Source organism: Triticum urartu, chromosome 1A (genome assembly GCF_056163025.1).
Source record: "Triticum urartu cultivar PI428250 chromosome 1A, HENAU_Tu73, whole genome shotgun sequence".
Lineage (NCBI taxonomy): Eukaryota > Viridiplantae > Streptophyta > Magnoliopsida > Poales > Poaceae > Triticum > Triticum urartu.
In genome coordinates, this window is record NC_141873.1 from 112,817,230 (window position 1) to 112,889,013 (window position 71,784).

General features: G+C 43.7%; 4 protein-coding genes across 10 annotated transcripts; 2 read left to right on the forward strand and 2 right to left on the reverse strand.

Moving 5' to 3' along the window:
* Nucleotides 1-13,136: 13,136 nt before the first annotated feature.
* LOC147990291 (uncharacterized) lies at nt 13,137-14,869 on the forward strand. Of its 2 annotated transcripts, none has more exons than XM_087526481.1 (3): nt 13,137-13,521; nt 13,638-13,864; nt 14,018-14,869. In XM_087526481.1, exons 1-3 carry the CDS (start codon nt 13,254-13,256, stop codon nt 14,612-14,614), a joined length of 1,092 nt encoding a protein of 363 aa, XP_087382607.1. In that variant the 5' UTR covers nt 13,137-13,253; the 3' UTR covers nt 14,615-14,869. The 2 variants fall into 2 exon arrangements, with proteins under 2 accessions (XP_087382607.1, XP_087382591.1); XM_087526465.1 differs by having other exon boundaries at nt 13,138-13,548.
* Nucleotides 14,870-25,903: 11,034 nt separating this feature from the next.
* LOC125550904 (uncharacterized) lies at nt 25,904-30,358 on the reverse strand. Of its 2 annotated transcripts, XM_048714022.2 has the most exons (12): nt 30,106-30,356; nt 29,634-29,682; nt 28,730-28,882; nt 28,347-28,480; nt 28,210-28,279; nt 27,904-27,994; nt 27,748-27,817; nt 27,523-27,618; nt 27,055-27,154; nt 26,871-26,957; nt 26,599-26,675; nt 25,904-26,301 (listed from the first exon to the last, which is right to left on the reverse strand). In XM_048714022.2, exons 1-12 carry the CDS (start codon nt 30,292-30,294, stop codon nt 26,158-26,160), a joined length of 1,260 nt encoding a protein of 419 aa, XP_048569979.1. In that variant the 5' UTR covers nt 30,295-30,356; the 3' UTR covers nt 25,904-26,157. The 2 variants fall into 2 exon arrangements, with proteins under 2 accessions (XP_048569979.1, XP_048569988.1); XM_048714031.2 differs by lacking the exon at nt 27,523-27,618 and having other exon boundaries at nt 30,106-30,358.
* A 2,735-nt stretch (nt 30,359-33,093) lies between these two features.
* LOC125515833 (uncharacterized) lies at nt 33,094-33,947 on the forward strand. The gene has a single exon (XM_048681359.2). It carries the CDS (start codon nt 33,099-33,101, stop codon nt 33,633-33,635), a length of 537 nt encoding a protein of 178 aa, XP_048537316.2. The 5' UTR covers nt 33,094-33,098; the 3' UTR covers nt 33,636-33,947.
* Nucleotides 33,948-36,081: 2,134 nt separating this feature from the next.
* LOC125550918 (DNA-directed RNA polymerase IV subunit 1) lies at nt 36,082-47,899 on the reverse strand. Of its 5 annotated transcripts, none has more exons than XM_048714042.2 (19): nt 47,706-47,899; nt 46,663-46,747; nt 46,480-46,600; nt 46,276-46,400; nt 45,748-45,792; nt 45,430-45,672; nt 44,515-44,670; nt 43,965-44,102; nt 41,259-43,115; nt 40,999-41,168; nt 40,845-40,911; nt 40,639-40,751; nt 38,964-39,106; nt 38,443-38,672; nt 38,143-38,316; nt 37,918-38,055; nt 37,366-37,553; nt 37,142-37,253; nt 36,082-36,645 (listed from the first exon to the last, which is right to left on the reverse strand). In XM_048714042.2, exons 2-19 carry the CDS (start codon nt 46,744-46,746, stop codon nt 36,472-36,474), a joined length of 4,278 nt encoding a protein of 1,425 aa, XP_048569999.1. In that variant the 5' UTR covers nt 46,747; nt 47,706-47,899; the 3' UTR covers nt 36,082-36,471. The 5 variants fall into 5 exon arrangements, with proteins under 5 accessions (XP_048569999.1, XP_048570009.1, XP_087371148.1 ...); XM_048714052.2 differs by having other exon boundaries at nt 47,694-47,899; XM_087515022.1 differs by lacking the exon at nt 47,706-47,899 and adding an exon at nt 47,485-47,623.
* Between the last annotated feature and the right edge of the window lie 23,885 nt (nt 47,900-71,784).

Sequence of the window (71,784 nt, forward strand, 5' to 3'; positions counted from 1 at the left end):
TATAAGTGAAGCAAGAGAGTTTAATTCTTTCTACAAAAGATATGCCCACACTCTAACAAATATAAGTTAAGCAAAAGAGCATTCTACAAATGGCGGTTGTCTATGTAAAGAGAAACAGGCAATCCAAACTTCAAATGATATAAGTGAAGCACATGAAGCATTCTATAAAGCCACACTCAAAAGATATAAGTGAAGTGCAAAGAGCATTCTATAAATCAACCAAAGACTATCTCATACTAGCATGGTGCATAAAAGAAATATGAAAACTAAATGCAAAAGATGCTCCAAGATTGCACATATCGCATGAACGAAACAAATCCAAAAACATACCGATACTTGTTGAAGAAAGAGGGGATGCCTTCCAGGGCATCCCCAAGCTTAGACGCTTGAGTCTACTTGAATATTTACTTGGGGTGCCTCGGGAATCCCCAAACTTGAGCTCTTTCCTATCTTCCTTCTTCTCACATCGAGACCTTCTCGATCATCGAACACTTCATCCACACAAAACTTCAACAGAAAACTCGGTAAGATCCATTAGTATAATAAAGCAAATCACTACTCTAAGTACTGTTGTAAACCAATTCATATTTTGTTTTTGCATTGTGTCTACTGTAATATAGCTTTTCCATGGCTTAATCCACTAATATAAATTGATAGTTTCATCAAAACAAGGAAACTATGCATCAAAAACTGAATCTGTCTAAAACAGAACAGTCTGTAACAATCTGAACATTCACCGTACTTATGATACTTGAAAAATTCTACCAAAATTAGGAAAAATAAAAAATTTGTATAGGAAGACAGTGCAAAAAGAATCAGAACCGTTTGACATTTCAACTAAAAATGTAAAATCGCGCACTACAGATAAAGTTTCTGTCCTGCACCATACAAACCATCAAGCAAATGTAAACATCCTAAAGGCAAACCTTGACACATTATTTTTAATTTTAAACCTTATAAAAGCACACAACAGAAATAAATGACTCTCTAAAACTTTTGGGTTGTCTCCCTGGCAGCGCTTTCTTTAAAGCCATTAAGCTAGGCATATAGTGCTCAAGTAATGAATCCACCCGGATCCCAAGGTATATCAAAGCCAATTTTAATTAGCAATGATTTGTAATTTAGCAGTGAGCACAAAGTAACATATATCATGCAACAACATAGTCTAACTCTCTTCCTATGCATCGGCATGTCATAAAAGAACAATTCATGCACACAAAGTAAAGGCCAATGCATAGTATAAACAGTTTCTTGCAATTTTGTTGTATTGGAAACATAAAGAGGCGGAGATGTAGTTCCTCTCTCATAATAATTGCAAGTAGGAGCAGCAAGCACATGCATATTATATCTATCAAAATCATCATGTGTAGTAGTAAAAGACAACCCATCAATATAATCCTTAATAAGGGCAAACTTCTCCGATATAGTGTAGTCGGGAAAATTCAAAAAGATAATAGGACTATCATGTGTGGGTGCAATAGCAACAATTTCATGTTTAACATAAGGAACTATAGCAAATTCATCTCCATAAGCATAATTCATATTGGCATCTTGGCCACAAGCATAGCAAGCATCATCAAAAAGGGATATTTCAAGAGAATCAACAGGATCATCACAATCATCATAACAATCATCCTTCGGTAAGCACAAAGGGAAATTAAACAATGTATGAGTTGAATAGTTACTCTCATTAGAAGGTGGGCATGGGTAGCTAATCCGCTCTTCCTCCTTTTGTTCTTCGCTCTCCTCCTCATCTTTTTCATCCAATGAGCTCACAGTTTCATCAATTTCTTCTTCCATAGACTCCTGCAAAATATTAGTCTCTTCTTGGACAGCGGGGTAGTCCTCAATATATGGTTCAACATAGGCATTAGAAGCATAATTATCATAGCAATATTTAAGTATGTCAAAATTTTCAGATTTGTAAAGAGTAGCATCATACGTTTCAATCAAAGAAGCAATTTCATAAGCACCCTTAAAAGCAACAAATTCTTCAATTTGTTGAACATCATAATAACTATAAAGAAGGTTGGAAAAGGCGGTAGGCGTAAGCGGGGTGGTTGGCCTTTGCCTAGTGCCTAGGCGGTGCCTAAGCGCCCTAGGCGCAGCCTAGGCGGTAATATAGTTTTTACTCGAAGTGTATTTGTGACTTTTATATGGGTGTTGATACTAATTTAGGGCATATGAATAAGGTAATTACCGGCTACTCCCACTGGAATATAACCCGCTTGACATATCTGTGCAGTATGTGGCATGATTTCTTGCTTGGGTAGGCAATTCCTTGCTTTCCCTGCCTAGACCTTCATTTATGCCCTAGGCGAGGCGTTTGGCCATTGCCTAGCGCCTAGGCGTGCCTAAGCGCCTCCTAGGCACTGCCTTTTCCAACAGAGACTATAAACACCCTTAGCATATGAAGATATGATTCCATTATCACTAAACTCACATTGATAGGGAAGGTGTTTCTTAGGGTTTTCAGAACAACAAGTAATATCATATATTTCGCATAAATTCCAAGCATAGCATTGCAAACGATGAATTTGACCCAGTAAAAATTTCCCTTTTTCAGATATTCGGTGTGGCACACAACAAGCATGCTCATCTAAAGATTTTCCCTCAACTAAGCTAGTTGGGGTTTTAGCACGAGCACATAGGGATCGAAGATGATCCAAGTAATAAGCTTCAGCAGTGTGATAGATTTTGAGTGGTTCTTCAACCACTGGTTTAGTAGGTACAACTAATTTTTTTGGTATTTTGCGTTTCCTACCCATAACTAAAGATAGAAAACAACTAAGAACAGCAAATAAAAATTACTTAGTGATAAAGCAAACAAGCACACATGAGAATATTCACCCCACGCTATTGCTCCCCGGCAACGGCGCCAGAAAAAGGTCTTGATAACCCACAAGTATAGGGGATTGCAATAGTTTTCGATAAGTAAGAGTGTCGAACCCAACGAGGAGCTAAAGGTAGAACAAATATTCCCTCAAGTTCTATCGACCATCGATACAACTCTACGCATGCTTAACGTTCGCTTTACCTAGAACAAGTATGAAACTAGAAGTACTTTTGTAGGTGTTTTGGATATGTTTGCAAGATAATAAAGAGCAAGTAAATAAAAGCTAAGGGCTGTTGTAAGTAAAGAATCAATAAAGTAAATATAGCGAGTGTGGAAAAGTGGTGGTAGGAGTTGCGAAATTGTCCCTAAGCAATTGACTACTTTACTAGACCGATAGCAAGTATTATGTGGGAGAGGCCACTGCTAGCATGTCATCCCTAACTTGGAATTCTATGCACTTATGATTGGAACTATTAGCAAGCATCCGCAACTACTAACGTTCATTAAGGTAAAACCCAACCATAGCGTTAAGATATATTGGTCCCCCTTCAATCCCGTATGCATCAATTTCTATGCTAGGCTGAAGCTTCTGTCACCCTTGTCCTCCAATACATAGTCCTATCAACATACAACTAACCCTATGGTGTGATCCATGTGCGCGGTCATATGATGGGCACCAAAGGACAGCAACATAACCACAAGCAAATTAAATCAATCATAGCAATTCATCAACCACGATAGGACAACGAAAATCTACTCAGACATCATAGGATGGCAACACATCATTGGATAATAATATGAACCATAAAGCACCATGTTCAAGTAGAGGGTACAGCGGGTTGCAGGAGAGTGGACCGCTGTAGATAGAGGGGGGAAGGTGATGGAGATGTTGGTGAAGATGGCGGAGGTGTTGGTGTAGATCGCGGTGATGATGGTGATGGCCACGGCAGCGTTCCGGCGCCACCGGAAGAGAAGGGGACAGGGGCCCCCTTCGTCTTCTTCTTCCTTGACCTCCTCCCTAGATGGGAGAAGGGTTTACCCTCTGGTCCTTGGCCTCCATGGCATTGGAGGGGCGAGAGCCCCTCCGAGATTGGATCTGTCTCTCTTTCTCTCTTTGTTTCTGCGTTCTGTTCTGCTGCCTTTTCACTGTTTCGGGTATATATGGAGATCCGTAACTCCGATTGGATTGAAACCTTCGCCATGATTTTTTCTCGAAAATTAGCTTTCTTGCGGCCGAAGAAGGGCATCAACCGTCTTACGGGTGGCCCAGGAGGGTCAGGAGCACGCCCAAGGGGCAGGCGTGCCCCCCTGCCTCATGGCCACCTCAGGCACCGTCTCGCTTGGATTTTTCTTCCGGAATTTTCCAAATATTCCAAAGATAAGCTCCGTTCGTTTTTATCCTGTTTGGATTCTGTTTGATATGGATATTCTGCGAAACATAAAACATGCAACAGACAGGAACTGGCACTGGGCACTGGATCAATATGTTAGTCCCAAAAATAGTATAAAATGTTGCCAAAAGTATATGAAAGTTGTAGAATATTGGCATGGAACAATCAAAAATTATAGATACGACGGAGACGTATCAGCCGGCGCCTCACCCCCTCCGCATGGTCCCTCGCCGTCCGCGGCGCCACCGGCACTGGGATCCTCTCCGGATCCAAATGCCAGTCATGCGACAGCGTCACGTCCGGGTACGGCAGAGGCACGCGGTGGTGCCAGTGCCACTCGGCCTGGTGCAACGGCACGTTGATGCGCTGCCTCTACCGGGGAGCGCGCGCCGGCGCGGGGAGGGTGGGGAGGGAGGGGGAATGGCGGGCGGGGGCTTTGCCCTTGCGGCTGCTGCCGATGCCGGAGAAGAAACTCATGCTGGCGGTGGCTAGGGTTGTCACCGGCGTGCGGGCAGGGGTGGCCAGATGGGGATGTGGGGCGAGTGATAAGTGGATGAGGACGGCCCCGCCGCACGCCCGACTTAAAAAAGGACGACCTGCGTCGCTGACGCGTGGGCCCAAGGTGGGCGGTCATCATAAATTATGTTGACCATGGCGGTTGGGTGGCCGCCAGGTGGGGACGCGGCGGACGGCGAGGAGACGCGCGGCGCGTCTGCTTCACGTCTGCGCCGACACATTCCAGGCGCAGTTTTGCGCCGGAAATGGGTCGGCGCGGACGCCGGGCGGACATGATTTGAGTTTGGGTTGGCGCGTTGGGCCGCCACTTTTGTCCGCGCCGACCCAAACGGACGCGGGTGGACGAAATGGGTCGCCCCATTGGAGTTGCTCTAACTTTAGCACGAACACCTAAAACGAACATTGTACTCCCTCCATTCCACAATGTAATGCTTTCTCTATCCTCATGCTTCAACTTTGACCGTAAATTTAACTACCAAAACCGATTGCGGCGGAAGCAAAAGTTATATCAGTGAATTCGTATTCGAAAGAAGTTTTTAATTATGTAACCTTTTCTCCCGCCGCAGTCGGTCTTGTTCGTTAAATTTATGGTCAAACTTCGATCTTGGGAAGCGCGGGCGCACTATATTTTGGAATAGAGGGAGTATCTATCCATGGACTGATTTGGACAGGGTTCCAAACAACGATGTGGGAGGCGGTCTTTCAAATCTAGCAAAAACGTCTGATCATATTTGATGCAAATTTAAATAAACTACACAACTTTTCATTCAAATTTAGATAATTTTTACATAAAATCGGATGATTTTCTTTTAAACCGGAGCACATTCATTACATTTTGAGACAAGTCCACATTTCAACCCTCAACTAACTAACATGGTTGATTTTCACTCTGATCTTTGAAACTGATCGAGTTCAACCCTCACGTTGTCACAAAGTTCAAATAACAACCTTTGACTCAATTTTTGGCTGGTCAAGCGGTTTTGACCAGTCAAAGCTGACTAGGCAACCTAGTCGGCATGCCACACACACATCCATCCCAACCTTATGCCCCTGTCTCTGTATGTTCCATTCACACCCTCACACACTTATCCAGTCCACCCCGTCGCCTAGATCACAAGAAACGCCGCTGCTAGCGGCCACCACCTCCACCATCGACAAACGGAGACTTGCGATGCCGCCACACCGCTGACAGGTTCCTTCTCTCTTCCCCTTAAGTTGCTTTTGTTGTGAACCATAGCCCAACTGTTGTTGTTGCCACCACCGACGAGCTACTAACTTGGGCAAACTGCTGCTGCTGGTGTTATCGCTCCACCCCTCCTTCTAGTGATCCTCTCTCTCTACAGTTGAAACCCTAGTAATGATTTTTTTTCCATCTCTTGTAGATTGAATGGATCCTCTGAATTGGCCTTTTCTTCATCCACCTGACATCTCACCTCATGTATCACCTCTTCCATGTGTATCTTCTCTCTCTCCAACTGAGCAATCTCATCTTAACGTAAAGCATAATTGGGATCATCAAACTGCCTACTATCACAACGGCACAAAATAATGGCATAAGGCTGCTTGTAATGGGTAGTATCATAAGTTAGTATCATGCATATGGTACTAGTATGTGATACTACCTCCCTAATGCATAGTATCATGTACTAGTATCATAGATGACTTTATTTATTGCCATGCATGACACATAGTGGCATTGCATTTATTATGATACGGTATCATTGTATGCCCTCCTCTTCGAGCAGCCAATTGCTTATGATGCGCCAATCTCCGACGAGGTGCTTGCCAAATACGCCCTCCTCTTCGAGCAGCTACTTGCATTAGACGTGCTACAAGCTTTCGCCGACTTCTTCGGGTGGCAACTGCCCAGCTCGCTGCCCCCTCCTCCGGGGCAGCTCATTGTCGCCTAGGTGGCTGCCTCTACGCCGTCTATAACGTGCCCCCCACCTTTTCCTATGGATTGTAACCTCAAAACATTTTTTTGGAATGCCCGTGGTCTTAACTCCGGCGCTAAGCGCTCCGTTGTCCGCAGCGTGATCTCCGCTGCTGCACCTACCATAGTGTGTCTCCAAGAGACAAAGCTCGCTCACGTCTCCGACGCCATTGTCGTGGACACGCTAGGTCTGTCCTTTGAGGACTATTTCTTCCTCCCCGCGGATGGCACACGCGGTGGCATCCTCCTTGCTTGGCAACGTTCTACCATCTCCCTCTCCAACCCCCTCATCGGTGAGCATCACGTTACGGCCTTGGTCTCCTCCTTGGCCGGTGAGGGCCATTGGTGGCTCACCGGGGTGTACGGGCCTCAAGATGATGACGCCAAACTCGAGTTCCTTGCCGAGTTACATGACGTGCGCGAGTCCCGTATCGGCCCATGGCTAATTGGTGGAGATTTCAACATGATCACCTCGGCCTCGGAGAAGAACAACTCTAACATCAACCGTCGCACCATAAACAGATTTAGGCGCTTCATCGCCGACGAGGAGCTTCGTGACCTCTATATGCACGGCCGACGATATACTTGGTCCAACGAGCGCGACGCCCCCACTCTGGTTCGCAACGACCGCATTCTTTGCACCTCCAGTTGGGAGATCGCCCACCCGCACTGCCTACTCCGCTGCCTCTCCTCCGCGGCCTCCGATCACTGCCCGCTTCTTGTTGACTGCGTGGCCCGCCCTCCGGGTGCACGACATTTCCACTTTGAGAAATTTTGGCCGAGGTTAGAAGGTTTTCACCATGTGGTTGCTGAGGCTTGGGCCTCTTCGCCACCGGACGCCGATCCCTTTAGATGGATCGTGACACGTCTCAATGCAACTGCAAGGAGGCTGCAAAGCTGGAGTGCATGCACGATCGGCAATGTGTCCTTTCAGCTTATGGTGTCCCGCGAGCTCATTGCGAGATTGGACGCTGCTCAAGATCTACGTCCGTTATCCCCCCTCGAAACCTGGTTTCGTCGGAAGCTCAAGGCGTCCTACCTTGGCCTTGCTTCGCTCGAGCGATCCATCGCCAGACAACGTGTGCGTCTCTCTTGGCTCCGAAGTGACGACGTCGCGGTATCCTACCTCAAAGTGCACGCTGCCCATTGCAAGCAAAGAAATCTTATGGCAAGTTTGCGCGTCGGCACCCAAATTGTCACCGACCACGATGAGATGACCAAGGCCGCCTTTGTCCACTTCTCTAACGCCCTTGGAAGCACTTCCGATCGCGATATCACGCTCGATCTTCATGCCCTTCGGGTGCCGCAGTTTGATCTTCTTGAGCTTGACGCGCCATTCACCGAGGAGGAGATTTGGAGCACCGTCAAGAGCTTGCCGACCGGGAAGGCGCTCGGCCTCGATGGATTCACCGCCGAGTTCCTAGTCGCCTGTTGGGACACGATCAAGCCCGACTTTCTTGCGGCTTTCGACAAGCTCTACGCCATGAACTGTCGTGGGCTGCAGAAGCTCAACGAGGCACTTCTTACACTGCTTCCCAAGCGTGCAGACGCGCAATCCCTCTTTGACTATAAACCCATCAGTCTCATACACATCTTCACCAAGCTAGTCGCGAAGCTTCTCTCCCTCCGTCTCGCTCCTCGGCTAAACACCATGGTCTCCACCAACCAGAGCGCGTTTATTGCAGGACGATGCATCCACGACAACTACCTCCTCGTGCAGCAGACGGCTCGTCTCTTGCACAACCTGAAGGCGTCGCGCATGCTTCTCAAGTTGGACATTGCTCGTGCGTTCGACAGCGTCTCCTGGCCCTTCCTTCTGCAACTTCTTCAGCACCTTGGGTTTGGCCACGCTGGCGTGAATGGATTTCCATGCTTCTCTCCACGGCCTCCACGAGAGTTCTCATCAACGGCCACCCAGGGCCTCCGATCGACCACGCTCACGGCCTTCGTCAAGGCGACCCGGTCTCACCCATGCTCTTCACCTTAGTCATCGATGTGTTGAACTCCATGTTGCTACGCGCGGTTGAGCTAGGCCTCCTTCATCGCTTGACCAATCGTCACGCAGCTTCGAGCATATCCCTTTATGCCGACGACGTGGTCATCTTCTACCACCCGGACTCCCACGAACTCGCCACGGTCCGCAGGCTCCTCCACGTCTTTGGGCTCGCTTCTGGGCTTCAAACCAACCTTTACAAGTGCTCGGCCACTCCTATACAATGCACCGATGACCACATGGCCACTATAGCCGCGGAGATGCAGTGCCCCGTCACTCACCTTCCCATCACCTACCTCGGGCTGCCCCTCTCTATCCGCAAGGCCTCTTCGACGAGCTTGTAACCGATCATCGACAAGCTTGGGCGCAAGCTCTCCACATGGCGGGCATCCATGCTATCCAAGGGAGACCGTCTATCCCTTGTGCGCCACGTCCTCAGTGCCATCCCCACGCACTTCCTCATGGCCATCGCCTTCAACAGAACCGCCATCAAGAAGGTGAACCGGATCATCCGTGGATTCTTATGGGCAGGATCGGATAAGGCCAACGGTGGCCAGTGCCTCGTCAAATGGTAGCGTGTATGCCGGCCTATCTCCCTCGGTGGTCTCGGTATCCGGGACATACAGCGTACGGGCATCTCTCTCCGTGTTCGTTGGCTATGGTTGCAACGCGCCGATGCTACTCGCCCGTGGAGCCACCTTCACATCCCCCAGGACGCGGACGCGAGTGCAATTTTCAGGGCCTCCACGACCTGGCAGCTTGGAGCGGGAGACTCTTGCAGATTTTGGACCGACCACTGGATCTCTGGCAGCTCTGTGGCCGAGATTACCCCTCTCGTTCTCGCTCTCGTCTCAAGGTGCCTTCGGAAGCAACGCTGCGTGCGTGTGGGTCTACACCAGCGCTCTTGGGTACAGGATATCCGCGGTGCGCTTGGGCGGGCGGCCATGGTGCAGTACATTCAGCTTTGGCGCTTGGTGCGTCACACTACTCTCTCCAATGAGCCAGACACGCTACGCTGGCATTGGACCTCATCTGCTACATACACGGCAAGCTCTTGCTACAAGGCCCTATTCTTCGGCGCTTGTGAAGACCCTTTCTGGCGGCTCACCTGGCGACCTTGGGCCCCGCTCCGCGTCAAGTTCTTCCTTTGGCTGGCCATGCAAAACCGATGCTGGACCGCAGAGCGCCTGGCTCGCCGCGGATTGCCCCACGACGACGCTTGCGTATTGTGTGACCAGGACGAAGAGACCATGCACCACCTTCTTGCCGGTTGCTCCTTCTCTCGCCAAATTTGGCATGAGATCCTCGGCTGGGCACGTGTGCCCATCAGCCTCCCTGCCCCCGACACGCCATTCCAAGTGTGGTGGCAATCCTCCCTCGACATCGCGCCCGCCTCCATGCGCAAGGGTATATCCTCCCTCATCATCCTCACAGCTTGGTGGATTTGGAAGCAGCGTAATGCCTGCATCTTTGACGGCACGACACCATCGATCACCTTCACCTCCGACACCATCAAGGACGAGGCACGACTATGGGCCAAGGCGGGCGCCACCGAACTGCAAAACATTATCCCCGGCGCGTAGTCTCTAGTTTCTAATCGCGGGGCTGAGCATACCCCCATCTGTTGTGCTCCTTCGCTTGTACACCATGCCTACCGCGCACATGGCCTTGTTAGCGATGTAATCCCATGCTTGTACTCTTCTCCTATCAATACAAAGATACGCAGCTTGCGTATTCGCGAAAAAATCATTGTATGATACTCAACCATCTCTTTCTTCATTTAATTCTATGCCACATCATCAAAATTGCTTACTTGGCATGCATGATACTAGCTATGATACTCCCATTACGACCAGCCTAATGAGTCTAACAACTAAATCAACACAATAAATCCTCATGTGGCAAAGAACATCACACAGCATAATAAATCCCTTGCCAGCAGTTTCTCCGAGGGTAGTAATGGTGACCGTGACCAGGACACGATTTAATCGCCTCCCTTGCCGGAGTAACTGCCGCGGCCCGACATTGTCCGAACCTTGTAACTTGTATACGAATTGAGCAAATGGTGAGCTTGGTGGAGGCAGCAACTCTACTAGGCCTAGCAGCTTGCCGGCGACGACATCAACAACTCGCTGGCGGCTGCAACAGCAACATCTAGGCTAGGGCACCTATGGCGCTAGTTATAGGCTTTTCGGTAAACTGGCGTCGTGCGCTTGTATAATGGGCCAACCCATCTTAGGTCGACCAGGAACTCATCCCGGTTTTGAAAAGCTTCTGGAAGCTTCCCCGTCGGTTTTTTTTTGCTTCTGCCTTTTCTGGACATGGTCTTTGTATAGGTTTTTTGTTTTTCCTTATTTTATTTTCATTTTTTTAATATGTTATTTTTTTTCAAATTTAAAATATTTCAAATACCTGAATTTTTTAAGGAATTTTTTTCAAGTTTCCAAATTATTTCTTCAATTTTTTGTTCATGTTTTATGAAGTTGTGTCAAATTCCTGAAGTTTATTCAAACTTCATGAACTTATTTCTACTTCCATGATTTTTCTCCAATTTTATGAAGTTTTTTCAATTCACAATTTTTTTTCAGATTTGATGTAGTTTTTTTTTAAAATTTGCAACCTTTCTAAAAACTAAAAGTATTTTTTTTGAACTTTTCCCAAGTTTGGAACTTGTTTAGAAGTTTGATGTTTATTTTTATTTTTTATGGTGAACAACCAAACGGTTTTTTGAGATTTTTTTCAAGATGGTCTTGCGTTTTGAATTGAAGATCAAAAAATTGATTGTGTGAATTATTTTAATCTATATATAAGAACAATGTCCGAGTTAGTACAGTAAAAATTTACGAACTTTTTTTTAGCAAATCTGGCCACCGAGAGGGCGGAGTGAGAATTGGGCCACGGCCATGAATGAGGCTAGCGAGCGTTGTGGCCCTTCATCATTTATTGGTTTTTCCTTTTCTTTTCTATTTTATTTATTTTTGTTTGTTGTTTTTCTTAGTGTTCATTAGTTTTTTTTCGTTTTTTTTTCCTTCGTTTCCTCATGGATTTTCACGGTTTTCTTAGGGTTTTATGTTTTCCTGTTTTTTCGTTTTTTCTCATCATTTTTCGGTTTTCACCGTTTTCCTTCGGGTTTTATGTATTCCTTGGGTGCTTTTTCTTGTTCCTTATGTTTCTCCCATTTTTACTATTTTTCTTCTTCCTTCCGTTTCTTCCGTTTTGACTATTTTTCTTCATTTTCAACACATGTTCACAGTTTTCATACGCAATTATACATTATACATACACATCAGGAACAATTTTCTAATTCATGTTTGAAATTTTATGAAAATGTTTGATGATTACCTTTTTAATACATATCGTACATTTTCAGTATATATCAGGAACACTTTTTAATACATGTTTAATAAAAATACATGATTAACATGTGTTATACACGAGCAACATTTTATAAAATTTATGTTTTATGTTCAAAAGTTTAAATACACGTTCTTAGGTTTTTTATAAACGCCAGCAGCATTTTAATTTGTACATGCTTAATATTTTTTAATTATTTTTATTTGATTTTTTAACACAGTACAGATACAGACGCTCATGCATGCACACATACATTCATTCCTATGAACACACGCATGCACGCACTCATACCCTACCCTCTATGAGCACCTTCAAGAGACTGAACTAGCACATTATCCTGAGAATGATGAAGTCATCATAGACGCCTTTATAGTCGACGGGAGTGTCTCCTCCCACTGAACGCACATCACCGAAAAGTCTGAAATAAATCCAGAAAAATGCGAGCACCAAGTCTAGGGCTTGAACCCAGATGAGTCGGGGTTACCACTATCCTCTTAAGCATCCAACCACAGGTTGATTCGCTAACTATGTTTATTTTATGACTACTTTTTTTTCATACATATTGTATATTTTTGGTATCAGGAACAGTCTTATACACGGTTATCATTTTTTGAATATATGATTAACTTTTTATACACAATCAAATATTTTTTTAATTTATGTTTTTTATTATCAATGTTTAATACGCATTCGACATTTTTGGTATACACCGGGGGCATTTTTTATACACATTTAAATTTTTCTAAATAGATGATTAACATTTTTCAAATGCTTGAATAACACTTATAAATACATGGTCTACTTTTGTGAGACACACTGAATTTTTCCTATACATTCTTTATACATGAGAAGCGTTTTTTTCTATACACATTTAACGTTTTACAAATGCTAGATTAACATTGTTTAATTGTTTAATGTAGAGTGTTTTTAATATTATATTTAGAATATTTGGAAGTATAAACAAAAGTAAAACATGAAAACAAAAAAAACGTGAAAAACAGAAAAAAGAGGCTGTGGTCTCCCGCGAGATGGGCCGGGCTTTAGCGGCCTTAGCTTCTCCCTGTGTATGGGCCGGGAAGCCCAACACATCTGACCAAGTCTGTCCTCTCTCTTGTGGCTTTTTATGCTAGCCAACCGGTATCATCCGACACCAATCTCCCCTAAAAAAAATTCGACACCAATCGAGAGGAAGTTTTTCTCGCGGTAGCAGAGCGGTGAACGACGACGACGATGGAGACCCTCCCCTGTGATTTTCGGGAGGGGATGGAAACCCTACCTTGTGAGATTCGTCAGGCGATGGAGGTACTGAACAAGGATAAGGCCGACCGGATCCAGGAGATTGCGGAGAAGCAGGCGATCGAGATGATCCAATGGTACTATGATAAGCTGAAGGAGAAGGAACCGGATTCTTATGAAGACTCGTCATCGTCTGATGACGAAGACTCGTGTGAGTCTGATGAAGATAGGTGTCGTCGTGACTGGAACCGTCTATATGCCGGTATGTTCGGCTCCTTCGATGATTTCAGTAAGCCCTTCCGCCGAATTCGCTTGGCAACGACGAAAACCGCCATTGATGCACATGCTTATCAAAACCCCTCGTATTTATGCGTGCAGCTGCTATCCCAGCCATGCGTTACACGGATAAGCCCGCGCCTCCCAACTTCGCCTGGGAGGATGATACTCTTCAGATGTTTTCAATCGAAGTCATGGGAATAGAGCAGCAAAAATTAGAGTGGCCGCTAGGTGTGTTTGGTATGGTTGCCGCACGCGACTCGCTGGATCACAATCACAACATTATCTTCAGTCGTGAACGGGACAATTGTCAGACCATCAGTGAGGAGGTTTGGACTCTCACTTGGCAAATTCTAATGATTAGTTAACATAATTAGTTAACTTCTGTTTGCTATTATGTGATTTATAAGTATATAATGTGCTTGTTTTTATACCCCCATCAACTGTACATTGTTGCCCATTTACTTAATTGTTTCGTGCAGAGTCCCTATCTAGAACTCACAGGCCCTACACGTGCTGTTGTGGTGTCGGATCGTGCGGACTTTGAGGTTAAGCTGAAAGTGAAGGGCGCTAGTGAATCCGAGGATGAATATTTAAGCTGTGTATCTATTCCCTACAATTGCTATTCCAGACCCACTCGCTCACGCTTGGTTGAGAAGCTTGAGACTAGCAAGCTCACCACACTCAAGTTGACACTTGGCTTCATCATCGACTCTATGGAGGCCACGATCAGCGTGAGGGTTATCAGTGGATTATGGACAGAGAGTTCTCGAAGTTTATTTACTGCCAGTACCGCCAGGATAGATCACATGAAAGTCGCGTTGCTCGATTTCGGAGGCGACGGATTGCCTGTTGCCGCTGATGGCAAGGTTCAGCTTTCGCGCCGTGTTGCTTCTGTCGAGCTTGCTGGTGAGCTAAGAGTCTCCGCTGAGGCTCAGTGTGAAGATGAGACTTTGGCTTATGTCAAAGTTTTTACACCAAGGAAGGCCAGTAGAAGCCATGGTATCCTCAACGTTGGATCCTGTAAGATGAAAGTCACGGTTGCCTGGTCTCTTTTCGACTGCGGCCCATTTGGGTGATGCTATGCTTTTGTGAGCTATGCTGCAGTAGTGCCATGGTTGTTGCTCACTTATCCCGTTAAATATGCTTGTGGTGGTAATTTGCATGTATGAACTAATGATGATACTCGACAAAGATATTGTTTTAATTATCTCGTTGTGTAGTCCTGTTTGGTGAATCCTACCATAGTTGACTTGTGGAATGTTTTTCTGTTTGATGCTTAAGTGAACATGTTAAACACCCTGGGAGCGCACACCAGTCACAAGTCTTTATGCAGAATTGTGTCAAAATCCACTTAAAAATCAACGGCAATCAAAACTGAAGCATTCAAAGATCTTCCTAGTACTATCAATAGCATTTTACCTCCAGTGGTCACTGTCACATTTATCACACTAGTACAATTATCTTCACATGTGGGTTCGGCTCCTCTACAGTTATGTTATTACTGTACCCGTGCAGTTACTTGTACAATCTGCCCTTCATTTCAATCAAAGGGCTCTCATTTCTCCAAGTATCTCTCTGTCACAGCGTGTCTTCCACCCCATGTCTGTCACAGCGACGCCTTCCTCCTTCCGCCGCCTCCACCTCCTCAACCCGCTCACCGGCGCGCGACTGCCCTCCCGTAGGCCGTGACGCTGGCCTTCGTCCACCCCAGCCACGACGCAAATGAACACCTAACATCCAAATTACAGTGCTGCTTATGACTCCTTATAAAGACGATGGCACGGCCGTGATAATCCCGCCAGCCAGGCTCCGGCACGAGCTCCACGAGAAGGTCATACTCATGTCCGCGCCGCCGAGGCGCTGAAGAAGCAGACCATGGCATCGGAGTCAGGCCCTTAGGGCGGCTACGCTGGCATGCTCATCTGCAGCTATTGTCCCTCATCGTCATCGTCCCAAACCGCCGACACGAGGTGGACGTTGCTTCAGCCCTGCTGCTGTTTGGTCCTCTTCTATCGTGGTCGGCGCTGCTTTGGTCGCTTCACCCTGCGGTTGCGGCTCGGGGCGTGCGTGTTCCATATCGATGGCGTGCAGCAGATACCTCATTAAGCTCTCGTCGCTCGGTGCAGCGGCTAGCTGCGCAAATTATCAAATCCCGAACGGCCAAGTCCAAAGCATATACTAGCATCGTAGAGATCCGCATGCACAATTGAGGCTGAGTTCTTCGAGTTCATCAGTGTTCGGTGAACGCCGGCGGACAGCAAGAAACGCCCGCTTCCTCAGGAAGAAGACGTCGGTGTGATGAGAAGGATGTAGAGAAAGGGAAGCCCTCCGATTAGATTGAACAAGTAACTGTACGGGTGAAGTAGCAACATAACTGTAGAGGAGACGAACCCCCCTTCACATGGACTCATTATCAATCTGCGGGCACGGATACAAGAGTCGGCCTTCAACCGCATGCCCAAAACGTCCGGCCTCATCTGAATATATTTGAAGTGCAAATCCAAAATCGTCCGGATACATTCAAAGTGCAAATCGTTCCGCCTCATCCGGATATATTTGAAGTGCAAATCCAAAATCATCCGGATACATTCAAAGTGCAAATCGTCCGGATACATTTAAAGTGCAAGTCCCAAAATGTCCGGCCTCATCCGGATACATTTGAAGTGCAAATGTTGATCATAATAGCAATTTGACGAGGAAATCAAAGTGCATATGTATGCAATCTTCACAATTAATAAACAACGGATATTCCGAGACTGGTTGTCCGTGCCTCCTTCACTTTGAATTTTGCAACTCCGCTGCGCCCGCCTCTTGCATCTCTGCCGTCAAGTGCTTCAACATCCTTGCATAGAAGGCTTAGCACGATCTTCGCCGCATCATCAGGATCTAAATCGTCCATCTTCATGGTCAACATTTTGGTTTTCTTCAAAACAGTCGCAAGCTCAACCCTAAACCCTTCTCTCTTCAAGCTTGGTTTTCTTCACATCGAGCTCGGTCTTCTTCTTTTCCGAGGTTAATCTTCTTCTCTGTCGCCACCATGAAGATGTCAAACCTCTCTGCTTTCTTTTCCTCCTTGATGTCATAGTGATTGACACATGCCTCCTTCACCATGATGGCCTTGAACTTCTCTATCATCTTGGTCGCCGTCCCTTCTCACTTCTCCTTCTCATACTTTCTCCTTCGGATCCCCCTTTTGACCTTCTTGCCCGGCTCTCCTTTTGTTCGATTGGTTGGATCACCATCTTCATCTTCATTGTTGATGCCGGCAGTAGTCTTGATGGTATGGGCAATGGATAGGAATCACTTTGGTTGCCCATTCAACTTTAACCAACAATGCATGAGGATGAAGTTTCTTTCCACCTTCAAGCGCAATGTGACCGCATGGAAGGGCTGCAAAATAGGACATGGTCAACAAGTTGCATATCCGGCCAAATGACCAACACATGGAACAATTTACTTGCTCGGAAATTTGCGCACTTGTCGGTGTCAAAACCGGCAGATCTCGGGTAGGGGATCCCAAGCTATGTATCATGGACCGATGGGTAACAGGAGACAGGGGACACGATGTTTACCCAGGTTCGGGCCCTCTTGAGGGAGGTAAAACCCTACGTCATGCTCTTGTTTATATTGATGGAGTATCAAGTACAGAGTTGATCTACCTCGAGATCATATGTTGTGGTCTAAAACCTAAGGGTATGATGAATAATGTCATACTCTATCGACTTGCCTGGCCTTGGCTTATATAACATACTAGAGGCCTAGGATAACAAGAGTCCTAGTCGAATACGTCGGTGGAGAGGAGTCCTTGTCTTGATCACCAAGCCTTGTGGAATCTTCCTTATATATGTCTTCGGCTGTCCGAACTGGCCCATGAGTAACCGGCCATGGGGGTCCTCGTCCCAATCCAACTGATCGGGAGACGATGCGGTGAGTACCCCCTGGTCCAAGACACCATCAGTAGCCCCCTGAACCGGTCTTCAAGTTGGGGACGCTCCTCGGTTCTTCCGAACTATTCTTCGTCTTCGGTCGTCGGTCTTGAAAACCGGTTCAACAAATCTTCACTTCTTCTATCTTGAGGATTGCCGAGCTAAATCTGAAGATCTCACACGTCGGGTATCCGAGGAGCCCTTAAGTCTTCGGCCTTTATCAATGCCTTGTTATTTTTATGCCACACATCGGGTTTGAAGTTGTTCCCGGGCGGCAGTGTCCTCTTGCGTCCGAGCTCCAACGCCGGACTATATTCGAGGTATCTTTTGTAGACGAGCACCAACACTGGACCACTTCCGAGCTCCAACGCCGGAATGTATCCGAGCTCCAACGCCGGACTATGTCCAAGCTCCAACGTCGGACTATGTCCAAGCTCCAACGCCGGACTATATCCGAGGTGTCATAGATCACCTTGGTTCAAACAAGTTGAAAGAGTTTAGCCGAGCTTAATGCCGGAAATGCCCTCTATGGAGCCAGCCACTGGCGCCCGAGCTTCATGCCGGACTGCTTCCGAGGTGGTGCACCACCCCGACTATGGGCCGATTTTTTGTCAATATTTTTGATTGGTGCAATTTATTCTCTGCCGAGATATATAGCCAGTAGCCCTCAAGGTGTTTATCGGTCTAAAACCCGAGATGCACCTGAAGGATGACATGAGACCGCTGATCCCAGTAGCCGATGAGGCTCAGATTGATTTACAAAAATCGGTCTGAGGATCAACTCTTAGCTCGGCAGAATACTTTGGGACACAAAAAGCGGTGTGCAGAGTCCTCGAGACTCAGGTTGGGTGCGGCCGACCAACCTAAGGATCATAATCTCCTCGAAAACTATATTGCACTTAAATTTTCTGCACTGGATTGCCAATGCAGTAGCCCCCGAGACACTGGTCGGGTGGCAACACCAGATCAGGGGATCGATGTGCCCCTTTAATATTAGTAAATGATAATCCCAAAGCCCAGTAGCCCCCGAGCCTTAATGCGGGCACGGGTGGCCGAATTAAGGATCAATATCCAGAGTAAAATCACAAATTATGTGTAATGATTCTATGTATCCAAGTACTTTACATCATTAATGCTCGGATCCGCATTGTATAAAACTTTGTTGACCGACCATCGGCTTCCACCTCCTCGGCCAGTAGCCGAGGAGTGTTTGTCCTACTTTATAAAGCCTTTATGAGGGCAAAGATTTACGACAAACAAGGCAATCTGGCCAAACGGTTTTATAAACAAAGGTACGCAGAGAGATATGTTATATTACTGTTTAACATAAGAAATGTCTTCCAAAGAAAATAGTCCCGTTATCGGTTCCTTTCTTTGGGTTGTCATGCTAAGCATGATCATGAAACCTCAGCTCTAATGTAAGAGCAAAATATTGAGGATTTAGTTTGGGAGGCCAGTTACTAGCCCACGGTAGTGTTCGGCGATAGTCGAGGTCAAGCCGTAAACACTTCGGCCAATGTTATGAATGGCCCGTCATTTAACATAGTCATCGGATCGCTGACCGGTTTACGCTTATTGTGACAGTCAGTTTTCGGCTTTCTCCACTGAGGTGCTTAACCATGTGAACTGGAAGCACTCGCAGTGGTTCTCCCTTTGCACACCTAGCCGAAAGCGGAATGTAGGAGGCAAGCGCAGGAGCCGGGCAACCCAACTATTGACCGAAGACACAATTCGAAACCGATGCATATATAGCAATATTCGAGAATGTTTTTGCCGAATCTTTAAAGGTGTTCGGCGTTGCACTACGAGACTAATGCTGGAAACACACAAATAGTTTAAAAGTGCCATAGGCTTGGAAAACCAAAAAAACGTCAGTGAAAACCTGACGTCCGAACAAGATCAAGTGTTCGGTGCCAATCTAAAAATTGGACTTTAGAGAAAAAAGGTGCTTCTGTCGTACTTTAACATGGCACATCCCGAAGGCGGGTCAGCCTACGGCTTCAACCTCAAGACTTCAAGCGGGTCAGCCTACGGCTTCAACCTCATATCCCGAAGGCGGAGTACTTCTCATTAGGCCAGTTTAGCAAACTAAACTCTAGAGGCTTTGAGAGAGAAATTAGGCTCCCCGGCTAGTGACCACACACTCGTGTCGAAAAAAGGAGTGATAAATAATAATAAAAAAACTTTGCAACGACTAAGAAGAAGAACACTTATTATAAAACTGCTCATATAAATTTAAGAGCCCCCAAGTGACTTGGGCAAAAGAATTTTATGTAAAATGATTCTATGTACCGAAGTACTAATATCATATCTTTGTTCACCCGAACTTTAAACGCGTCCTAACCGGCCGTCGACTTCTCCCTCTTCGGTCAAGGACCGAAAAGTGTTATGTACTCCACCTGTCGAAAATATTGACGGTGTTTCCGATAACCAGGCAATCAGGCCATAAGGCTGTAACAGACAAAGCACGCTCAGAGAACTTATGCTATATTACTAATGAAGTGTAAGAAGCATCTTCGAAGAAAATAGTACCCTCACCGATACCTTTCTTCGGTGCTCATTGTTACTAACTTGTGCAATAGATTTTTTGTACCCATGAGTTCCGTTGTGTGCCGACCATAATTGAAAACAATAAGAGCGCTAGCTTTCAGCTTCAACCAGTCTGAGGTCCGGCTCGGATGACTCGATCGTGACAATCGCAGAGGTGCTCCCTTTACTCCCTAGCCGAACAATCAGGAACGTAGGGGTAAACACAGGAGCGAGGCAACCTAGCTTCCAAATCGCTTAAGTCAATATGGTGCATATTGTGGCATAATACACGAACAAGGAACGAAGCCGTACACGTATAATCATATGCAAGAGGAAAGGCTTCACGAAGGAAGCCCCCAAGTAAACTGGGTATTTAAATTTGTGCGTCACAGACAAAGTTTTGACAAGGAAGTATGACGCTTGGTCGAACCGGGAAAAAAATTTAAAGCCGAAAGTTTTGAGCATGAAAGCGACTTAGCTTGTTAATGTGTTCGGCATTGATGACGCGGTCCAAGCTTGATGTAGGACAAGGTTCCATCCCCCAAGCCAGTCCCAAGGTGGCGGAGCGAAGAGCTCGGCACTCCAAAGTGGTGGCATAACATGGCCAAAGCGGGCTGGTAGAGTGATGCCGAAGCCCCCGGTGCGGGTTAATGAAGTGTTGATGAAACCTCCCGTCCAGCCGAGGAGACAGCACTACCCAACTCGATTCATTTACCTGTGCACAAAAAATAGTGCAAACTAGAGATAATGGTAATAATGATGAAAAAAATTGTTGCATAATAAATAATTTATGCAAAGTTAGTAATAAAAAAAGTATGGCCTGTGCGCCGAACACTCGGTGAGGTAGACCTCTCTCGGCGATGCCGAAGTCCCGAGGCAACCGAACACGTCGGTATGGCAACACGACAAACAAGATGATCACGCAAGCCGATTCATGCCAATTTGAGACAGCAACGTTGGCTTGCCGAAGCGACCGCGTAACGCAGTCGAAGTCAATCACCTACACGCATAAAATAGTGCGGTCCAAAAAGAATAATATAAATATATATAAAATCCTTGCATAATTGCTTTTCACAAAAATAATTTATTTAAAGAGATGTGGTCTGGCACCAAAGTCAATATTGATGCAGAGCGTCGGCGTGACGCGATGAAGGCGTGGCAAAAGCCTGAATTCACATGTCGGTCCGAGTTCCGGATTCGGCGTTTGCCGGACTATATACAGAAACTGACCGTACCACCGCGTGACCGTCGATAATGCGGCCGCCATTTGACAGGGCCTGTGTAGAGATGATGGAACAAACCGGAGTAATAATTCTTTGGGGAGAATAGACCCAAACAAACAAAAATTACTGGGATAAATAGCACCTGGTTTATTTATTGTAGCAATCCGAAGAAAGATGACTCCCAACATTGGGACTCGATCCGCACACCCATTGCCTGATGGGTGTTAAAACGCCGGCATAGCGATGCTGGCAAAGGTTGGCTTGCCGAGACAAAGCCCTCGGTCCAGCTAATCGTGACGAACTTGGTCGGCTGGTGACGCCAAAGTCACCGGAGTAGGTTGACGAAGAGATGATGAAGCCCCCGGTCTAGCCGAGGTGTTGGAGCGGCTCGTCAAAAAGATGTCGGAGTCTACCTGTCAGCCGATGTGTCGAAACAGGTCGGCGTGTTTGATGATGATTTGAAGAAGAGCCAGCATGGTGACGCCGACGCAGGTCAAGACTTGTGACGCGATCGACGCTAGCTTGATGCAGCTACCGCGTGGCAATGCCGGTGTGCCCGCTCCGTGTAGTCCGTGGGGCAGCGACGTTGATGATGATTTATCCTTCGCGATGCCGAACTCTTGTTCGGCTTGCCGAGATGATGATCGAAGGAGCTAAGCTTGGCTCAATAAAACGGCGACGTGTCTAGCGCAGGTCGGCAGCCGTGGAGCAATACTGCCGGACTGGTTTGACACCAGCGTGATGGTGAAGATTACCTCGAAGGAGGCTTAAAATTTTATGGGTACGTGTTTAAAAACAACACACAATACCATAGAAGAAAAATCCTTAAAAAAGGTTGTCCAATATCACGTTCATAAAAAAACATGAATTCTGGTCGGATCCGTATTCGCGCAAAAAACAGATTCGAAAATCGTTGCGATCATCGGAGATTTCCCGGAGTTTGAACGGTCGGATCGAGCTGAAATTTTGAGGGATGCTAGACATAGGAATTCCGCAGCTGGCCAACGGTTGGATCTTCCAAAGGACGTCCGAGCTAGATGCTGGACGCCACGCTCCAAACTTGTCCAGATTCCCGTCCAGATTCGAAACGGCTTCGGTATATCATAGATTGCCAGAGATTCCTTCATCGGAACTCGATGAAATTTTGCATGATTGTTTTAGACTTAATTCAGCACAATCTTGCCGAAGCAATTGTCAAAGCGATACTCGAGGAGGCGGTGGCGGCAGATACGAGTTCGCTGTCCAGAAAAACAGCACGGTCGCTCGAGGGCAATGTTGACGTTGAGCCCCCGAGCTCCATGGATGATCCCTCCATGATCTTAATAGAGATCGGAGTTGATGTTTGATGAAGGCCCTTGTCCGAACATGGTGATCCGAACACGGGGCGTAGTTCTTGGTCGAACCAAGGTGACCAGTCAAGCTGGTGACGAAGATGCCGAAGTCGCAATTGATCTGCAGGCGAGCCATCGAACCTTTACCGATCACACAGCGGAACTCTCAATGAAAGCACCATTGTCGGTGTCAAAATCGGCAGATCTCGGGTAGGGGGTCCCAAGCTGTGTATCATGGACCGATGGGTAACAGGAGACAGGGGACACGATGTTTACCCAGGTTCGGACCCTCTTGATGGAGGTAAAACCCTACGTCCTGCTCTTGTTTATATTGTTGGAGTATCGAGTATAGAGTTGATCTACCTCGAGATCATATGTTGTGGTCTAAAACCTAAGGGTATGATGAATAATGTCATAATCTATCGACTAGCCTGGCCTCGGCTTATATAACATACCAGAGGCCTATGATAACAAGAGTCCTAGTCGAATATGTCGGTGAAGAGGAGTCCTTGTCTTGATCACCAAGTCTTCTGGAATCTTCCTCGTATATGTCTTCGGCTGTCCGAACTGGCCTATGAGTAACCGGCCATGGGGGTCCTCGACCCAATCCAACTGATCGGGAGACGATGTGGTGAGTACCCCCTAGTCCAGGACACCGTCAGCACTACTTGACCACCGGTTTATGAGTATATTGAGATGGCTGCAATACTTGCTCACAGCTCTTGGGTGGTGTACCATCGATAGGTGAGCGCTTTGGCGTACGATCTCAGATCGCTTCTGTGTGGTAGGCATCGGAGTTCTAGTGCTCATGGAACCAAGTATGAACATTGGACCAAACGGTTGGGCATCTTTGCTCCGTGCCTTGAAACGGATCAACGCCGGTGGCCAACCAAACATCACACAACAATTCGTCCTTCCTAAAATTGAAACTTTCTCCCCCACCACTTCTTCTTTGGGTCGGCACTGGCAGCCAATCGTCCGGATCAAGGCCCGATCCGACTACTGGGGATGTGTTTGGTTGCCCGCATGAGGCCCAGCCTGGCCCGGGCGGGAAGAATTTGGCCCGTTTGGTTTCCTGCATTCATTGTGCGGCCCGCATCGCACGAAGCTTAAAGCACGTCCAGGCCTGGCCCAGGGGCAACACACGAATCGGCAGTAGCTCGCGAGCCTGGCCAGGGCGAGGCAGGGGAGGGCGACGCGCTTCTTCCCTCATGCGAGCAGGGGAGATGGCGCGAGCTCGCCCGCGTCGCCGAAAAATCGGCGGGAGGATTTCAGCTCACCTCCCGCCGCTCCACCCCCTATTTAGCCCCTCCCTCACCGCCCCAACTCCCGCCACCATTCTTCCTCCGTTCGCGCTTTCCCGCTGACGTGCATCGGCACCGACGAGCAGGTAAGCGGCGCATCTTCATCGGCCGGTTGTCCACGGCGTCGGAGCTCCTTCACTGGCCGGCGTTCATCTTCCACCACCGTCCCCCTCGTCCTCAAGCTGCAGCCATGGCCTCTAGGAGTTCAATCCCCCTTTCTCTCTGTTCCTTCTAGCTAGATCTGAGCTGCAGCTAGGGTTTGATCTAGATGCATGATTGATTAGTGGTCTGATATGTGAGCTGATATGGTTGGTTGCTATGATGCGGTTACAATTTCTGGTAGGGCTAGATGTTCAAGCATGTGGTAGGCTAGATTAGTAGTAGAGTTTGAATTTGAACCTTGTGCTTGTGTTGAATCATGCTCATATCTGTGATTTGTAGCTATTGGTGGTGACGTGCTTGCTATGATAGTGATGAACCATGTACATGTATGCTTAGTGTGATAGTGATGAAACATGTGCTTGCTATGATAGTGATGAACCATGTACATGTATGCTTAGTATGATAGTGATGAAACATGTGCTTGCTATGAGAGTGATGAACCATGTACATGTATGCTCCTGCTTTCATAGATTGTCCGGTATGTTGTGTGCTATGCTCACTGTCAATGCGTGCTACGATTGTAGGACATGACCACGCAGATGCAAGATCTTAGTCAGGCCCTTGTCGTGTCCGACAGCCAGTTTGCTCCATCGTTTGTCAAGGACTCGCAGCCTATGGCCCAGATGGCACCTGATTCAGAGGTGTTCGAGTCTGATTCCCTCTATGTGCCAGTAGTGCTCGTTGAGTCAACTACTGCTGCTGCTGCTGCCGCTGCACTCAAGCTAGCAGCAGCAAAGGCAAAGAAGGATAGTAGGTCGAACAACATGAAGTGGCAGCCGTTCATGTCCACGTTCGTGCTGAACAAGATGTGTGAGCTCATCTCTAGTGGAGTTAGGACTGACAAGGGCTTCAAGGAGGTGCACTTGAACACCGTTGCGAAGCAGGTGTTCGAGTTCTGTGGGCAAGAGATGTCTGCCACCCAGGTGTACAACCACCTGAGAAAGTGGAGAAGTCGATGGATCCAAGTGTCCAAGCTGAGAGACCTTAGCGGCGCCATTGCTGTGTTGTGGCGTTGGTGTGCTAGGTGTGATCATTGTGGGTAAGCTCACCAACTAGGGTATAAAGTAAGCACAATATGTACGCCGTATGCAACCAAACGCCGTGTTCATGTGCCGGTAGGGCCAATACAACCAATCAAACAAAGTGCACTTGCGTATTACCTAATGCAGAGACTAGGGATGCAGGCAACCAATCAAGTTGCATATAGCGTATTAGGGCCTGTTTTTGCTCAACCAGATTGGATGGAGAAGTGCATGTGATGCAGGAACTGTTTACAACGGCAACCAGACACGCCCTGAGTGTACGTGCCCGGCTGCTCGGTATATAGCTCTGTTTGAGAATCATTCACTTGTTTGTCCTCGACGCCATCTCCGGCGTGGATGATGTCCAACATCTTTCCATCATCTGTCAGCGTCGCCTCCGGTCAAGGCATACCGGCGAAGAGAGAGCGGGCTCCAGTTGATCCGCGTCTGACGCACGTGACCGGAGCCGACATCCGCGACCGGACAAGCTGTGGCGATGGCGACGCAGCAAAGTGGAGGGCGCGTTCAATCGACGGTCCATGGCACGAATGTGCCGGAAGTGGCTGGGGTCTGGTGTTGATGACCAAGCTGCATGGCAGCGTAGTATATAATCCTACACAGGGCGTTGATGACCAGGTATAGAATGACCGATGTTTTTTTTTGAACTTTGGCAACCTTTACTAAACGATGAGCATATCTACAAGTTAAGGAATAAGAATCAGGAGGTTTCTCTCGCCACAAATCCGAGGATTTCCTTGTGTAATTTGCTCAAGCTAGCGCGTGCACTTGCGCCATTGCTTTCCCGGTCACAATGCTCTATGGTTGCCCTGCCGAAGAGTCATAATCTGCCGGCAGCCATCTGTCACTACAGCCCCCGAAGCACCGTAATTTGATGGATCCAGAATAGCTTGGACAATTTCTTGTGAATCATATTCTACAGACAGGGTTGAGATACCTACCTCTTCCCCAAGACACAGCCCCTCGAGAACCGCGGCTGCTTCCATAGACGCTACATCGGTGGCATACTCCTTGAAAGAACAGGATGCAGCTATGAAAGATCTATTCGAACCACGCAGCAGCACCCCTGTTGATCGGGAAAGAGCACAGCGATGACATTTTTACTCATGTTTCCAGAGCTGAATAACCCTTCACAGGGCCTACTAAGGACAAGGCTTCCTGCAATGCCTCTAGGAGATATCCTGGATGATCCTCGATGCGTACGCGCCCAAGTTCTGATGGTATTTTGCGCAGAACTCTTCCAACAATCTGCAATTAGCAGAAAGAAATGTGAGTGACTGAGAAGATGATGAAGCAGGAAAAAAAATACATGCACACAACACGATGCTTGCCATGCTTTTCTTCTTCTTTGTCATTCTTTTTTCGGGAATTGGGTTCAGTTTACTACCCTATTGATCGCAAAGCACGGTAAATAGGAACAGAATAATCAGATTATAGAAGAAAGCATCACTTGAAAATCACGATGACAAGGTATTTCTGAAGATTTCATTATAATTCTTCCATGTAAAAAGGAGTTGATGCGGAATGATGAGTTCAAGCTCGAACCTTGCGAGCATAGCCACCATAAGCTATTCCTCCTATTAGAGCTTCCTGGGAACCAACCTTTTCAGTAGTTCTTGTCCCTGAATTTACAAAATGAAATAGTTTTTTCAGAAGGAATGTTTTCCCAGGACAGCAAAACATTTGTGAATCAAAGTAAATTCTATGTTTACGTTGCTTTATATAATTCAGCTACTGAACACTGTCATATACCAAGTGAGCACAAATTTCATAAGTATTCTGTGAGATAAGAATTGAACATAAGGGGAAAAAAATACCAGGTAAAGTCCTAGCCATGAAAAGACCAGCTTTCTTTAAGCAATCTACAGTGTATAAGTTGGTGCCACCAGCCAGCTGATAAAAGCCTTCCAGACCATAGTAACAGCAAAGACTTAGAAAATTTGAACAATAATATTCCCACAGATATTACTCAATATTATTACTAAGAATGAATGTGTTTACCAAGAGGCCTATCTTGTACTGAAGTCAGATCAACAGCAAAAGAAACAGTTTCCCTTGTTGCACCTCGACCGATGTCACCACTCATAGGACGACCATCTAACTACTCACATAAATCAAAGTAACTGAAATAAGCCCAAAGTAAAAGCATGGATATGCTTAGAGGATCAGCAGTAGCGTATACCATATGCACGGCGGAGTTCCTATCACATTAAGAGAATTGGACAGAATTTACAGAAAATATGGCTACATATATATAAATTAAGATAAAAGAACTACTCCGTTCCATATTAGTTGTCGCTGATTTAGTACAAAGGGAGTACATATTTATGGCTATCAGTTTACCAGTTTAAATAAAAACATAACCTAGAAAATACCAAAATTATTAATTAAGTTCATGAACAAAGCAATCTGAAAAAAATACGAGCAATGTGAAAGATGCAATTAGGAATTTTTTCTCTTGAGAACAACCTGCCAAAGATTATACCCTTCCAGATTAGACTGCATTATCGTGTATGTTGCATTCATGAAATCAATTGTTGATGCACCAGCATTAGGCAGGCTTACCTGAAATGTATGAACTTCCTTATTTGTTATACGAGTAACAGGGGGGGATTTTTAATATGAAAAAAAGGAACATGGTGGCACTTCTTAGCATCAGAACTAGCACACATGCAGATAGAGTGTGAGGCTTACTGCGACCAACTTCACATTATTGATTGACTCACCCAAGCTGTTCCAGAGCGTACTAAACATACCAATTCCCCTACAATAAAGGAAAAGTATTGTAACAACTGTGCTACATGACAGAGAAAAAGCAACGAAAGATACACCAAGGAACAGGAAACCCACTTTCCAGTGGTATGTATTTCTATTGCATCAACATCACTCCTTTTCAACAGTTCAGCTGTCGTGGCAGGATCTCGTACATAGGACATAGCACCTGAAATGATTTAAACCAAAGTTGGTAGCTTTAATAAGATACACAAAGACAAAGGTACAGGAATGATAAGGTTACCATAAATACATGCTGAGATTACATATGAATGTAAAGAAGGTTATCTGGAAAAAAAGATACAGCTCAATTTAATAGATCATGTAAACCATCCTGATGGCTGAAATAAAAACAAATGAAAGAACCCAAAACACAGTGCTCACTTATTCTGTCATAAGGGCAAACTGATAAGCATCTACCGCAGCCATAGCATCGTTCCATAATGACACCACCCTGCACGAGACATGAGATCATGGAGAGATAAAACAAAAGCATAAAAAGTAACCAAACCAATGGATACCTCAAGTTTATCACATATTGGATCGGACTGAGCATGTTCTCCAACCATGACCCTCTTTAGTGATATTGCATCAGCAGGACAAACTTTCTCACATGGCTTTGAGCAATTCGGTGGGCAATCTTCAGGATCAAATCCTATGGACAGAGAGGAGTTCATGGCTTCAGACATTTTTTTCAGCAGTTACAAAATCCTTCAGTTAAACAGACATGCGCCAGTCCTGCTAGTGAAAGCAGGAAACTGGGTACATATATTAGAGGTACAGTGGTAAAGTAATTTACAAATTCAAATAACCATAGTTAAATATAAATGTCAAAGAAGACAATCATTTTGAAGTAGCACATTTGCAAATTAAATTATAATAAAGATTACGTTATTTTGTTTACCAGCTTTGCGGAAATGAAGATCTCTGCAATCATCATTAACGCTAACCATCACCCAAGGCCTTTGAACTTCTGGTACAATTGAGGCTGCTACATCAATACCTTCATTCACCGCACTGACTACAGATGCATCTGCTGCACAATCAATGCAATCCACTGCATGCACAAAACTGAGCCATGACTTCTATGTATAAACCCTCGTACATTGATGAAATCATGCCAAATAAGCAAATATAACAATTTTTCGGTAATATAACAATTTTCCAAGAAGAACTTTAAGGTATTCTGTAAAATGCTTTCTGTGGCACATTCCATTTAATCGAGATGTGAACCTTTTTTTTTGAAACGTGAGAAATACCTGAATTTGTCCCCCTGCGGGGTCGAACTCTCTAATCGAGATGTGAACTACTTGGCTGAACTATCCATTAGATAACTTCCAAGCCTATTAAAACCCTCACACTTACAGAAGTCCCTCCATGAATATGAACTTTGCAATATGCATATGTACAGATTATCGCTGTAGTAACACAAAGTTCTAAGCCCTATACATTTCACTTAGTAATCAACAGACTGTAAGTACCCATCATTTCAAATAAGAGGAAAATTAAAATGAGTTAATGTGTGGCTGAATGCAAGAATGTATAGAACCTTCATGGAATTGCATGACTCTGTTATCTCGGTCACGCGCATTATTGTTTATAAGAAATACTAGCTTGTCTCTGGGTTCACTAATGATTTGATTTACGTTAACGTCTGATCAGAAAATGTCGAATTCCAGGTAATTCAGTTAACAGTTCTTTATTCACTATGTAAATATTTCATCAGTTGCTAAAAGTATTATTCCGCTGTTGGTACGAAATGGTAAACTTGCACCCGGAATTATTATTTTTCAATTAAATATGTATACCTCCAGCCAGCGTGTAGACAAGGGAGAGATTCCGGACATCGGCAGCATCCTACAAGGCACAGATAATGTTTGTGAACTACTCCCGGCCCCAAAGGTTTGGTAATTAACATATCAATTACATCGTCGCCAGTCGCCACCACTAGTTCCACTGTACTTCGGACTAAAAGATTAGTGTTCCAGAGCCACAGGAAGACATGAACAACATCCACGAGCTGAACTGCACAGGTTAAATTAACTAGGATTTCTATGTAATACTGCTAATAGAAAAACACTTCTCCTCCCTGTAACCAAAACCATCAATCTATCATCATGGGCAGCCCCTTCCTCTAAAGTATAATGAGCTCACTTAATTACGAGGCAACCCTCAGCCAACGGGGACTAAATAAGCAATAACACAACGTCGCAGCTCCGGCGGGAGAGTGCAGTGAAGGAACCAGGAGGCATTTTGCGACGGGGTTCCAGTATGCCGTACCTCGAAGCTGGCGCCGCAGATGAGCTTCACCCAGTCGCCGCGCCGGAGGGCCGCGACCTGCGGCGGGTTGTGGTGGCAGTCTTCGCCGGCGACGCGGATAGGCCGGGATGCGACGACGCGTGAGGCTGCGGCTCGGACGGCGGCGTGCGAGGCGAGGAGAGGCGGCGGCGGAAACGGCGCCACGGCCATAGCTTCAGGCGCGGTGGCGGAATGATATCTGCTTCCCCTGCTTCGCCATTGGGCCTTGAGCGAACGACTGGATTACCTGGACCCGTTCATCATGAGATCAACGGCCACGATCTGTTCTAGATGCCGAGAAACCTGGCAAGAGTACTGCAAGATACTGTCTGTTTTTCTCTTGGCTCTCTTACTGCTCTTCCCTTGGGGGAAAAATGCTCTTTGTTTCTTTCGTTGATTACAAACTTGAATTTTTGAGTCGAATACAAAGCTATTGGGTTATCAACGAAAAAAAAACAATTTATGTTAGATACATTTATTTGAGGGACAAGTTTTTTCAGACGGATAGAGTATTATTGATTAATCTCATGGTCAAGCCAACATCAAACAGATTTTAAAAGCACATCGAGTCTCCATCTCTCAGAATATGGCACGAACCTGTAGTAAATTAAAGGAACAATTCATATACTTAGTTTCATCGACTTCTCCTCTGTGGATATAAGTGATTAAATGACTTCACCACCACCAATGCCTACATCTAATAAACGGTTATTTCATTCTTCTGGTGTGAACTAAAAGAAAGAGCTTATCGCCGGCTATAAGATGGAGTTATTACATCGATCCCTCCTCATAGACAGTAATTAGGATCACTTCCCGCAAAAAAAAGATCATGTCCCATAGAAGATATTTTGTGTTATGTACTTGTGTTTCTTTTTCGTTTGACTGTGTCTCATCAATATTGGAATCCATGTTTTTCTTTTCTTTTCATCTTCTCCTCTACCTCTAACCTATCGATTGCCTTCCGTCCCTTCTCTTTACACTACTCACGGCCAATGGCGAGCGACACGTCTAACAACATTTCATTGCTTGGTTGCCTACCACAAAGTGGTGAGTTAGTGGCCATGATTTAGTTTATTTTCTAGTAGATGATCTTTTAAATATTACTCAAGAAATATTATAATATAACTAATCACACACACCACCATAATAAAAAAAACTTTATGAACTCATTGAATCAAGGTAATGGAACAATGAGTTTTCAAGTTTTTTTTTCTTCTTTTTGGACAGCAGCAGAATTCTCAAGGTTGTAGGTTTATAGAGAGTTCTTTTTTTGGTGAAAAGGGTTTACGGAGAGCTACAGTTGGCTTTCCAGGATTAGTAGTTAATCCAATTAAGGGGGTGTTTGGTTCAGGGACTTTTTAGTCCCAGAGACTAGAAAAAGTCCCTAAAAAGTCTCTAGAAACAAAACAGGAAGGATTTTTTTTACACGGACTAGAAAAAAACTCTACTGGAGTCTTTTTTGATTAGTCTCTGGGATTAGAAAAAGTCATAGGACTTCTGAACCAAACACCCCCTAATATAACTATTGCTCATATAACTGTTATTATTACCAAGTACCATCGTACCAGCACACACTGAACTCCATTTTTTCACATCACAACATAATATATTGTTTATACATAGATAATTGACCTTGGTTATGTTGTATGTTTGACTTATCCATGTGCAGTCCGCTTAACCTTAATCAGATGCCTAACATTAACTATCAACCGACCGAACCTAGTCATCGATGCTCAGCTGCCGTCATACTTGAATGCATCAACACAATTAACTAGTAGACTATACTGCTCCATGATCTCTCTAGGAATCTTCCTAGAAAGTGCACAACGTACTGATCATGGCAATTAAGCACTAATTCTTATCCCGCAAATTGCGCTAACCCGTCAATTGATCGTCGGTCGATGTATCCACAGCTGGCACGATCAACACTTGTCAGTGGCACATTTGTAATAAACATATAAGGTGTTGATCCACGTCATGGCCTACCGATACATGTGCCGGCAGTGGCACAAGAAGCTCCATGTTGCCAGCGGATGACAGTTGTCGATATCGACACGTGTTAGCGGAACATTCTAATCGTCGCGCAGATCAAGATCAAGGGTGTCGTGCACGTTACCGTACCCAAGAATATATGTCAAAAGAGGAGAACATGTCAGGAAATCAGGCCCCCAAATCATGGAGATGGCATGCATGTGCAACGAATTTGATTAGTCCAATTAGTTAAATCGGCACTATGGTGCATACCATGATCAGCTCCCCGGAGGGGAACATGGTGGCACATTATCTCAACCAGTACTTAACTATAGTTAACATAGGGAGGAGGGAGATGTATTGCATGTAGTAGTATATATCGTGCTTAGCAAACTATGTATGTGTGCACATGACGCAGGAGACCTTTTCCTTGTGCTGCATGCACTTCTGCTGAGGTGGCAGGGAGGTAGAGTGGTGTGGTGCATGTGGGCCCTTGACACATCACACATGCATGCATGCATATGCATGGTAGTGGCGCCTTGAGGAGGATCATGCAATGGAGGGGGGGATACAGGGTGTTCTGATGAGGAGATCATAAAAGGAGTGCATGCATGGTTGGTTGGTGGTGTATGCATGAGAGGTGTCTGCCTGTGTTTGGATGGACGAGAAGATCAGAAATGTTTGTTGTTTAAGATATATCATGTGGTGGCATGTGGCCTTGAGTTAGGAGGAACATGCATGCATGCCCTCTCCTTCAAGCAATACCTCCCATGCATGCCAACATGCTGCCACCCCTACTCTCTCACTAGCATCACAGAAATAAAATAGTATATGAATATATGATCCACATAAATATACGTATATGATCTAGCTATGCTTGATGCATGTGCATGCTTAATCACAGGACACAACATGGGTTCTTTATGCTCTGACACCTAATTCCCCCACATAGCTCACCCCTTCCAACCTAGCAGCTCCAACGCGGCCTCTCCTCTCCTATATATATGGCACCCCTTTCGCCATGTTCCAACACATGCATACTCAGCCACCAGCTGCATTATCTCCCTCATCGACCCATCTCCTCTAGCCACTCTACGTACGCAGCGCACTTGCCTCTCTGTCTCCCTCCCTCTCACATCCCAAGCAGTAGCCGTCGCGAGCGATCGAGATCCGCCATGGTTGCACACGCCAGCATCTACTGCAGCGCCGCCACCGCCATGGCGACGACGGCGAGGAGCGGGCCGGCATACTCCGCCGTGGCTCCTAAGTCGTCGCCGAGGAATACCAAGAGAAGGAGCGGCAGGAAGACGACGAGGACAACGGCCGGGCGGCGGCGCTGCGTGGAGGCCATCAGGAGGAAGATGGAAGCGCTGAGGCGGCTCGTCCCTAGCGGCGGCGATCACCGCAGCGACGACATGGCGGAGGACGACGGCGTGGACGAGCTCCTGTTCCGCGCCGCCGACTACATCGTGCGGCTGCAGGTGCAGGTGAAGGCGATGCAGCTCATGGTCGACGTGCTGGAGCACACCAAAGACTCTTGATTATTTATCCATTTCTACTATATAGGTCGTGTCGAGCAGAACAGATACATGTACACGCATACCAGTATAGGTACCCGCGTACGTATACAAATTGTGTATTTTTTTCGATTTTGGGGGTCATTTCTTTCTTTCTTTCTCTTTCGGCGTTTTGGAGAAGTATGAAATACGTAGGGGTTAATTATACGGGTGGGAATGGTTATTGGTTTATTCGTTAATTGTTGTGAACTTGCGTGAGTGCGTACTACTTACGTGATGATGTAAATATGTATACATGACTTTGATATATGTATACATACATATATACATCCGGTATATGATGCTACAATGGAAATTTTGGTTGCTAGTATTTGTTTACGAATCACTATGACAGGACAATTATTCACTCTTATGTGATGTTTGTTTCGAAATAAATGTTTATTTTGGCGGGTTTGCTATTTCTCAGTTACCTGAGAATAGAAATCGGGTTAGTCAGAGAACCAACTAGTGGTTTGATGGTTAAGAGGGCGGTTGTACCCCTAACCTCCCATGGTTCGAACCCCATGGTTGAGGTTTTGGTGTCTCATTTATTCTTTCAATAGGAGGTGACTTTCTATCAATGGTGATACCAATGCGACGTGGCTAGCCACTGACGCACACGAGGGGGTGGATGTGCTTTTCGTTTTGTCCGACTCTCGGATTGAACAACAACAAAGCTCGACACGAGGATGCCATCAAGGGCTTATCGAGACCTCGCCGAAGACGGGGACAACGCGGATCGCCGCCGGAGGAAGAGGGTAGATTGGAGGAGGAAGATATGGTGATGGCTGCTAGATTTCAATCCAATATTAGGAAAAACTTTTTCCCAAGGCAGTTGTTCCCTAGGTGCTTCCTTATTTTAGAATTTATTTTTCAGGAGCATGCAAACTGTGTGCCTTAGCTTTAGAGAGGATAGATGTAAAATACAAGAATTATAGACAAACTCCCATCACACCTCAGTGAAAAGTAAACTCCCCTCCAGCTTGAACGCGCACATTACAACCACAACACACAAGATCATATCCTAAACTGGCCATTAAAGCCGCATCTCAACCAACACCGGCCATCTCCAAAGAGCAACAACTTCAAAGAACTATCCTTGCCGACGCACCAGCCACCCCTTGAAAGGCCTAAAAGAGTCGGTAGTGTGTGGTGGGACTTAGACAACTACGAGAAAGTCATCATCTTGGACTCACCCGTACATAGCTAGCGCCCCTAGACCCTTGAGAACGGTCCATAACAGCAGCGCGCACCATAGGAACGCAACTTAGAACCTCCAAGCCATGTCTCCAAATACGATGCTCCAAACAGAGGGATGGCGTCGAGGGTGCCGCCATCGTCATTCTGGATCCGAACATAAGCTTTCACCTGGAGAAAACAAACCAAGTGAGAGAGAGCGAGATGCCGACACACCACAATGAAGCCTCCAAGAAGGGGGAACGACACCCACGGGCGTCATCGCTGTTGGCACCAACGTAGATGGGCAAGACTTTCATCCGCATGGACCCGCCCTTGCATCCCTGCCCATGTTGGTTCACTCCGTTGCCAGTACATCACCTCGTCCTTGAAGCCGTGTCGTCACACTCGACCAACACCACCGCCAGAACGGCTGGCACCACCACGCCGGGCTAACATTGTTGCTGCTAGCACCACCGCGGTGCCCAGTAGCCACTGCGACTCGGCATCATCATGCCTACCGGTAACCACAGACCAACCCCACAAGCCCACCTAGATCTAGAACGTGTGACCTAGAGCCCCTGGCGGCCGCGGCAGCACCACTGGATGGAGCCTGCCCCACCGCCACCGAGCAGGGCCGCCATCGGCTTCATCGTGCTTCGCCGCAAAGAAATCCGCCGCCGCCGGGGGAGAGCCGCATCCAGGAGATGGCCCGTTGCCATCGGCATTGCTCGGGCCTCTCCTGACAATGTTCCTCCACGGCAACAAGGGAGAAGGGGCCGGAGGGAGGGAAGCTAGGGTCCCCCGTGTCACCTCAGAGAGGGACAGGAAGTTCAACTTGAGAACTTCTCGATGAATGGCCTTTATTATTTTAGCATTTTAATTGTGTTCCGGAAAACGAGTTTTGCATCTCTAATTAGTTAGCTGCCCTTCATTCCTCCTTCCCCTGCTGTGGCCTTCACAAGTGGCTCCCCTTGCGCGCTCCTCATGGAACCCCGCCTCCCCCTTTGCTCCCAAGGGCAGGCAGCATTGCCGATCGTACTAGCTCATTCTCGTCGCCTCCCTAGAAGTTGTCCTTGCCCTTGCGCCGCGCTGGCCTTCTCCCCTTTGCCCAGCATTAATCATCACTCATCTCTCCTTGTAACAAACGTCATGGAGAAAAACCTCACCGTAAAAACCACGGGAGCCAAGATTTAGCTGCACCAAGAAACCTCACCGTCACCTCTTAACAAGTGCCGGAACCATGGCAGCAAAATTTCTGAAAGGTGGATAAAATGAGCACCCAGAAATTTGGGCCAAAATTTCTACATACAAACAGGGTTCACGACGGAGTTTCCTTCCAACATATCCAGATGCTAATGCCAAAGAGAAGAAGGGTTGTACAACAAAAGAATGGCATCGCCCTACAAGACAACATGTTCATTTCCTACCAGAAGGGTGGCGAAGAAGCACGGCATCTTCGCCAATCAGCAGTTCACTCTTCTCTAGGATAACTGACCATCGTCCACTTCTGTTCGACAGCTCCTTGTCGACAAAACATCAGATGCTCTCTACCTACTGTTCAACAGCTCCTTGTCGACAAAACATCAGATGCTCTCTACCTATGGTCTGAACTGAACTAGATGAAACGGCAACAGTGCTAACATTATGACGAAACTGCTCTGTTCCGTAGTATCCTCTCTACATAACGTCCGAGCTCAGGCGAGATAGAATCCGCGGCACCCTGGACACATTTCTTGTAAGAAAAGTCTTCAGTTGTGCCGTCATCCCGTACCATAATGAAGCACCTTGTTCCTGGGTGACTAGGATGATGTCCAATCTGCGAGGAGCACACACCACATCATCTCAGGGTAACAATATGCTAGAATTCAAGAGTAACCATAATGCACTGCAAAATAGTTGGCTACGATATTTACAACAAGCATAGGTACCAAAACAGGGATGTAACACAATAGATACCGTCAGATTGAACAATATGAACAGAGGGAAAAGATTGTTGTTCATGCAACCTTGGGAACACAACAATGCTACGAAAGCTGGTAAGGGTAGCAACCTTGAGATGGAATTAAATGAACACAATCCTTTTTCACATTAAGTGGACAGCTCATTAGCACATTCGCATGTTAGCACCGAGAATATTAGCACATATACCAAATGAAAAACAGATGCAGACAAAGATGTAAGAAAATCAATCCTATTATTTTGGGAAACAATAGAATTCCTATTAATACATTCATCTATAGTTAGCTACATTCATAACAGTAGAATTGTAGAATGACGAAGCTATGAGGAAAACAGAAACACATTTATATTACCTTTATATCTTCTATTCCAGCACCAATCTTTTCACGCCCTCTGGGATGAAATCTCAGGGCCTCGATTACACGTGATTTATCTAGCTCCCCAACACATTCATTTAATTGGTACCTTCATGCAAGTAAAACATGGTATCATATAGGAGGGTAATCAAGATAAAACTTCAAATGGGATAAAACTACTATGCACAATACAATTCCATGGATAGTGATGGGGGCATTACTCTCGTAGCATGTTCTGCAAGCAAGTGCGCATATCAATAATGCTGTCCCATATACCAACTGCAGCAACAAGAAAATCTTGCTCCACAGATATGGTGCTACCATTCAAGAAAGCTTCGCCCGGCGCTTGCCGAACTTCAGGGCTATTTAGGAAGTCATAGATGTTCTCATTTGGTATGGGTGCATGCGCCTGCAGAAAAAGTTAAATGTTAGCATCGAATTAAACATATGTATATGCATCGAGTACAGTAAGGAGAAAGCGTATTTTTATCCATTTATCACTTGGCCAAGATTAAATCACTGGTTACAAAATAATCCCAACATCACGAGACAGGCAGTTCAAGCATCCCACAGCCTGATCACAGACAGGTATCTGGGAAAATATATCTGGCACTATGCTCACAAAAACTAAATGCATGAATCTATAGCAGTGGAGTAGAGGGCAGTTGTATATGAAGGCCTCAATTTGCTTTTACTTTTTTCATTTTTGGGAGTACAATGAAATGCCCCTAAAAAAGCATGCGCCTAAATTTGACAGTAGTTACAATACTCACCTTCCCAGAATAAATAATCTTGAAAGGACCCGATGTCCCAGTAGAAGGCTCCTTGCCCCAGGCCATTGCATCTACAGTACCACAGAGATTGTCCACTGAAGACTGCTTTGCAGCATTTATAAAAGTATGTGCAGGCCTCTGCAGAACATGACATCAAATAAGAATTTGTTCACCGAACTTTAAAAAGGAAAATCTTGTAGTAAAGAAGAAGCCTAAATTACTCACAGAAAAACAAGCTTCAGAAAATGGAGATGAGATTGATAATCGAGTCCGTTGTTGCTTCAAACCTTGACTGCTTAGTCCATGGAACTGCCCACTTACAGACAGGCAATTTGCCACGACCAGCAAGTGTTCGCGGCGAATATTCCTTCCAATATCATCAGTTTTTGATCTTAAAGACTGCACAAGGAATGAGGAAACATCAAATGCTATAGAAGAAATTATCATTGGCAATCAGGCTTCAAAACAATTTGACCCAAATATTTAGAGAAGTGAAAATCAAAACAAAGAGAAGAAAATATATACTTCAACAAAGTATTTCCACGCTGAGTCTATGCCATATGAGCAGAAAATATCATATACGCTCCCTGGCCGGCTCCGCTCCCAGTCAATCAACTCCATAATTGCTATGCAAGACTTTTGTAGAGTAGCCCAAAACTTAACACTCTTGCAATGCTCCTCAGACATAACAACTTTCACAACAAGTTCACTGTCCTCTTGACACTGGATCTCAACTTTCTTAAATTCCAAAAATCCTGCAAAGGAAAACAAGTATTGTGCATCAAATATAATCCGCATGTTCTGTACTGAAGGAATCAAGTTAGCATGTGGTATTTGAAACATAGAAGTCACATAACGGGTCCTCAAATTTATGAGAACATCAGAAGACTGAATCATACAAGTTGCAGCGAAAACAACTTTACCTTTGTACCATGAAACTTAGAAAAATAAAATTATATGTTCTACAACTCGATCTAGTAAAGTAAGGAGTTCCTTAGCACAAATATAGAAAACATGTTTCGGAAAATCTATCGAACCATAATTACCTTTCACTAGTAAGGCCAGGAGGTTTGGAATCACCCTTTTCTTGATAGTGTCCAATTGAGACATAGAGTTTGAATCATCCTGTGTTACCACAGTGATGCAACAAGTCTGCCTGTTACCGCACTCATTGTCAGCAGAACATTTGCTGCAGGGTAGAAGTATTACATGTCAAAATATATATTGCAGAAGCTCAAAGAGAAAAAGTAAAGTAGGCATTCGCATAATGCATAACATGCATAAGCACTTCATAGCCTACAATTCACCTCACATCTAATGCCTGACATGTTTGTTGAAATATTGATGTGTATATATCACTTAGGCAGGCAATGCAATAGTTGGATTTAACTACAATGTAAATTTTTAGATAAAAACTGTTTAGTAGTATTAGTATTAGTCTATGTGTCTGTATTAGTCTAGATTTCCTTCCTTGTATTTCAAGTCTCTTGTACTATATAGTTGCTCCTCTAATACAAAATATCTACTCCTTCCGTATCAAAATATAAGACGTTTTTGTAGGCTAGTTTAGTCTACAAAAAAGTCTTATATTTTGGTACAGAGGTAGTATTTTGTTGTGGTAATTTTAACTATATCAAGATGTCAAATTCTCCAAAATAAGAATGATAACTCATTTATTGTTGCTGGTTTGGTCTAACATTGATGTGAGGTAATCCATCAATGGATAACAGCATTGTATCTTGAATAGTTCAATTGCTACCATGAACAGCTATTGTTTTCCTTAACGAAATGACGCAAACTAGGTGTTCCAGAAAAGACCAATACTATATGATGAATAGATTAAAATCTAGTATTTGGAGAGAAAAAAGGTTGCTAGGTTGACACTGTCGTGTGGGTTGGTCACCCAAATGCTAGGTACGGACGGCCCTAGCTGGCTCCAACTAAGGGATATAATTGTGTTATCTTTAAGTTTGGGAATAGTATTATTAACTAGGAATTAGTAATCAACTAAGGAGAAGATATCCCTTAAGTCAAGCCTTACACCAACTAGGGAAAAGATGTTCAGTTTGTTGCCTAGCTTGGGTTGTTACTTGACCCCTTGAGACCTTGAGATGAATGATCAAGCAAGAAGAATTACGACCTATCTGTCGCTACCTCATCCTCGCAATCCCTAATCTAATCCCTCTCCCAAACAGCCGCCTGACCATCTTCCCAGCGGTATTTACCCTTCATGACATCATTTCGACAAAGAAATGAAGCACACACTATAAACTGATGCTTCTGAAATACAATTACTTTGTAGCATACACACCAAAATGTTTATCCCCTGATTGGTAAACATCAGCAGAATCTAACTTATATGTTGCCATGAATGTTAGTGATAATTACCACGCCTCCTGGGAAGTCCACTGATTGGGCGCTAAGATCCTGTAATTATCACCTCCTAGGAGGCATGTACTCTCCCCCATCTTTTCAGTGAAATGAAACGCAAAGATTCCTTTGCGTTTTCTCGAAAAATTACCACGCTGAGAGCGAGGGCAGAAAGGAGAGTTGAGTATATTAACAGGGCATATACTGTATCTTCATTTTCACGCTAGCGAGAACATGGAAGCAGTTGGCACACCAAATTAGTGGTTAGACAAAAAGAAACAGAGAGACATATAAATACTAATTTTAACTCGAACATTTTTTTCATGGGAACCAAATAGTTTCTGAACTTACCCCTTTGAAATATAAACTTTAGGGAAGTTTAACTTGTCTCTTTTGGCATTGTATTGTTCTGTAAGCTCTTCCACAACAAGTGTTAGTCCCAATCTTTTTTTCGTCATCATTTCCTGCATGTACGTACAAGTTTAAATATTTATTTAAGACATCAGCTTAATGACCCTTATAAAATAGGAAGTGTGGTTACTTCGAAAGAATAAGACCTGGCTTAGATGAAAATGAGTAATCCATGCGCTTCCTTTTGTTGACTCTATACCACATCCCCCATATCTGCAAAACAAAATGCAAAAAATATTAATTAATTAAAAAGTACTTCAACGTGAAGTGATAGGAAAAAGATGATTCAAATGTACTGACAGGATCATGACGGTGTCAACCAAATCAGAGAAGTTCACTGGCTCGAGATGATCCTTAACTTCTAGCGATGCATACTCCAAACCATATCTATATTTTTTTAGATTCTTTGACAGGAAAAGCAAACCAACATGATCCATAGAAGTACCACCCTTCTGGCACTTCAATACATCCTGAAATTAATGTTAAAGTAGTATCAGAAGAAAGAAAAGAGACATCACAATAATCATTGGCCGTGAAACAATATAGTAAAAGAGCATAACCTGCAAATTCATGAGAGGAGATTCCTCCAAGCTGTTCACTGGGTGATCCAAAGCTCCATATGCAGCTTCTGAAATGGAACAAGCAGCCCATGAACCAACAGGGGCACCAAGTTCACCTTCCACATTGCGATCACTGCACATGTCTTCAGCAGTATCATAAGTGAACTGCATTATCTGCTGCCCGTAAGAACTTCTAACAGTCCCATCATAAGCAACATATAAATCCCTCAGGTGATACATTAGTTTTCTTGTTAAAGTCCCGGGAACATCTGCATTCTCACTGAAGAAGTTTGCCCTGCCAGATATCGAATGAAGAAGACACTCCAATGGATTTAAACCACCAGCAAAGGAATTCCTGATCACAGCATACAAGTTTTGGCCTCCCAAGCATTCACCCGTGCCCTCAGATTTATGCCTATTCCAGCTGGCACATGAGAGTTCCGATGGAATTCTAAAGGGGAATCTGCTTGCTGGAAGTTGAAGACCGACGCATGCAGTTTGTTGCACAAACTTCAACATGCTACCCTTACTTCCTGCATTAGTCATCATCATCATTGAATTATTTTTGGCTGTGTGCTGTTGAACCATCTTCTGAAGATCACTGAATACACTCTTAAACGCCATGATTGAAGATTTTATAATTGGCAGATTGCTCTGAATGAAATTGGACTGTTCATAAGATTGTGATAAATCAGCACAGTCGTCATAACATTTCAGAATCGATATGGAATCTGGACTTAGCAATATCTGTTTAATACGAAAAGCCTCTTCAGCATCATCCAATGCCAGATTAACTCCATCAGCTAGTTTTCTCCTCGAGTCATGGTCTGGGAACAGATAGATATCCGAAAGACTGACACTTAAACCTCTCATGGTTAAAAACTCACATAGTACATCCTGAGCAGAAGAGAGTAACTCAAGAGCCTTGTCGCCATATTGTTTGAACATGACGGAAAAAAGGCCAGATATGCTATTCTGCAGCCAAAAAGATTCAGATGGGCAGGCAAGAACTTCACCGTCTATGATGTGTACCTTAGGCTCAATGCTGAAACTCATATCAGACGGAAGCAGCATGCTGAACAACTGCTTACCGGTCCACAGTGGACCATGAGAGTGTATAGATTTCATTATTGCTGGCCCTGGTGTCGGCGAGAGTGGATGGCATAATAACATTTGAAATTGCTGAACTTCAGTTTTCTTTAGTAAAACCTCTGAGCTTGTTAACAGATATGCTGCAGCTAGAGAGTCATGTGTTAATGACACCAAACTTCGCCCATCTTGCGCGTTCAATAGTTGGTGGCTCAAACTAACTAGCTCCTCAAGCTCAACTCTTGACTGTATGGACTGTGGGACATATCCATGCAAACAGTCCCCATCAAAATCTCCCGCGAGTGGTGCACAACAGAGTGGGTTGATTGAAAGTACCGACTGAACTGGGAGTAATTTTGCAGAGAGTCCAATAACGGAGTGTTGATGTATTGACGGTGGCCTATTGATAAGAATAAGATCACCATCCTGCAACAGCCTGTGCACAGTGTCACCAATTACCAGCTGATTTGGCTTCCGAACAATAATTGTCTTTCCACTGCGCTTAATGACTAGTTTTTCATTGGCAAGAAGGTAACAGTTGCACTTCGAATTTATGCTGTCAAAGTTGTAGGAGTTCACATGCTCAGAAACTAACAAGTTCGAAGCTAAATCCACAGGGATGCCAATTTCATGCAATCTAATCTTCGGATCACCGACCATAGTACCCCGAAAAGCATTATCGGACCGTTTGCTGAGAATGGCATCCTTCAACCATTTCATTCCATGTGTGTCTGTTGATGACTCCTTATCTGTCTTTTTAGAGTGTAACTGCAAATAAATAAAAATGTTATCAAGCAAGTGAAAGCATATGACATAAGCAATAATCACAATGCCACCTCAAACTACATATTGGTAATTCTTTGTTTTGAATAATAACAAAAACAAACAGCTTTTCTTTCACTGAACCCGATACTCATCCTTCGAAATTAACCGAATTAAACTTGGAGGGGACTAGATGAAACAGCTATGTTTTGTCGGTTGTGTTTAATCTGTTTACAGAGGGCAACATATCAAGGTGGAAGATTGGTGTATGCGCTATTCTCCACTACAATCAGGTAAAGTGCCAGAACAATTTGAATATCATATGGTGCAAGTCAACTACTGAGTGCATGTTTGGAGATGGAAAGCAATTAATGGAAAAGGGATGGACAAAAATGGGAACCAGATATAATACTGTCAAATGCATAACTCCATATGTGTGAGTGGGAACAAAATAAACAAGAGCTGCTTCAAATAAAATACACCTAATCTAACCATATTAAAAGGACTGTTATGATGCTTTTTAAGAGCCGCATCAAAATAAGCTAACATGTCCTTTTACTGGATTACGACAGAGAAGTGTTGCGCGCACAAGTGTGTGTGGGGTTGAGGTTATGAAGTACAGACTTTGGTTTAATTTTTTTTTGTTGAGTATCTACAGATCTGACAATACAACAGGAGAACTTGACCGGAAAACTGCAAGGGAGGCTCTGACAGTGTATAATTTTAGTAAAACTGACAAAAATAGGGAAATTCAAATCTGGATAATGTGGATCATGCTATGCGGATATTGCAATAGAAAGACATATAATCATGCAACATCGATACTGCAATAAAACAAGATATCAGCTCCCTTGCCTTTGACAATTTGAGGCACTCCACAACTCGGCTTGTGACAAGTGAACTTGCAAGAACACTGAACTGTGGATGCTGACGCAAGTCATCAAGTTTCCTACCGACATCAACCGTCCTCTTGTAAGCTTTTGTCAGGTCATCCTAAGTCCAAACATGGAATGAAAAAACATATAAGTCCATAATTACGACACCAACACAGCCCAGAAAATGCACCAAGTATGTGCATCAGACCACAATAAAACAAGCATGCTCAACAAACCTATAAGGAAACCAGAGAGAATACTGCCTTGCTTTGGCAACAGAATTGTGTAAGAGTATATTAGACAGAGTAATGATGAATCATTTAATTAGATGTAGGAAGACTAGCCTAGGTTCTCTCGTTGATTACATGATTTATTGTTGACTCACTATCAGATGTAAGTCCTTACACCATACAGAGGATTTGGTTGCATTTAACAAAAGCATTTAAGGGGAAAATTGTTAGAAAACGTTGAAGGGATGATACAGAAAATAATCTTTGGTATGAAGTTCACCAGAGAGGTCTAGCACTTACATAAGCTAGGCGAGGGCCATCTGAAAACCCATAGGGCAACTCCGCCACGCGATGGAAGTTAGGAGTGACCGGCAAACACGACAGGAAAATTAGCTCCGGCCTTGAAGCAAACCGGCTAAATAGCTCAGGATCAAGTTGTTTCAATATGTGAGAGGCCTGCAAATACGATAAAGGAAATAAGGTTGTAACCATAAGAAATATTTTAAAATTATATGGTCGGTTGCTTGCCATTTACTTTTGAAAGAAATGCGCTGTAGCATAGCAATACCAGTGCAGTGGCCTACAAGAATATGCATACCACCTTTCAAAAGAAGCTTTGAGAAAATAGCATTGGCCCAGTTTCCCTTATCACTTAATTATATTTTTCATCCACACATCGTCCACTGAACAAAACTAGAGGTGCATTATAATTTCACTGAAAAGTGGATGAGTCAATTTACACCCTATGAGGACATTCTGCATCCACTTTTATGCAGAGAGTTGGTAACGCATCATCGTGGACCAAGTGTATTGCCTTAATGTTCATGCAAAACTATTTTGCCAGATAATAATAATGATATATCATATTTCTGGATCACATAGTGTTTGTTGTGTTTTGTTTTCTGCATGTTATAAAATATTCAAAACAACACAAGCAACCCAAAATCCCCTTTAAATTGTCTTATAATTCCATACACTTGACGCTTTGAGAAAAATATGGCAGGGACAAAGTTGATGAATTGTCAGCCAATAATATAGAACATTTTTCTCAAAAGAAGAAACAGGAAACGATGCTGCAGCAAAACCAAATCTGCTCTGCAAGCCAACACAGAACAGACTAATGTTACTGAATAGCAAATACTCTGCGACAATTAATATGGATCGGAGGGAGTACTAAAGCTGTGACAATTAATATGGATCGGAGGGAGTACTTACTTGGTATGGAGACAGTAATATCTTGGTCATATTTGATTGAGGGGGGTGGTGATGAGGTACGAAATCCCAATAGTCCAGGGGAAGAACTTCAGCTGAATCAGTCACTCTGTCAGCAACTTCTGCAGTAAGCGAAATTTTGTCCATAACGCTAGGATCCCGTTGAAGTTTAGCCTTGGACAGTGTCATTCTTGGGCTTGTCAGTGTCTTAAAGATTACATCGGGGTATTGTTTAGTGCCATCCTTCTGTTCAGCAAAAAAGGGTCAAGGTTTAATATGATAGGGCAGAATTACAGGCCCAAACGTTGAACATGCACTTACTGAGCAATACTTGCAAGTTGCTTGACTTGTTGCCCCATCCGACCTCTTCGACAACAAAAATCAACATGTTAGAGGAATAAATATGAACCAACCCGGTATACCAAAAACGAGATATGCTTCTGCATGCATAGTTTCTATATTATGTATTGCAATGCCTACATATCTTCTGATGTGCTTTTGAAATGTAAATATCTTGTCTCACAAATTCCAAATGTTCAAACAAATAAAATGTTAGTAATCAGTATAAAGCTTAGTTTCCACATTGCAGAAGTTTGTTTAAAGATACGTTAGGCATGGGAAAAGATGCACTAGCTATGACAGCAGTACCGATATTTGTTTTATGGACTTTTATTTTGTATGCAGGACTTAGCACCATGACATTAGTTCAGCAGATCAACAATGAGAGTTTTTTAACAAGGACCTTATTGTCCAGAGGCGCTATGACCCATAAGGTATGATACCCTTAAAATATTAAAGAGAATAAATTGGTAAATCAGGATGAAGTAGGTTAATCTGGCTATTACAAACCTTTGAATCTCTGTTCTGCTTTGGAGTGTGGCAGCCAGGACATATCTGATTCAGTAACTGAACAACTTCCTCGAATAGATGCGGGTTGAACACAGTTGCTGGCAGCTTAATCACGCCAGAATGACCTAAAATTTGGACACATCAATTTATTTTGGATTAGGAACAACCACATAAATTTGATGCTGAATGCTTAATATTACTCACCATCACATTCACGCACACTCTGCGCTCCGCAAGTCTCACACTGTGGTGCCCCATTTGGTAGTCCCAACTTGGCACTACTGACATCAGATGGTTCTACAATGCTCACGCTGCTTGACTTTTCCTGGAAATGCACATCAGCTTTAAGTATATTCCTCTTTTCGGGGGCAAAAAGCAAAAGCTTACCATCTCTGTATTGGTCATGAGATAGAATGTGATGCCTTTCAGCTCCCCGGTTGGCATTCCCATTTCAGCATTTGGCTCCTCCATCCTGCAGAACGAACACATAGAAAATGTCATGTACTGACAGAAGTAGATGATGACACACGAAAAGGAACAGAATCTAATCTAAATCATTGATACAGGAAGAAATAGTTTGATGGAACAGCAAACTGCTACAGGCATTGCTACGGAAACAGGAATCGCATCTCAATCCCAGGCACTCGTATCAAATCGGACAGTTGATAGCAAAACCGGAGCAAACGGGCCATCGGCACGAACTGACAACCAGTACCAATTTACAGGAGAAACGTGAATGAGTACGAGAATGTGGTCAGATTGGACACTGGAATTCCTACGGAATTTGGACACAGGAAACGAATTAACAGGAATTTGACAGCACGGTTCGGTTGATCCGAAGAGGGTTTATAGGAAAATAAATACAGGATCGAAGTCCAAGCCAGAAAACAAAATAGCCTACGAAAAATCCTCCACGGAGAGGCAGAGCCGGGGCGCCTCACCTGCGAAGGACGGAACCAACCCGCCCCTAGTCGAATCCCAGGAGCGGCAGAGGGTGCCGACGCCGCCGGCGCAGCAATCTGCGTGCGAGGGAGAGCGAAGGGGGAGGGCGGCACGGAGACGAAGAGGAGGAGGGCGGCACGGAGAACGGTAAACTAAAGAGAATCTCTCTCTGAATCCTAACCGGTTCAGAGTCGGACGAACACCTGCGGAAAGGTAAGGAAGAATATTTCTAGCCGTCTCGGGGTTCGGGCGCCGCGCTCCACCTACCTGGGGGTTTGGGCATTTGCGGGCGGGCGGGCCACCAGAGCCGGGGTTTTCTGGGCAGTCCACCGGGAGAAGCGGCCTGATTCCCTGACGTCACTGCGCCTTCTTCCTCGGTCCAAATGGCAGACGGGGGATCAAAGAAGACTGAGAGAGAGAGAGAGAGAGAGGAGTCGGACAGCGGGCGCTGCAGAGGTCAGTCAGGAGGATATTACCCGAACACGAACCTGGAGCGGAGCGCTGCACGCGGCGGCGGCCGACGGGAGGGGCGGCGGCGTCCGTCCGGCTCCGGCCGGCTGACCGCGGTCGCCGACGGGAGAGGCGGCGGCGGGCGCCCGCGCGGGCTCGTTCGAGCGAGGGAGTCTGGGAGAGGAGGCGCACGGCCTGGCCTCGTGCTGGCTTTTTCTTTTCTGAGATTTGGATTTGATGAATTGGACCAGGGTCCAGGGGTGTGTGTATTATATACTCTTGTAGCGGCCCTTTTTAAGGGAAACATTTATCAGCCGCCATAAAGCTTTTATAAAACTAGTGGAATTTGATAAATAAATAAAATAAACACCACCTTATATTATACTACAACCCGTAGTAATTTTTTTTTTGAAAAACGTAGTGAACTGATTCTGACAAATAGTATAGCACATTGCACTTTGCATCTTTCTGAAAATACCAGTGTAGTATAAAAACATGGCTACATTCGTGGCGCGAATAAAGCTTTGGGTTGGCAAGTTTAGGCGTAAAACAAATAGGTTTGAACGTTTATGATGGTGGTGGATTTGCTTTTCTTTTGAGAGACTATAAGGGATGGATTGCTAAATTCCTTGCATCATCTATAGAATACTTAATGAATTTGTGCATGGGAAATCAAGTTTGATAAGTATTTATTTTATTACAAGAGAGCATCAACATTGTGACGCTTGAACTCCGTATTTTTGGCTTTAGCATCAGTGTCGCAAGTCAAAACCCTAAAATGGGCATTGATGAACCTTCCTTCTCCATCCCCGACAGGTTTGCTCCATTTTGTTGTCTCTTGGTGTGTTATGTGTCATGCTAGCTTTCATAGTTTTTACAGAATATGGAACAAACAAAGGCTTTGGCTTAGCAAGTTTAGTCATAAAATGAAAATGTCTCGACGCTAATCATTTGTAGAAGAATTATGTAGTGGATTTGCTTTTCTTCCAACAGTTTAAAGGCAGATTTGTTGATTTCTTGCATCATCTAAGGGTTTTAAGAAACTTGTGCGCGAGAATAGAATTTGAAATGTATTCACCGGTTGCAATATACAAGAGAAGTGTGAACGAGTACGAAAACATAGTCAGGGCGCTGGAATTCCGACATAATTTGGAACCATGGAACCAAACACGAATTTGAAACGTAGTAAACTGATCCTGACAAAGATAGCACATTGCATTTTGCATCTTTCTAAAAATACCAATGTAGTATAAAAACATGGCTATATTCATGGCGCGAAATTATGGCGCGAATAAAGCTCTGGGTTGGCAAGTTTAGGCATAAAATGAATATGTTTGAACGTTAACTATTTGTACGATGGTGGTGGATTTGCTTTTCTTTTGAGAGACTAGGGTGGATTGCTAAATTCCTTGCATCATCTAGGGGTTTTAAGAAACTTGTGCGCGAGAATAGAATTTGAAATGTATTCACCGGTTGCAATATACAAGAAAAATGTGAACGAGTATGGAAATATAATCGGATTGGGCGCTGGAATTCTGACAGAATTTGGAACCATGGAACCCAACACGAATTTGAAACATAGTAAACTGATCCTAACAAAGATAGCACATTGCACTTTGCATCTTTCTAAAAATACCAGTGTAGTATAAAAACAGGGTTGTATTCGTGGCGCGAAATTATGGCGTGAATAAAGATTTGGGTTGGCAAGTTTAGGCATAAAATGAATATGTTTGAACGTTAACTATTCTTACGATGGTGATGGATTTGCTTTTCTTTTGAGAGACTAGGGGTGGATTGCTAAATTCCTTGCATCATCTAGAACACTTAATGAATTTGTGCGCAGAAACCGAGTTTGAAACATATTTATTTTATTACACGAGAACATCAACATTGTGACGCATGAACTTCGTATTTTTGGCTTTAGTATCAGTGTCACAAGTCAAAACCCTAAAATGGGCATTGATAAACCTTCCTTCTCCATCCCTGATACGCTTGCTCCATTTCGTTGCCTCTTGGTGTGTTATGTGTCATGCTAGCTTTCATAGTTTTATACAGAATAAGGAGCGAACAAAAGCTTTGGCTTGGCAATTTTAGTCATAAAATGAACATGTCTGAACGCTAATCATCTATAGAAGAATTATGCAGTGGATTTGCTTTCTTCCAACAGTTTAAGGGCAGATTTGTTGGTTCCTTGCATCATCTAGGGTTTTTAAGAAACTTATGAGCGATGATACAATTTGAAATGTATTTACTGTGCCAATATATGGGAAAAGTGTGAACGATTGCGGAAACATGGTCAGATTGGGTGTTGGAATTCCTACAAAATTTAGACACATGAAACCAAAGAGGAATTTAAAATTTAGTAAATTGATTCTGACAAAGATAGCACATTGCACTTTGTATCTTTCTAAAAATACCAGTGTAGTATAAAAACATGGCTATATTCGTGGCGCCGATAAAGATTTGGGTTGGCAAGTTTAGGCATAAAATGAATATGTTTGAACGTTAACTATTCGTACGATGGTGGTGGATTTGCTTTTCTTTTGAGATACTAGGGGTGGATTGCTAAATTCCTTGCATCAACTAGAATACTTAATGAATTTGTGCGCGGGAAATCGAGTTTGAAACATATTTATTTTATTACATGAGATCATCAACATTATGACGCTTGAACTCCGTATTTTTGGCTCTAGTATCGGTGTCGCAAGTCAAAACTCTAAAATGGGCATTGATGAACCTTCTTTCTCCACCCCGACACGCTTGCTCCATTTTTTTTGCCTCTTGGTGTGTTATGTGCCATGCTAGCTTTCATAGTTTTTATACAATATGGAGGGAACAAAAGCTTTGGCTTGGCAAGTTTAGTCATAATAAAATGAACATGTCTGAACGCTAATCATTTGTAGAAAATTATGTAGTGGATTTGCTTTTCTTCCAGCAGTTAAGGGCAAATTTGTTGATTCCTTGCATCGTCTAGGATTTTAAGAAACTTGTGTGTGAGAATAGAATTGATACGTCTCCAACGTATTTATAATTTTTTATTGTTCCATGCTGTTATATTATCATTCTTGGATTTTTATATTAATTTTATAGCAACTTTATATCATTTTTTGGAACTAACCTATTGACATAGTGCTCAGTGCTAATTGCTGTTTTTGCTTGTTTTTACTCCACAGAATATGCATATCAAACGGAGTCCAAACACAGCGAAACATTTTAGAGATTTTTTTCTGCCTAGAAGACAACTTGGGAGCCAAGGAAGTGCTAGAGGGGAGGCCCGTGGGGCCCACTACCCACCTGGGTGCGCTAGAGGCCCCTGGCGCGCCCTGATGTGTAGTGGGGCCCACAGAGGTCCTTTCCGCCGCCTCTCAGCTCTATAAATATCCAAATATTCCAGAAACCCTAGGGGAGTCAACGAAACACAATTCTAGCTGCCACAAGTTCCAGAACCACGAGATCCAATCTAGAGCCCTATTCCGGCACCTTGTCGGAGGGGAACACGATCACGGAGGGGTTCATCATCCTCATTGGTGCTCCTCCGATGATGCATGAGTAGTTTACCACAGACCTATGGGTTCGTAGGCAATAGCTAGATGTCTTCTTCTCTCTTTTTGATTCTCAATACAATGTTCTCCTCAATGTTCTTGGAGATCTATTTGATGTAATGACTTTTTGCGGTGTGTTTGTTGGGATCCGATGAATTACGAGTTTATGATCAGTTCTATCTATGAATATTATTTGAGTCTTCTTTGATCTCTTATATGCATGATTATTATAGCATCATATTTATTCTCTGAACTTTGGTTTGGTTTGACCAACTAGATTGATTTTTCTTGTAATGGGAAGAGGTGCTTTGTGATGGGTTTGATCTTGCGGTGCTCAATCTCAGTGATAGAAGGAGAAGTGACACACATGTATCGTTGTCATTAAGGATAAAAAGATGGGGTCTATTCCTATATGAATAGTTTTTTTCTACATCATGTCATCGTTCTTATTGCATTACTCTATTTCTTCATGAACTTAATACACTAGATGCATGCTGGATAGCGGTCGATGTGTGGAGTAATAGTAGAGATGCAGACAAGAGTCGGACTACTAATCTTGGACGTGATGCCTATATAATGATCATTTCCTGGATATCATCATGATTATTTGAAGTTCTATCAATTGCCCAACAGTAATTTGTTTACTCACCGTATGCTATTTTCTCGAGAGAAACCACTAGTGAAATCTACGGCCCCCGGGTCTATCTTTTATCATATTGTTTTCAGATATATTATTTCAAAAACCCAAAAATACCTTGCTGCACTTTTTCTTTATTTATTTTATTTAGTGTTTTTGCTAGATCTCTTTATTCAATCTCATACAATTTAATCTATGTCAATACCGAGGAGGGATTGACAACCCCTCTTATGCATTGGGTTGCAAGTATTTGTTATTTGTGTGCAGGTACTGTTTACATAGTGTTGCTTGGTTCTCCTACTGGATTGATAACCTTGGTTTCATAACTGAGAGAAATACTTACTGTTGTTGTGCTGCATCATCCTCTCCTCTTTAGGGAAATACCAACGGAGATACAAGCAATCAGGAATAATTTCTGTCGCCGTTGCCGTGGAGACATCATCAACATCTATCAAGTACCCAATCACAAATCTCATCTCCTTGCAATTTACACTATTTGCCATTTGCCTCTCATTTTCATCTCCCCCACTACTAAAACGTTTTTGCGAAAAGCACAAACATATTTTTTCTTTTGTTGCCTTCTTTTTTTTGCCTTTTTCCCGTTTGATATTTTGTTTGCATGTGATCTTGATTGCGTAGTCACGATGTCTCAAAGAAAGTATTATGATATTCCTTACCCCAATATTTTCTTGAGATTGAAAAAACTACCAAGGAATATATGACTATACAATTTGAGCATAATAAGTTTTCCACCGAAGAGCTTAAAGAACACTCTATTGTGCTAGATGCTATAACAACACAACTTGATCATGTTAGTAGAGAAGTTTCTAATCTTCAATCTAAGTATGCTCACACTGAAAATTTACTAGGGAAAATATCAGATGCACAAGCTACACTAGTAAATCAGATGGCAGGTAAGCCAGTATCTTTAGAGGATAGTAATGATGAAGATCTTAAAATGATTGGTATTTCTTCTATTAATTCTTTGTTTAGTAATATTAAACTTGATGAAAAGAGGACTGAATAAGAGTCAACTTTAGCTAGAGGGCGTTCTCATATTTCAGAGGGTGAAAATCTTGTTGAAAAAATTGATAGAAGTGGGTATGGAGAGGTCAAAACTTTAACTAGTGATGTGCCCACTCTTTTGGATTACAAAGATTTTAATTATGATAGTTTCTCTTTGATTGAATGTATTTCTTTGTTGCAATCCATGTTAAATTCACCCAATGCCTATGAACAAAATAAATATTTTAGTAAACATATTGTGGAAGGGATGATGAAAGTTTTAGAAGAAAAGTTGGAATTATATATTTCAATTCCTAGAAAATTATATGATGAATGAGAACCTACCATTAAATTCAAGATAAAAATTTATGAGTGCTTTGCTTTATGCGATTTAGGTGCTAGTGTTTCCACAATTTCGAAATCTCTATGTGATGTGCTAGGTTTTACCAAGTTGGAAGAATGTTCTCTTAATTTGCACTTAGCGGATTCTACTATTAAAAAAAGCCTTTGGGAAGGATTAATGATGTTCTTATTATTACAAATAGGAACTATTTATTGTTCTTGATATTGGTTGCAATCCGTCTTGTCCCATCATACTTGGTAGACCGTTTTTATGAACTATAGGTGCCATGATTGATATGAAAGAAGGGAATATCAAATTTCAGTTTCCACTAAGAAAGGGTATGGAACACTTCCCTAGAATAAGAATTAAGCCACCATAGGAATCAATCATGAGGGCAACCTGTGTATAAAAAACTAAAGATGACAATACTTGAATCTATGCATTATGCCTAGCTAGGAGCATAAAACGATAGCGCTTGTTGGGAGCCAACCCAACGAATAATTTTTTTTCTCTTTTTATTTCTATTTTTGTGTGTTCACACAATTATGCTACTATTATGATTGTGTTTTTATGTTTTAATTAGTGTTTGTGCCAAGTAAATCCTTTAGGACCATGTTTGGTGATAGTTGATTTGATCTTGTTGAAAAACAGAAACTTTTGCATCCAGTAGCAGAATTTTCAAAAATCACATAAGTGACGAAAAATTCTGTATTTTTTACACAAGATTAATATACAAGTTGCTTACGTTGTCCTAATTTTTCAGAAATGTTGGAGTTATAAAAGTATGGACAAAGTCTGGATTACTACAGACTGTTCTGTTTTTGACAGATTCTATTTTCGTTGCATTGTGTGCTTATTTTGATGAATCTATGGACTGTATCGGGGGTATAAGCCATGGTAAAGTTAGAATATAGTAGGTATAATGCAATAATAAAATATGAATGGGTTTGCAATAGTATTTAAAGTGGTGATTTGCTTTAGTATACTAACGGATCTCAGGAAGGTTTTGTTGAGTTTTGTATGATTGAGGTTTTCAAGTTTTGGGTGAGATCACGATGGATGAAGGAATAGGGAGTGAAAAGAGCCTAATCTTGGGGATGCACATGGCACCCCAAGGTAATATTCAAGGAGAACCAAGCAACTAAGCTTGGGGATGCCCCGAAAGGCATCCCCTCTTTCTTCTAACAATCATTGGTAATTTTACTTGGAGCTATATTTTTATTCGTCACATATCATGAGTTTTGCTTGGAGCGTCTTGTACTATATGAGTCTTTGATTTTTTTCTTTTTATTTTGTCACAATCATCCTTTCTGGACACACCTATCTAAGAAAGCCATGACGATGCTATGATTTGTTAGAATTGCTCTATGTGCTTCACTTAAATGTTTTGAGCTATGGAATTTCTCTAGTGCTTCACTTATATCTTTTTGAGCACGGTGGTGCTTTAATTTCTGAAGAAATACTCTCATGATTCACTTAGATTAATTTGAGAGTTAGTACATTTTTGGAGAAATTCTCTCATGCTTCACTTATATTATTTGGGAGATGATGAAAAATTATTCATGCTCATGTTCTTCACTTAAATTTGTTTGAGAGCTTAATATAAGCAATGGTGATATATGAAACTAGTCCCAAAGTGATAGATATCCAAGGGGGATATAATAAAAACTTTCATGAAGATCATTGGACATTATAAACTTGATTCTTTGTAATAGTTTTGAGATATGATGATAGTAATATGTGAGTCATGTTGGTGAGTAATTATGCTTTAGTAAGAATATTGGTGTTAAGGTTTGTGATTCCCTATGCAGGCACGAAAGTCAATAGTTATGCAGTGAAATTACATCCTACTTGTGGTGCATTATTCGATGTTAGTTATGCTTAATGCTCGTTTATGAGAATTTTTGTTTCTTGGTTGGTTGCTTCTCAATCTATTTTCTAGCCTTTCCTTACACTAAGTGATAATACTACTTGTGCATCCAAAATCCTTAAACCAAGTTGTGGCATATGAGTCCACCATATCTACCTATATGCGGTATTCCCATGCCGTTCCAAGTAAATTTGTATGTGCCAACTCTAATTTTCAAAACAAATTTCCTTTTTGTGTGCCCGTACCGCTCATGAAGCGGCAGGGGGTGGCCGATATTTTCCATGCTAGATGTGTTATTCTCAAGATGAGTGTTTATTCACTTGTCATTGCATGAGAGTGTGGCAATAATAGGGATGCCCAGTCTCAAAATGAAAAAGAAATTTACTTTATGTTGTCAAACAATAAATTCCTTGGAAAGTGTTGGTATGGAAGGCACCCATGGATACGACTATCCATGGATTATGAAAAAATGGTGGAAAAAGGAATAAACTTTATTTTATGTTTGGGAACCGCCTATGATGTATATAGCATGGAAAGTATTCAGAACTACTCGGTCATTTTCGTTGACGGGAAAAGCATGCCTCTCAAAATATTTTATCTCTCAATTTAAGATTTGAGCTCTGGCACCTCTACAGATCTCTGCTTCCCTCTGCGAAGGGCCTATCTATTTACTTTATGCAATTTTTATTTGATTCTCCATCCTCTCTTATAAAGCACCAACTAGGGAGCATTATGATCATACTTGTGCATTGGATGTAGCTAATATTCGAGTTTGTTTCATGAATGGATCAATGATTGAGCATGATGGGCTAGGGATAACTTCCTTTAGTGTTTATATTTTGAAAGACATGGTTGCTTATTGATATGCTTCAATATTGAAACATTCATGTCAAATATAGACTATTGCTTTGAATTGTCTAAAAGTCCAAATGTCCATGCTACAAAAGAAAAGAATATGTGATGAACATGTTAGGCAGCATTCCACATCAAAAAATCTGTTTTTATCACTTACCCACTCGAGGTCGAGGAGGAAATAAGCTTGGGGATGCTGATACGTCTCCAACGTATCTATAATTTTTATTCGTTCCATGATGTTATATTATCATTCTTGGATGTTTTATATTCATTTTATAGCAACTTTATATCATTTTTTGGGACTAACATATTGACATAGTGCCCAGTGCCAGTTGTTGTTTTTTGCTTATTTTTTACTTCGTGGAATATGCATATCAAATGGAGTCCAAACACAACAAAACTTTTTGGAGATATTTTTCTGCCCAGAAGACAACTTGGGAGCCAAGGAAGTGCCAGAGTGAGGCCCGTGGGGCCCACTACCCACCTGGGCATGCTAGAGGCCCCTAACGCACCCTGATGGGTAGTGGGGCCCACGGAGGTCCTTTCCACCGCCTCTCAGCTCTATAAATACCCAAATATTCCAGAAACCCTAGGGGAGTCGACGAAACACAATTCCAACCGCCGCAAGTTCCAGAACCACGAGATCCAATCTAGAGCCCTATTCCGGCACCTTGCGGGAGGGGAACACGATCACGGAGGGATTCATCATCCTCATTGGTGCTCCTCCGATGATGTGTGATTAGTTTACCACAGACCTACGGGTCCATAGGCAGTAGCTAGATGGCTTCTTCTCTCTTTTTGATTCTCAATACAATGTTCTCCTCGATGTTCTTGGAGATCTATTTGATGTAATGACTTTTTGCGGTGTGTTTGTTGGGATCCGATGAATTGCGAGTTTATGATCAGTTCTATCTATGAATATTATTTGAGTCTTCTTTGATCTCTTATATGCATGATTATTATAGCCTCATATTTCTTCTCCGAAACTTTGGTTTGGTTTGGCCAACTAGATTGATTTTTCTTGCAATGGGAAGTGGTGCTTTATGATGGGTTCGATCTTGCGGTGCTCAACCTCAGTGACAGAAGGAGAAGTGACACACATGTATCGTTGCCATTAAGGATAAAAGTATGGGGTCTATTCCTACATGAATAGATCGTGTCTACATCATGTCATCGTTCTTATTGCATTACTCCGTTTCTCCATGAACTTAATACACCAGATGCATGCTGAATAGCGGTCGATGTGTGGAGTAATAGTAGTAGGTGCAAAATCATTTCGTTCTACTAATCTTGGACGTGATTCCTATATACATGATCATTGCCTTGGATATCATCATAATTATTTGCTCTTCTATCAATTTCCCAACAGTAATTTGTTTACCCACCGTATGCTATTTTCTCGAGAGAAGCCACTAGTGAAATCTACGCCCCCATGTCTATCTTTTATCATATTGTTTTCAGATCTATTATTCCAAAAATCCAAAACTACATTGCTGCACTTTTTATTTATTTATTTTATTTTGTGTTATTGCTAGATCTATTTATTCAGTCTCATACAATTTAATCTATGTCAATACCGAGGAGGGATTGACAACCCCTCTTACGCGTTGGGTTGCAAGTATTTGTTATTTGTGTGCATGTACTGTTTATATAGTGTTGCTTGGTTCTCCTAATGGATTGATAACCTTGGTTTCATAACAGAGGGAAATACTTGCCGTTGTTGTGCTGCATCATCCTCTCCTCTTTGGGGAAATACCAACGCAGATAAAAACAATCAAGACTTTGAAATGTATTTACCCATGCCAATTTACAAGAAAAATGTGAACGAGTGTGAAAACATGGTCATATTGGCCGCTAGAGTTCCGACGGAATTTGGACACATGAAACCAATTAATAGGAATTTGATAGCACGACTCATTTGATCCAAAGAGGGTTTATAGGAAAATAATAGATGGAAACATTATCTGCCCAACCTTCCTCAAGGACGTTTTGCTAGCGAACCCCCCTCAAGAGCATGGTCTTGATTCGATGGATGTCAGTTTTCACAGGAAAAAAACCCCAAAAACACCCTTGAAGAGTGAACGAACAAGAGGAGAGTGAACGGTAGGGAGAATCTCTTTGAATCCTAATCAGTTTAGAGATGGATGAACACTTGTAGAAGGCAAGGGAGCTGCTGAGGAAAATTTGGTCTCAGGGTTCAGGCGCCATGCACATGGGGGTTTGGCCCTTTGTGGGCGAGAGAACCAGAACCAAGGGTTTTCTGGTCAGTCCATCGGTAGAAGCGGGCTGATTCCTACTACTCCCTAGGAGTTGTTGGATTCCCTAAAGAGAAAAGGTGATGTAGCACAACAATAGAAAGTATTTCCCTTAGTTGAGAACCAAGGTTTATAAAAATAGTAGGATTCAATAAGCTAACAATGTTAACAACACCTACCCACAAACAAAAATATTGCTTGCACCCAACTTGGCAAGGGGGTTGTCAGGCCCCTTGTCTTGCTAGTTACTCCCTCCGTCCCAAAATAAGTGACTCAACTTTGTACTAACTTTAGTACAAAGTTAGTACAAAGTTGAGTCACTTAATTTGGGATGGAGGGAGTACAAGATTAAAAGCAAATATATAATAATAAAGGGAAAATGGCAAAAAATTAAAAGAACATTTTTTCTAGGAGTTTTGCATTTATGGAGAATAGACCCAAGGGCCATAGGTTCACTAGTGGCATCTCTATCGAAAGCAGGTAATGGCATGGTAATAAATTACTATTGGGCAATTGACAGAAAAGTAGCAATTTATAACTATGATCATTCATGGCATAATCTCACATAGGCATTACATCTGTGATAAGTAGACCGTTAATCCAACTGAATCTACTACTATTAATCCACTCCAAGACCACTATCCAACATGCATCTCAAACTATTAAGTTTGCAAGAAACATAGTAACACAATAAGCAAGATGACGTAATGCAGACAAAAAGAAATCTAGCAATAAGATTAAACCCCATCATTTTATCTTTAGTGGAAACAATACAATACGTGTCTTCGTCATTATTGTCACTTGATTAGAGCACGTCAAGATTTAACCCACTACTATGCACCACTCCCTCAAAAGAAATACTCACCTCTCTTGGCCAGAGAAGACAAATAGATCAGAAATCATGTATAGCCATTTAATTATGCAGCAAAGATGATGGAAATATGCCCTAGAGGCAATAATAATGTACTATTATATTTCCATTTTCATAATTAGCAGTTTATATTTCATGCTATTAATGTTGTGATACTGGAATATGTTATTCAGTGGAAAACTGATATGCACGTGTGGAATGATAAACGGTAAAGTATAGGTTATCGGTCTTGCCTCTAAGACTAGCTCAAGTGTTGTTGGTGGTCATGTTTTTCGGTCTTAGGATATCGTTAGTGTAACAATAGTCCTGAAACAATATAGAGAGTACGATGTAAGAAGAATGATCATATTGGATCGACCCAATCTTGTTTGTTATACTTTGAGATAGTATTGTCTGAAATCAATTGTTATAGCACAGAGTGTTAGCATGTGTTTTAGTTCCTCGGGCCATGAGAGTCACTACAAAAAAAACACTTCCATGATGATACGTGTTTGTCACAGTAGGTCACGTTTTCTGTCATGCATGTACATCCGTGACGATTTTATGGCAGAATCAAGATAGTCATATCTGTGCTGTCATAGAAGTGTTCCATGACAATACTCAAATTATCATCACAGAAGTGTCCACTTCCATGATGATAAATGACGCATCATAGAAGTGTTTTCATCAAGGGTAAACAACACGTGGCATCCACTGTAATGGGTCATTGTTAAGCTATCGGGTTCTGGTATGGATCTGATAACTCGTTAACAGCTCGGACCAATGGGGATTTTCCGCGTGTAAAATTCTCATTGGCCAAAGGAATCACGTGTCAGCTCAGTGTCGCGACAGATGTCATTCATCCAATGGATGAGACTGGCCTACACTACTGCAGGATGGTCCTAACGCGATACTACAATCAGAGACCCTTCGACGAAACTGTGTGTGGTGCATTAATTGCAAACGGTCGTGTAGGAAAATCGTAAACAATGATACGAACTGTTTGCGATGGCGGAGACATCAAACACGATTCAGATTAGAGTTGAGTGTGCGATACGTGGCATACAATTCACTCAGATGAACTATTTGTGATTAGGCAACACAACAGAAACGGTGAGCCAAATCAAGGTGTGTGCGATATGCGGCATATAGTTCACTCGAATGAACTGTTTGCGATGGGCCAAGACAACAGAAATGGTTCAACTTAATAAGATGTGTGTGATACATGACAAACATGTCCGTAATCAGAAATGTGTGCGAAAACTGATAATAACACGACACATTGCTGCTAATAAGCTGTGTGTGTTGCGGGAAAACGCTTGATGTCGCTTGAACTACGTCGGCATTTCCCCAAAGAGGAAGGGATGATGCAGCACAACTACGGTAGGTATTTCCCTCAGTTATGAAACCAAGGCATCAATCCAGTAGGAGAACCAAGCAACACTATGTAAACAGTACCTCACACAAAGAACAAATACTTGCAACCCGACGCTTATAAGGGGTTGTGAATCCCTTTTCGGGTAATGGCGCCAGAAATTGTCAAGTTGACGGGATAATAATTGTGATTGAGTGGATAAATAGATCTCGAATAAATGCGAAACAAAAGATGCAAATAAAAAGTGCAGCAAAGTATTTTTGGGTTTCTAGAATAATAGATCTAAAATAAAAGCAAATAAAAATATATCTCAAAGGCAAATAATAGATTGGAAAGCAAATATGATGGAGAATAGACCCCGGGGCATAGATTTCACTAGTGGCTTCTCTCAAGAAATAACACACGATGGGTAAACAAATTACTGTTGGGCAATTGATAGAAAATCGAATAGTTATGACGATATCAAGGCAATGATCAATATATAGGCATCACGTCCAAGATTAGTAGACCAACTCCTGCCTGCATCTACTACTATTACTCCACACATCGACCGCTCTCCAGCATGCATCTAGTGTATTAAGTTCATGGAGAAACATAGTAATGCAATAAGAATGATGACATGATGTAGACGAGATCTATTCATGTAGGAATAGGCCCCATCTTGTTATCCTTAATAGCAACAATAAATGCGTGTCTTGCTGCCCCTTCTGTCACTGGGAAAAACACCGCACGATCGAACCCATCACAAAGCACCTCTTCCCATGGCAAGAGAAATTGATCTAGTCGGCCTAACTAAACCAACCATTCGAAGAAGAAATACGAGGCTATAAATAATCATGCATATAAGAGATCAAAAGAAGACTCAAATAATATTCATGGATATAGATCTGATCATAAACTCAAAGTTCATCGGATCCCAACAAACACACGCAAAAAGAGTTACATCAAATAGATCTCCAAGAGACCATTGTGTTGAGAATCAAAAGAGAGAGAGAGAGAGGAAGCCATCTAGCTACTGCCTATGGACCCGTAGGTCTATTATAAACTACTCACGCATCATCGAAGAGGCACTAATGAGGATGATGAACCCCTCCGTGATGGTGTCTAGATTGGATCTCGTGGTTCTGGAACTTGCGCTCCCCTAGGGTTTCTGGAATATTTGGGTATTTATAGGGCGAAGAGGCGGTGCAGGAGGCCACCGAGGTGGGAACAACCCACCTGGGTGCTCCCCTTAGAGCTCCCCTCTGGTACTTCTTTGTCCCATCAGCTGTCTTCTGGTCCAGAAAAAGTCTCCAAATTTTTTGCTGCGTTTGGACTCTGGTTGGTATTGATTCTCTGCGATGTAAAAAATAAGCAAAAAACAGCACCTGACACTGGGCACTATGTCAATAGGTTAGTCCCAAAAAATGATATAAAGGTGTTATAAAATGATTGTAAAACAGCCAAGAATGATAATATAACATCATGGAACAATAAAAAATTATAGATATGTTGGAGACGTATCAACTCTTGCTGGTATACAATTGCCAGCAATTGATGAAATCATCACCGGTGGGTTCCCTAGTTTACTCTGTTGCGATGTGATTTGCTCTGTCCACAGAAGAACAACATATATAACCAAAATAAACATCCAATTATATAAGTGACTATACAAAACATTCACATACACCTCAATAAACAATTACATGCATTCTAAACTAGGAGAAACAGTCATCTAATCAGCTACTTCTTGTGACGATGCCGCCACTGCTCTATGGCTTGATCCCCCGTCTGGGGCAGGATGAAGGGACTTAGTCATGTCAATGATCTACCTGTACATCTCATAGCTTGTGTACGCGTCCTTGACCGCATACTTGATGTGTTCTTCATCTAGTCTCTACTCCCAGGCACTATTCCAGGCGATCTTGTCCTTCTTGATCTCATCCTTCATCTTCATGTAGTATGGGTCAATGATGGTCGAGGCGAGGTCAACTAGGGATTCTTGGTTGTTCTTCATGTTGCCCCAGACCGTGTAGTGGTCACGGATGTCGACAAGATTCCAGCAGGCCAAGCGCGAAATCTTGAGCGCTTATAGATCATTGTTGGTGTCCACCATAGCGAAACTGTAGTAGAGGTTGTTGATAAACCTGGCGAAACGCTCGCAAGGCCTTGTGGCCAGGTAATACACATCACAAGAAGCTTGCAAGAAAATTGACTAAGGAGTTAGTTACAAGACGATGTATTATGGAACAAGTAAAGAGACTTGCTGGTAATGAGATTGAACTAGGTATGAAGATACCGACGATCGAATCTTGGGCAAGTAACATACCGACAGACAAAGGGTATTATGCATGTTGTCATAAGGTTTGACCAATAAAGATCTTCATAGAATATGCAGGAACCAATATGGGCATCCAGGTTCCACTATTGGTTATTGACGGGAGAGGTGTCTCGGTCATGTATACATAGTTCTCGAACCCGTAGGGTCCGCACGCTTAACATTCATTGACGATATAGTGTTATATGAGTTATATGATTTGGTGACCGAATGTTGTTCAGAGTTTCGGATGAGATCACGGACATGACGAGGAGCTCCAAAATGGTCCGGAGGTAAAGATCGATATATATAGGACCATGATATTTGGACACCGGAAGAGTTTCCATAGGTACCGGGTAGTCATCGGATCACCAGAAGGGGTTTCGGGAAGCCCCGGGAAGATGATGGGCCTATTGGGCCAATAGGGGGGAGCACACCAACCCACAAGGGGCTGGCGCACCCCCCCTATGACAGCCGGCCTATAGGAGAAAGGAAGGAGGGGGATCCGGCCTCCCCCTTTCCTTTCCCACCGGCACATATGGAAGGGGGCACGGCTTGGGGCAGGAGCCGAAGTGGGATTCGGCCCCACTTGGGGTGCCTCCTGGCTGCCTCCCCTCTCCCCAACCTATATACATGTGGGAGGCGCCACACATAACCACGACAATCGTTTAGCCATGTGCGGCTCCCCTCTAGATAGTTTCGTCCCCCGGTCATATTTTCGGAGTGCTTAGGTGAAGCCCTGCGGAGATAGCACCATCACCACGCCATCGTGCTGTAGGAACTCATCTACTACTTCGCCCGTCTTGCTGGATCAAGAAGGCAAGGACGTCACCGAGCTGAACATGTGCTGAACATGGAGTTGTCGTACGTTCGGTACTTGATCGGTTGGATCACGAAGAAGTTTGACTACATCAACCGCGTTACTAAGCGCTTCCGCTTATGGTCTACGAGGGTGCATAGACATACTCTCCCCTCTCGTTGCTATGCATCTCCATGGATAGATCTTGCATGTGCGTAGAATTTTGTTTTGTTTTCCATGCAACGTTTCCCAACAGTGGCATCCGAGCCAAGTCTATGCGTAGATGATATGCACGAGTAGAACACAAAGAGTTGTGGGCGGTGATAGTCATACTACTTACCGCCAACATCTTATTTTGATTCAGCGGTATTGTGGGATGAAGCGGCCTGGACCAACCTTACATGTCGATGCACATGAGACCGGTTCCACCGATTGACATGCAACTTGTTTTGCATAAAGGTGGCTGGCGGGTGTCTATTTCTCCTACTTTAGTTGAATCGTATTTGACTATGACCGGTCCTTGAAGAAGGTTAAAACAACAAACTTAATAAATCACTATTGCGGTTTTTACGTAGTTAAGAACGGTTCTTGCTAGAAGCCCATAGCAGCCACGTAAAACTTGCAACAACAAAGTAGAGGACGTCTAACTTGTTTTTGCAGGACATTTTGTGATGTGATATGGTCAAGACGTGATGTGATATATGTTGTTGTATGAGATGATTGTCAGTGTCAAAATCGGCGGATCTCGGGTAGAGGGTCCCGAACTGTGTGTCTAAGGCGGATAGTAATAGGAGGCGGGGATACAATGTTTACCCAGGTTCGGGCCCTCTCGATGGAGGTAATACCCTACTTCATGCTTGATTGATCTTGATGATATGAGTATTACAAGAGTTGATCTACCACGAGATCGTGGAGGCTAAACCCTAGAAGCTAGCCTATGGTTATGATTATTGTTGTCCTACGGACTAAACCCTCCAGTTTATATAGACAGCGGAGGGGGCTAGGATTACACAGAGTTGGTTACAAGGGAGGATATCTACATATCCGAATTGCCAAGCTTGCCTTCCATGCAAAGGAGAGTCCCACCCGGACACGAGACGGAGTCTTCAATCTTATATCTTCATAGTCCAACAGTCCGGCCAAAGGATATAGTCCAGCAGTCCGAGGACCCCCTAATCTTGGACTCCCTTAGTAGCCCCTGAACCAGGCTTCAATGACGATGAGTCCGGCGCGCAGATTGTCTTCGGCATTGCAAGGCGGGTTCCTTCTCTGAATACTCCATAGAAGATTTTGAACACAAGGATCGTGTCCGGCTCTACAAAACAAATTCCACATACCACCATAGAGAGCATATTATTCCACAAATCTAATCTGTTTACAACTCTTCATAACGTGACTTCCTGCCGTAGCTTGGTCATTACGAACCATTTTTCCCTACCTGCCACTTCACGTGTTGCGAGGCGGTTTTATTGGCACGTCTTGTCGAAGCAGAGATCGTGTTCCCCTTATCACGGGGTTCTCATCAATACGGGTGTGGGTAACCCAATCATGCTTGTTAGTATGACTCCTCGATTTTAGGCAAGTTCCAGACGGCCACGCGGAGGACACTTGATATTCGCCCTCTTTATAAAGGGGCCAAGGCATGTCCTTCTCTTCTCGCGCTCAATCCTTCCCTTCCCTCACCTCGAGTTCCAACACCCAAGGCTCAGGCTAAGCGGTTTGGACCTTCAACCATGTCCGGATCCAACCTTCAAGGCCGGTGGATGGCCTCTTCTGTCATAAAGGAGGACATCAAGAAGCTAAGATAAGCCAGGTATCTAACCGCCGAAATCTCGCACAGGCTGCCCGCTTAAGGGCAGGTCATCCCCACTCCCGAACCCAACGAGAGTGTCGTATTTGTTTCCCACTTCCTCTGAGGGCTAGGCTTTAGTCTTGATCCCTTTGTTAGAGGGCTTATGTTCTATTACGGGCTCGATTTCCACGATCTAGCCCCAGATTCCATCCTTCACATCTCGTCGTTTATCGTCGTGTGTGAGGCTTTCCTCCGCATCACCCCACACTTCGGCTTATGACTCAAGACCTTCAATTGGAAGCCAAAGATGATCGATGGGTGACAAGTAGAATGCGGAGGTGCCATAATAAGCAAAGGCGCCGATGCTCCATCGCCAAAGGGTTCCTTCCCGGAGGTGTCCAACTTATGGCAGCGGGAGTGGTTTTACATCATAGCTTCCCGAAGTACTAAGTGGGTAGCTGCCCCCGCCTTCCGTTCGCCCCCCCCCGCCACAACTGGTGTCATGGGTCAACAAGGGGCTGGACTGGGGGCCAGTTAATGACGTGCCGACATTGCAAAGTCGCATCCGAGATCTCCTCAAGAGAGATGTCAGTCTCGTCAAGGTAATGCAAGTTATGCTAGTTCGTCGGGTCCTGCCATGCCAACGTCGATCTCTCCGTATGTGGGAGTTCAACCCGGAAGGACCGCGAACTATTCAACAATTCTTCGGCATGACGCTCGAAGGGATGTATGGATTGTTCTTCGGATCATGAATAAAGTGTCCGGACACCACCGAGGATGCGGGTCTAAACTGCAATCGTCCAGATACCCATGTAAGTAATTCTGCGACCGAACACGTCGTCTTTTCATTTGTCATAACATCATTCTGAAAAAGTTGCTCTTGGCCAGGACTGGATAAGAAAGGCGAAGATGATCAGGTGTTCGGCCCCCTTCCCAAAGGCTCATCGGATCCTGTACTAGCCAGGATGCTTGAGCGCGCACTTTATCAAGTGCCATCAGGGGAAGATAAAGGGAGGGATAAAGAAGCCGAAAGAGGACCTCATGCATTACTCTTCCAAACCGGGGGAATTAGTGTCTCCGCGAAGGAGGATAATCGGCGAGAAGAATCTAGAATCCCCTTTCCCCAAGGAAGGAAAAGGACCGCCCCTGAAGACTTGGAAATGAAGGTTTCCAAATGAGGGAAGAAACCTTCGCCAGGGGGCCTTGCCCCGGAGGGCGTCCTGACCGCACGGTGCCCGCAAGGGGGCCAGCCCTCCACCGAGCTGTAAGTGAATCAAGAGTACTTTTGGTAAATATATCCTGTTTTATCTCCAAGGACAATAACCGAGACATATATCTTGCAGTCCGGCTCGTAGCCCTTCTCAACAGAGTTCGTCTTCGGGGGATCTTCTTCCCGAGATGATGGAGAGCGAAACGCCTCCCCTGCCTCCTGGGGCGGACGACCCTGAGGTGTCATCACGGAGGATTTCTCCTGATCCGCCAAGGCCAGAAGGTAACCCTTCGGCCACCCGAAGTCCGGAGCATTCGTCTCCTAAGGAGAGCAACAGAAAGAGTGCGGGACTGTCCAGTGCGCAACTGGACGCACTGATGAGTCTTTTGGAGCAAGCGGCTATCTCAGAGGAGCATCGTACTTTAATGGGTACAGTGGTCGAGAGGATCTCATCCGCCATGAGTGGGTTGCATGAAGCTTTTACGAGCCTGCTTAGAGGCTTCGAGGTACGCAAAGTAATATATAAATTTTTTGACGGTCCCGCACACGCTAGGTGTGCTCTATACAGATAGTAGCCCCTGAGACTCTGGTTGCTGTCCACATGCGGGAAACAAAGGATCATAGTCCCAGGTAATAATCGCGCTGCTTTCATGTGCAGGCGGCTGACGGTCCGATGGCTGGCCGGACTGCTGAGTTTGCCGGACTGAGCCGGCAACTTGACACGGCAGATGCCGACATTGCGCTTGTGAACAAGCGGCTTGACGAGGCACAGGGTATGTATTGTCGGGTGGTCAACAAATATTAATAGGAGCATGATGCTAGTATCTAAAATATTTTGTGCCTGCAGATGGAGCTACCGCCGTGGAGACCCTTCGGGCGGAACTTGCCCGAGCCAAGGAACAAGCCAGGAGGAGTGATGCGGCCTCCCTAGAGGTGGCTGAAGACCTAAGAGCCGAACAGGCCGCTCATCGCAAGAGCGAAGATAAAATAGCCAAGATGGCTGTTGAGCTGAAGGATGCCGCCGCCCGGTATGAGCTTCTTGAAAAGGAAAGCCAAGCGAAAATGGCGGACCTGAAGAAAGCCATTGTAGCAGCCAACGAAACCCGCTCTAAAATCAGAGCGGCGAAGGAGGAGCTTCGTCAAGCCGGAGATATCACGGCTGGGGAGCCCTTTTTGTTGCGGACGAAGTTTGGAGATCCGAAGTATGCCCCTCTAGATCAATTATGGAGTGCTGCAGATGCGTACGTGGACTTGGCAACGAGTGCTGCTGATGCGACTGAGTTTTTCAAAGATAAAAAAGATCACGAAGTGGAAAAGTTGTTCTGGTCGCAGTTCAGTGCTCCAACGCGTCCGCTGCTGTTAAATGAGCAAATGGCCGAGTGGGCTGAGCTCCATAGGTTGTCCGGGCTTGCCATGAGGTCTGTCGTGGATCATCTTTGGCCGGGAGGACCAAGGCCGAATAGTTATTTTAGTTTAGTTCAACGATTTCTTGGTGTTGTGCCACATATCGACGCTGTAAAGAGGTCAGTGTGCATAGAGGGTGCGCGGATGGCTTTTGCCCGTGTTAAGACATACTGGGCAGATATGGATGCCACCGTGCTACGTCTTGAGCTTGCGTTGGTTTTCCCCGAAGAGGAAGGGATGATGCAGCAGAGTAGCGTAAGTATTTTCCTCAGTTTTTGAGAACCAAGGTATCAATCCAGTAGGAGCCCACGCTCAAGCCCCTCGTACCTGCACAAAGCGATAGCTACTCGCAACCAACGCGATTAGGGGTTGTCAAGCCCTTCACGGTCACTTACGAGAGTGAGATCTGATAGATATAATATTTTTGGTATTTTTGGTATAAAGATGCAAAGTAAAAAGTAAAGGCAAAGTAAAAAAGCAAAGAAAGATTAAAGTAATGGAGATTGATATGATGAGAATAGACCCGAGGGCCATAGGTTTCACTAGTGGCTTCTCTCAAGAGCATAAGTATTCTACGGTGGGTGAACAAATTACTGTTGAGCAATTGACAGAATTGAGCATAGTTATGAGAATATCTAGGCATGATCATGTATATAGGCATCACGTCCGTGACAAGTAGATCAAAACGATTCTGCATCTACTACTATTACTCCACTCATCGACCGCTATCCAGCATGCATCCAGAGTATTAAGTTAAAAACAGAGTAACGCCTTAAGCAAGATGACATGATGTAGAGAGATAAATTCATGCAATATGAAATAAACCCCATCTTGTTATCCTCGATGGCAACGATACAATACATGCCTTGCTGCCCCTTCTGTCACTGGGTAAGGACACCGCAAGATCGAACCCAAAGCTAAGCACTTCTCCCATGGCAAGAACTACCAATCTAGTTGGCCAAACCAAACGGATAATTCGAAGAGACTTGCAAAGATAACCAATCATACATAAAATAATTCAGAGAAGATTCAAATATTATTCATAGATAGACTTGATCATAAACCCACAATTCATCGGTCTCAACAAACACACCGCAAAAAGAAGATTACATCGAATAGATCTCCACAAGAGAGGGGGAGAACTTTGTATTGAGATTCAAAGAGAGAGAAGAAGCCATCTAGCTACTAACTATGGACCCGAAGGTCTGAGGTAAACTACTCACACTTCATCGGAGAGGCTATGATGATGTAGAAGCCCTCCTTGATGACGGCCCTCTTCCGGCGGAGCTCCAGAACAGGCCCCGAGATGGGATCTTGTGGATACAGAAAGTTGCGGCGGTGGAATTAGGTTTTGGCTCCTGTTCTGATCGTTTGGGGGTACGTGTGTATATATAGGAGGAAGAAGTACGCTGGAGGAGCAATGAGGGGCCCACGAGGCAGGGGGCGTGCCCTAGGGGGGCGCCCCCCACCCTCGTGACCGCCTCTTTTGTTCCTTGGAGCAGGGTCCAAGTCTCCTGGATCACGTTCGGTGAGAAAATCACGTTCCCGAAGATTTTATTCCGTTTGGACTCCGTTTGATATTCCATTTATCTGAAACACCGAAATAGGCAAAAACAGCAATTCTAGGCTGGGCCTCCGGTTAATAGGTTTTTTTTGATAGAAATACTGTAAGGGAACCCCCTACAGTATAATTGGTGCACTCCGGTTAATAGGTTAGTCCCAAAAATAATATAAAAGTGGAAAATAAAGCCCAATATAGTCCAAAACAGTAGATGATATAGCATGGAGCAATCAAAAATTATAGATACGTTGGAGACGTATCAGGCATCCCCAAGCTTAATTCCTGCTCTTCCTCGAGTAGGTAAATGATAAAAAGAGAATTTTTGATGCGGAGTGCTACTTGGCATAATTTCAATGTAAATCTTCTTAATTGTGGTATGAATATTCAGATTAGAAAGATTCAAGACAAAGGTTTATATTGACATAAAAAATAATAATACTTCAAGCATACTAATAAAGCAATTATGTCTTCTCAAAATAACATGGCCAAAGAAAGTTATCCCTACAAAATCATATAGTCTGGCTATGCTCCATCTTCACCACACAAAGTATTTAAATCATGTACAACCCCGATGACAAGCCAAGCAATTGTTTCATACTCTAACTTTTTCAAAAACTTTTCAATCTTCACGCAATACATGAGCGTGAGCCATGGATATAGCACTATAGGTGGAATAGAATGGTGGTTGTGGAGAAGACAAAAAGGAGAAGATGGTCTCACATCAACTAGGCGTATCAACGGGCTATGGAGATGCCCATCAATAGATATCAATGTGAGTGAGTAGGGATTGCCATGCAACGGATGCACTAGAGCTATAAGTATATGAAAGCTAAAAAAAACCTAAGTGGGTGTGCATCCAACTTGCTTGCTCATGAAGACCTAGGGCAATTTTGAGGAAGCCCATCATTGGAATATACAAGCCAAGTTCTATAATGAAAAATTCCCACTAGTATATGAAAGTGATAACATGAGAGACTCTCTACTATGAAGATCATGGTGCTACTTTGAAGCACAAGTGTGGTAAAAGGATAGTAACATTGTCCCTTCTCTCTTTTTCTCTCATTTTTTTGTTTGGGACTTTTCTCTTTTTTTATGGCCTTTTTTTTATTTTTTTGGGCTTCTTTGGCCTCTTATTTATTTATTTATTTATTTATTTTTCGTCCGGAGTCTCATCCCGACTTATGGGGGAATCATAGTCTCCATCATTCTTTCCTCACTGGGACAATGCTCTAATAATGATGATCATCACACTTTTATTTTTCTTATAACTCAACAATTACAACTCGATACTTAGAACAAAATATGACTCTATGTGAATGCATCCGGTGGTGTACCGGGATATGCAATATGACAATGGTGGAGTGTGTCATGAATGGAACGGTGGAAAGTTGCATGGCAATATATCTCGGAATGGCTATGGAAATGCCATAATAGGTAGGTATGGTGGCTGTTTTGAGGAAGGTATATGGTAGGTGTATGATACCGGCGAAAGGTGCGCGGTATTAGAGAGGCTAGCAAAGGTGGAAGGGTGAGAGTGCGTATAATCCATGGACTCAACATTAGTCATAAAGAACTCATATACTTATTGCAAAAATCTAGAAGTTATTAAAGCAAAGTATTACGCGCATGCTCCTAGGGGGATAGATTGGTAGGAAAAGACCATCGCTCGTCCCCGACCGCCACTCATAAGGAAGACAATCAGTAAATAAATCATGCTCCGACTTCATCACATAACGGTTCACCATACATGCATGCTACGGGAATCACAAACTTTACACACAAGTATTCTTTAAATTCACAACTACTCAACTAGCATGACTTTAATATTATCACCTCCATATCTCAAAACAATTATCATGCTTCAATCTTTTCTTAGTATTCAACACACTCAAAAGAAAGTTTCACAAATCTTGAATACCAAGCATATTATTATCAAGCAAATTACCATGCTATTAGGAGACTCTCAAAATAATTTAAGTGAAGCATGAGAGATCAATAGTTTCTTTAAAACGAATCCACCACCGTGCTATAAAAGATCTAAGTGAAGCACATAGAGCAAAATTATAACGCTCAAAAGATATAAGTGAAGCACATAGAGCAAAACTACTTAGCTCAAAAGATATAAGTGAAGCACATAGAGTATTCTATCAAATTTTAATTCATGTATGGCTCTCTCAAAAGGTGTGTACAGCAAGGATGATTGTGGCATACTAAGACACAAAGACACAAATAATACTAGACGCTCCAAGCAAAACACATATCATGTTGGTGAATAAAAATATAGTTCCAAGTAAATTACCGATGGAAGTGGACGAAAGAGGGG

Coding starts and splice junctions, on each gene's coding strand:
- LOC147990291 (XM_087526465.1), top strand. CDS start 13,254: ATGGAGACCCTCCCCTGTGATTTTCGGGAGGGGATGGAAACCCTACCT. Junction 13,549..13,637: donor CGGCTCCTTCGATGATTTCA/GTAAGCCCTTCC, acceptor TTATGCGTGCAG/CTGCTATCCCAGCCATGCGT. Junction 13,865..14,017: donor GTCAGACCATCAGTGAGGAG/GTTTGGACTCTC, acceptor TGTTTCGTGCAG/AGTCCCTATCTAGAACTCAC.
- LOC125550904 (XM_048714022.2), bottom strand. CDS start 30,294: ATGGCCGTGGCGCCGTTTCCGCCGCCGCCTCTCCTCGCCTCGCACGCC. Junction 28,481..28,729: donor TCTTCATTTCCGCAAAGCTG/GTAAACAAAATA, acceptor CTCTGTCCATAG/GATTTGATCCTGAAGATTGC. Junction 27,155..27,522: donor AAGGGTATAATCTTTGGCAG/GTTGTTCTCAAG, acceptor TTATGTGAGTAG/TTAGATGGTCGTCCTATGAG.
- LOC125515833 (XM_048681359.2), top strand. CDS start 33,099: ATGGCACCCCTTTCGCCATGTTCCAACACATGCATACTCAGCCACCAG.
- LOC125550918 (XM_087515007.1), bottom strand. CDS start 46,776: ATGACATTTTCTATGTGTTCGTTCTGCAGGATGGAGGAGCCAAATGCT. Junction 40,912..40,998: donor GTTGACACCGTCATGATCCT/GTCAGTACATTT, acceptor TTTGTTTTGCAG/ATATGGGGGATGTGGTATAG. Junction 38,673..38,963: donor CCTGGCCTTACTAGTGAAAG/GTAATTATGGTT, acceptor TTTCCTTTGCAG/GATTTTTGGAATTTAAGAAA.